This window comes from Cyanistes caeruleus, chromosome 1 (assembly GCF_971803275.1).
Source record: "Cyanistes caeruleus chromosome 1, bCyaCae1.hap1.1, whole genome shotgun sequence".
Lineage (NCBI taxonomy): Eukaryota > Metazoa > Chordata > Aves > Passeriformes > Paridae > Cyanistes > Cyanistes caeruleus.
Window position 1 is genome coordinate 38,553,442 of NC_141701.1, and position 72,089 is coordinate 38,625,530.

General features: G+C 39.2%; 1 protein-coding gene across 1 annotated transcript; it reads left to right on the forward strand.

Annotated features, from left to right (window-relative positions):
* Positions 1-3,172: 3,172 nt before the first annotated feature.
* On the forward strand, positions 3,173-28,334 carry BPNT2 (3'(2'), 5'-bisphosphate nucleotidase 2). The gene is made up of 5 exons (XM_086887281.1): positions 3,173-5,759; positions 18,121-18,280; positions 19,211-19,306; positions 21,159-21,320; positions 22,432-28,334. The coding sequence occupies exons 1-5, from the start codon at positions 5,373-5,375 to the stop codon at positions 22,701-22,703; spliced, it is 1,077 nt and encodes a 358-aa protein (XP_086743407.1). The 5' UTR covers positions 3,173-5,372; the 3' UTR covers positions 22,704-28,334.
* Positions 28,335-72,089: the final 43,755 nt, after the last annotated feature.

The window sequence follows — 72,089 nt, forward strand, 5'->3', positions numbered from 1 at the left end:
AAAAATTACAAGCACTTCAGCTTTTTTCACAAAGATCAAATATAAAAAAATCTCCCTCTTCATATTTCCTTTGGTTGAAGTCTTCTGCATACCATATAGCTTAGCATGTATCTACAGAGCCTCTTTTTACGTATCACATAAGCTTTTACCGATAAGCTCGCTCTTCTAATCCTCTAAGGGTTCCATACAAATTCAGTCTTTTCCCTTTTAAACTTCTTAATTTCTTACTTATTCAGAAGATATTTCTACACTTGACTCCTTAAAGACTTGGAGATATTTTTTTTTTCAGAATAGCTGTTAAGCTTTGTACATAACTGGCCTATTAACAAATCTATGACTCAAAAAACAGCTTAATTCCACTCTTTCCTGTTTTCCTAAACCAGGTTTGACTGTACTTATAAGATAGCATAAGGTCTTGAAGGAGCATACTAAAAAGTCTGCAGTTAGCTAAGTGCTGATCTGATTCATAAACCCTGTGTCCATTAAAACTTGTTCCAAACATTTTGGCTAACCACTTTTCTATCAGATCAAGCAGAAGGTGCCTGTATCGGAATTCCCCAAACCACCCCACAGGTCCTTTTAAGTCTCTTCCCACTCCTTGACTCCTGAGCTCACAGCACCTGGTTGCAGCTGCTTTTCTGCAAATCCAGGTTTGGACTACGCTCCTTTCCAGAGTCTCACCATAGTCAGCTCTCTTCCCATCACACTTTGAATCTGCTTTCACCTTGGATGCCCTCTCCTGGATCAGGCTGTTCCATTTTCCCTTAGGCCTTCTCCTGAATCATAGGTATTGCGTTCTATAATCTTGGCATTGCCACTAAGCCAGAACCAAGCCTGGCACAGAGCCAGACTTGCAGTAAGCAGCATTCCCTGGAAACAGCTTAGTGCATGGAGAAACTTGTGAGAGCCAGTAGGCAGGAGGGCAAAAAAGCGAGGAGCTTTGCTGCATCACTGCTGGAAGAACATCTCAGTATCAATGCTAAGCTGACCTGGAGCAATGTAGGAAACAGGCTCTGCACAGCTCACACCAGGGGATCATACATGACTGTGACAGCTTTAGTTCTGGCAGTGTGACCTGCTGCCAGATCCAGGACCTGGATCCTGTCCTAGTGAGGAATACAGATGTAATTCCCACCTGGATGCAGATTATAGCCCCTTCCTATATTTATATTTTACAGAATCACACACTTGTTAGGGTTGGAAAGGACCTCTGGAGAACATCTATTCCAATCCCCTCTGCCAAGGCAGAGTCACATAGAACAGGTAACACAGGCACAAGTCCTAGTGAGTGAATGTCTCCAAAAAGGGAGATTCCACAACCTCCCTGGGCAGCCTTTCCCAGCACTCTGCCACTCCCAGTGTAAAAAAAGCCAAGGTGTAACTTTGTGTGTTTAAATTTATGGCCACTGCTCTTTGTCCTGTCACTGGTCACACTGGAAAGAGTCTGGCACCATCCTCTTGTCACCCACCTTTGGAATATTTATATACATTAATGAGATTCCTTCTCAGGGCGCAGCTCCTGAAGTGCCTCCTCATCTGAGAGATGCTCCAAACCCGTAATCATCATTGTGGACCTCCTATGTACCCTCTCTACTAGCTCCTTTTCTTTCCTAAACTTTGGAGACCAGAACTGAACACAACACTCCAGCTGTGGCCTCTCTAGGGCCCAGTAGAGGGGGAGGATCACCTCTGTTGACCTGCTGGCCACACCTATCCCAATGCACCACAGGATATTCTTTGTCCTCCTGGCCTCAAGGGCACTGCTGGCTCATGGTCAGCGTGCCATCTACCAAGAGTCCCAGTTCTCTGAAGAGCTGCTCTCCAGTAGGTCAGCCCCAGCCTGTCCTGGGGTTGTTCCTCCTCAGGTGCAGGACCCGACACTTGCCCTTGCTGAATTTCACTGGTTTCTCTCTGTCCAACTTCCCAGCCAGTCAAGATTCTGCTGAATGGCAGCCCAGCCTTCACGTCTGCTTGGAGCCATCCTTTCTCCACAAAGGAAAAGGAAGCAACCATGACAAAGGAGCACACTGTGGGGAAGAAACCTTTCAGAAAAGCTGGACTATAGGTACCTAGGAACTCTTCACTGGGATCCAGTCTAAAATAGAGACATTAACCCACCTTTCTTTGCCTTGTTTGGTCCATCTTCATGCTGCACACATTTTGTACATTCTGCTTTTACTTTACATTCTAATTTAAATAAATCCTTTAATAATACCCTTAGGTTTGGCATGCCTTTGCACAACCCTCCCAAGGCTCTCAGCCCTGCTTGGTCAGACAGGATATAAGAAAGAGCTATCCATAACTGCTACTGCAAACAGGATTGGATGAGGTGGTATCACAGATAAAATAAACCAGAAAAAAAACATATGAGAAAAGAGAGAGAAATAAGGAAGAACTCGATTGCTTAAACCAAATAACTATTCACAGCTCTCCATACACACACACTGCTCCAACCAAATGCTCTCTGCAAAGGAAAGCTATTCCTCACTGTGAAAGACCGTGGATGGGGCTCTGTCATGGACTGCCTTCCCAGCACTGACAGGGAAATGCAGGGGCTGCAGATGGTACTGGTACTTCCACAGCAGGTTCCCTGCAGGTACTCTGGTACTATCTGACAGCCATCTGCTCTCTCTCGGCCTTTCAGAAGCGCAGACACAGCAGATCTTTTTCATGTGCTGCACACCAAACTCAGCTCAGAGCCTCAGGGACTCCCCGTCTTTTCCACAGACACATTGCAACTGCAGACACGAAAACTGAGCACTCAGGAAGGCTGCCCATGAATGAACTGCCAGAGTCACAGAGAAACAACCTGCTGCAGCACAGCACTTCTGTGGCTGCTGACAGACCATGTTAACCTGCTTGCATGGCTGGTGCTGTGGAAGATGCGGGCAGTCCCTGCTTTTCCACGAGTCAGCAAAGATGCTGGCAAAGCAGCCATGACAATATACTGCACTGTAAAGTACTGTTGACAAAACACTGCTAGCCTGGACAAGGATGGGAGCTCACTAGTTTATACATTCTTGCCACAGGCTCTGAAAGTCAGGGAGAACAAACTTCCTGAGTTCTGGCATGCTCCCTGTTTTCAAAAGGAACATTTCCATTAGAATTTGTCCTCAGCTCTCATGTGAAGGGATAAATCTGCTTTTACTAATAATGAAGACAGATATTTTTTTCTTTTTTTCACAAGCTGATTTCATTTTATGCCTACACCATGGTCTCTGGAAACTCATCTTACAGGTTGAAGCAATAAAGAAACCTTGCCTAAACTATCTTTATACCATCTGCCAAAAGCACTCTGCAAAGATATCTGCAGTGTTCTGGAGCCCAGGTGAAGTCAATAGCACCCTAGATAAAAATGAGGAACCTAACTTAGGGATATTGGGAAGACAATATGGAAGATACCAGACTGCAACCTTTAAAAATGGTATTGGTAATTACAGAATAATATTGCTACAGAGAAACAGGCTGAGAGCATATTGTCATATTGTGTGATTGCATTCAGTAATGAATAGTCTCATCTAAAATCTGGCACAGATGGTACATACACAGAAATAAGGAGCCCTCTGTGCACTGTCCTCTTCACAGCTTACATTACCGATAATATTTTCATGTTTACTGCAGGCAAAAAAATATAAGTAGCACATAATAATTCCATTAATTTTCTACACCTCTGTAAGGTCTTTGCAAACTTCAGTGAGACAACAAGCCTAGTATTTCACTTTCTTTCCATTAAGAAACCAGTTCATAAAGTTGCAGGTTTTCTTCCCTCTTCTGGGTTTCCTCCACCACAGTGGAGTTTAAAGTTCCTGTTTACTGAACACACAGAAACTGTTGCTGATAGCATCAGGCAGCACTGCTGTTGGCTATTTTGCTCATTACTGACACAAGTCTACTCTAAAATGAACCCTGTATTGCTGCATAGCTTCTTACCATTAATTATTATATGAAATGTTGAACTGTGAAATCAATATTAAGGAAAATGATCAGTGTATCCTTTCAAGCTCCCATTCTGCCAAAGAAGCAACTGCACAGAAAAAAAACAAAAAACACTTAAAACCAACAATTTGGACCTTAAAAGGAGTGTGAAGCTGGAAAATGTGGACGTTTTAGATTTTGCCTAATAGCACATGAAATTTAACCTCAGCATAGTTAAACCAAACTCCTGAATCCCAGCTCCTGAATTCAAATGAAATGCTTTTTCATTCTGTGATCCTTTAACTTTCACTCCCTGAACATAGACTTGCGCTTCAGAGAGGGTGCTATCCTTCAGGACACTGGATATGTAACCATGTAAATGCAGATGCCATTAATATGGAAATGCAGAGTAGAGTATATGGCAACTTCAGTTTGCAAGGCTGCTCTTAATTTTGGTCTTTATAGCTTTCACATTCTTAATTATGTAAGTTTAACACTTAAAAAAAAATGCCCAAGAAAACACTTATAATGCATGATCCCTAGTAATTACTTCTTCCCACAATCACTACCAAGATCTGTTTCTACAACCTGTGTATCAACAGACAAGAACATTGCTCGAGTAAAAAATATGTAATTAATTCAAACATGCCAAACTAACATATTTTTGTTTGTTTGCTTGTAATTTCCTGAAAACTACTAAAAGGAATCATAAATTAGAACAGAAAGAAATCAGACTCTTCCTAGTTCCCACCCCAGATGTCCATCCTGGCTATTAAGCTTCACACTCCCCCAAAACAACTGAGGTGCAAAGAAAAAGTATATATTAAGACAGGTAGGCCTTTATCACATCACTTGGCTGAGGAAACATTTGGATTTGTTTCATTTTACTGAGTGAGAGGAATTCTTCGAGGAACAGGGGAGCAAAGAGTCCCAAACTTCCCGAACCAGTACGACAAAAAGAAGAGCTGCTTAACAGTGATGCTCAGCACTGCGAACAGTGCATCCTCAGAAATTTAGCGGCAATTTATACCAACAGCGATTTCCATGTGAAAACTCCTTCCCAGTGTGCCGGGCGGGCTCGGGCTCCTGGCCCGCGGGCGGAGCAGCTCCTTCGGCCCCGCCGCCGCGGCCTCCTGCTGCATCTGCTGCCCAGAGGAATAAACCACCCCAAAGCACAGCGCTCAGGAGAACCGGCGGGCGATGCACGGCGTGTGCTGCCGTGGCCGAGCCCGGAGATAGCGGCGGCATTCCCCGAAGCCTGCGGGGCAGCGGGACATGCTCAGTGCGGGCTCCGCCTCCGCCTGACCCGGATACAGACGGCGCTGCCTCCCGGCCGCGAGCGTGGAGCCGGCCCGGCGCCGCCGCAGCAGCAGCGGGAGCAGCGGGAGCGGAGCGCCCCGGCCGTGCCATGGGATTGTGGTGACTGCCCGGCCCCGCCACCCGCCCGCCCCGCGGCCATGGCCCCCATGGGCATCCGCCTCTCGCCGCTCGGCATGGCCGTGTTCTGCCTGCTGGGGCTGGGCGTCCTCTACCACCTCTACTCCGGCTTCCTGGCCGGCCGCTTCGCCTTCTTCATGCTGAGCGAGCCGGCGGCCGGCGGGCCCGAGACGCCCCCCGGCTCTGCGCCCGGCGGCGCCGTGGACCTGCGGGAGCTGCTGGCCGTGTCCGTGCTGGCCGCCGTCAGGGGCGGGGAGGAGGTGAAGCGGGTCCGCGAGGGCAACGTCCTCAACGCCAAGGCCAAGGGGAAGACGCGGGAGGGGGCCGAGGAGCAGCTGACCACCGGCGACCTCCTCTCCAACCGCAGGATGTTCTACCTGCTGAAGGGCGCCTTCCCCGCCGTGCAGGTGGGTGCCAGGCGCCCTCCGTGGGGCGGGGGCTGCCGCGGGCCCGGCGCTGGGACCGCGCTGCGGAGCCCCGGGGCCGGGCAGCTCCGCACCGCCGCCGCTCCCGCTGTACCGCGGCGGGAAGCGCTGCCCTCGACTGCGCTTTTCCTTCCCCTCCCGCTGAATTTGCGGCAGTGCCACCTCACGCTCGTGGCCCCGGGTGTTGGTTGGGTTGCAGGGGAAGCCGGGCGAGGTGAAACAGTATCAGACACTACGGGCGGCGAGGGGGTGGGGGGAACACCGGATCTCGCCGTTGCGGTCCGTGAGCTCTGTGGTTAAGGATAGAGGCACTTGCACAGTGCAAATTGCGGCTGCGGTTGAGCTGCAGAGATGAGGAATGCCGTTGTTTTGGTAGTTACCCTTCCTGCCGGGTGTCCTTCGTGCCGGCAGTTTTGGGGAGAGCCAGGAGCGGGAGCAGCGCCTGAGAATACGAGGCTTTGGAACATAGCGCTGCAGTAAGCCAGTGTTCAGCGCTCGTGGCTGCAGGACAGATAAGCACAGCTGTGTCAATACTGTGGATCACTGCCTACCTGAACAAAATGAGTTTACTTTGCTTTCAGAGGTGTACACCCCTTCCTGCTCTCCGCCACTTCTGAAATCTGGGTCTACCTCTTAAGGTCGCACCCTAGCCTTTCAACTATACTTCGAGGATTCTGGGGGTTTGCTCTCATTGTTTCTGCTTTCACTTCAATCAGTGGGAACTTCTGGCTTTCGATGTTAAATTCCTTAGCTTTGCACCGCCATTTGAAATGGATAGAAAGCCCTAAATTTGGGTGGTGGTTGCATGCTTCTGCTGGATGGGTTGAGAGAAAAAGTAGCTAAGTCTGGTTTTTGGTTATTGAGTTACTATAAGATTTTTGGTAGCTGTTTTGAAAGTTCCACAGAAAAATGGTTTTTTGTTTGTTGGCTTTTGGTGGGGGGAGAGGTGTTTGTTTTGGTGGGGTTTTAAAGTGTTGTAAAGATCTAACTGAATATGAAATCTAGAGGAAACAGCAAATTGAGGAAACAACAAATTCTTCAATGTTTGAAATAAACTTGAGCTCTAGCTAATCTTCCTCTACAGAAAGATTATGCAGGTTCTATTTTGAAGATCTCCTGTATTGAGAAGGCACCTTCACAGGCCCAGTGTTAAAGGAAGAAAAAGTATTGACCCCTGTTCTCTTGCATTATTCAGTGCCCTCAGAAATCTTGGCTTTACAGCTTAGCTGACTTGAAACCTCTTCTTTCTCCCCTTTCACAGATGGAGGGACTTCATTAATCTAGATGTAAGAGTTGTCTGTGCTTCTAGAGAAGGCTGGGATTCTCTCTGGGCTTGAAGAACACAGTGAATTGTGTATTGCCTGCTCTGTGGCCTCATGTAAACTCTGCTCTGGAGCCTGGGATTCTTAGCAGTGACGGTCTGACTTGTGTCTTTCTGGCAGAGGGTGTTAACTTTGAACATCTACTTTTAAAAAACTTTGGTACTCCCTTTTATTTTTCTCACAGGTGATGTGTGCTGCTATTCTTTAAGAATAGATGGTAGTTTTGAAAGCGTAGATATGTTCTCAAAGGCAATATAAAACTGAAAATGTGTGCATAGGTTTGTGGAACTGGAAAATACCAGGCATATGTCTTTTCGTTTCCCCACTCCTTAGATTGACTGAGCTTGAGAACTGAGCATGTCTAGGATGAGTGTACTTGGCAAATTTTTCAGGTGATCTGGAGTTACTCAGTCTGATAGATCAGCTGTGGGATGTTAAGTATTTTAAGAACATGATGGGGATAATAACAGTTTACCTCATGTGGTGTTTAAAAAATACTCACTAAGCTGTATATACACTGATAAGGCATTTTGTCTCTTAAAGTCTGTGATGAAGATGTATTCATAAACATCTGCCCAAACTAAAATAAAAGCTTTCTTCTCCTACTATATACATACTGTGTGTGCTTCTCAGATGTGAAGGCAAGGTATTATCTCAATCTACTAATCCTTCAAGTGTAACTTCAGAGCAACCCATCTAAAACTGCAGCTCTTTCATAGAACAGACCTGCTGAGTTTTGGTGTGAATATACGGATTATAGAGGATTTTCTGAGGCAGTATAAAATTGCATCATGTAAGAAATATCTTACTTTGTATCTGTAGTCTTAGCCCCCTGTACAGAGTGACTCCAGAATAAAAGATGCTGCTGTAGTCAAATAAACCTCCTCTTCTCTCCTTGCTAGAGAAGATGATGCTAATAAAAGCTGTCAAACAAAAACTGCGATAATTCCAAGAGTAAGCTCATGCAAAATGCTGATTTTTTCACATCCTGAAGTTCTTGAGCTTAACAGGAGTACCTCAGTATTTAAAATGTTTCCAAATGCTACAGCCAGGAAAAAGATGAACCAGCACAAAAACTAGGTGCTAAAATGTGCCTTTAAAGCAAAGGAAACTGAGTTGTTCAGCCTGGACAAGAGAAGGCAAGATGTTACAGCAGCCTTTCAGAACCTGAAGGGGAGAACTGGAGAGGAGCTTTGTACAAGGGCAGTCAACACTGGGCAAGGGGGAATGACTTTCAATTGAAAGAGGACAGGTTTAAATTGGACATTAGGACACAATTCTTTACTGTGGGAGTGCTGAAGCACTGGACCAGGTTGTCCAGAGCCATTGTGGATGACCTGGAGATGTTCACAGTCAGGCAGGATAAGCCTTGAGCAGCCTGGTTTAGTGGAAGAAGTCCCAGCCCATGGCAGGGGGGTTGGAATGAGATCTGGAAAGTTCCTTCCAGCCCAAACAATTCTAATTACTCTGTGATTCTCTAAGAATAACGGTGACTTGCCAGTGGTACAAAGTAACCAAGGGGAAAAGTCATTTGACTGAAATAAACTTAAGTCAGTGAGCAGCGTTGGATTTCTTGGTTTGTGCTGCTGGACATAAAAAGAGAAAGCATGCAAATGGTCTTCCTGAAGAAGATCTGAGTCTCTTAAAGTGTGGTTATTAAGAGAAGATTGAAGAGTTAGGCTTCTCACTTGCAGAAGCTGAAATAAATCTGGGAAAAGTCTTATAATACAATGAGTTGGGATTTATAAAAAAGCCCTTTCAAAATCTGAGGGGAAAAAAATCCCACAGAAAGTATTTGCCTTTGTTCTCTTGAGTAAAGGTATTGTCTCTACAGAGGAAGAGGAGCTCCACTGCTGACATCAACTGCTCTGTTTAATATAAATAGATGCATTTGCATCAGTTCAGACTTCTCAAGTCTGTGTTAGGTAAGACCAAAGAGGTACAGCTCAATTGTGTTTTATCGCTGAGTAAATTTGGTTTAGATTTAGTGGTGGAGTTTTTATATCCCTCAGAAATAGGCTTGAGAAGGATAAGAGACAAAGGGGCAAGCCACTTACTGCTTCCTCGGGTATTACCCGGTGTTGTCTGATTGCACTCAACATCTGGCAGTAAATATTTTCATGTGTATTCCATGAAGCATCTTTGTACAGTTAATTTTAAAATATACTTAATGCTAAAACATATGCACTGCTTTCTCCTGGTGAAGTTCTCAACTGCAATTACAGGTTTGAGGTGTTACCACTACAATACGTTGGCCTTATTTATTTGTCAGGCTAACAAGTTAAAGCTCTGATCCAGCTGTAATCATTCCCTCTGCTGCTTTCATTTTTTATTTATTTTGTTTACCTTTTCTGGGTTTCTTCTTTCCTGGTTGGTTCTCAGTGCAGCCTTATTTATTCTTCTGCTGGCACAGTGGTGGTGTGATAAGGACTGGGATGGGATTTAGGTGGGGAGATTAAACAGATGCTTGATCCAGCCCTGCTGCTGGGGTGGGAATAGACTGGGGAGGCATTCTTTTGAAATCCAGTGATAGACTAGCCAGAAATGCTGGTATGTTCTGTGAAGAAACGATCTCATGATACCAGGGTTTCAGCAGCATTACCTGCTGAAAGATTCCTCTCAGTATCATGCCTTAGTGTCTTACTCTTTTAATGTGGCCTGTCCAGGGATCAATGTCAGGATCTTGATAACTGATTGTATCCTGAGTAAAAATTAAAAATAAAAGTTATTTAAAAGAAAGGTTATTTAGGAGTAACCTGGTTCACTTCCCACTTCAGCCAATGTCCAGCACATCTGAAGGAGCAGCCCTACTTGATCACAAAGGCAGGAATGATTGACAGACTGTTCCTTAAATTTGCAGTTTGACCAGATTACCTCTTGTCCTCTGACTGAAAAAGCCAATTTTAAAGTGACCCACACAATTCTGCTATTTCACTGCTGTTCTATACTGGAGTTGCTTTCACAGGATGCAGATTTCAGTCTTTGATCTGATTGTATTCAGCCCTACGTTCTCATTTTGAGCTGTTTTGGCTTACTTTTGTTCTAGAGTTGCACCAGCTATATCTTCTTTTCTAGTGTAAATACTGAATAGAGTTTCATCTTGTTTGCTCCCTTTTTTTAATATTGCGACTGTGGTGGAAATCGCAGTCTTCCTCTTTGAGCATCTTTTTATGAGTCTTGCCACTGTTCTGAATCCAAATGTTCTTATGTCTCTTTCCCAGTTAAGACTGAGGATAAATATCACATTTCAAGCTTATGCATGCATGATAATGCCAGCATCAGTGCTCGAAATGAAACTTTAAGAACATGTCAGTTTTACTTTTTCTTCTAAATTAATGTGACTTTTGAAGATTAATGGCTCCAAGCATTTCTTCTTTATCAGACTATCTGAAGTAGTATCTAGGTTTCAACTCACTGTTTAGGCTTCTGACCACAGTGCCAACTACCATACCTAAAAAACTGGAATTTCATATGAGATGGCAAGCTCTGCAATTGATATGGATTCTGTGTGAAAGATAGATATGTTAAAGGAGTGGTTTTAAAAAAGAAAATACTACTTAAACTTCAGAGGTATTGCACTTTAGTGAGTAGGTTCATTAATTTGTCTTTTCATCTTGTGCAAATAGCCTCCTCGTATCTTAGGGCTTTTAATGAAATTTATGTTCTTCTGACCTGGATGATCTTTGCAACTGCCAGTGGGTTTCTAAGTAAAACAAGAAGTGTTAATGTTAATCTGAAATCTCAGTAATAGATGTTGTCTGGAGATGCATCTCCTCACATGGGTTCCAAATGATGCCAGATGACTTATGCCCACTCTCTCTGCATAAAAATGAAGTTAAAGAGTGTAACTGTATGCTAATGAATTCTGTGATTATCTTTTCAGAGGCAATTACAAGTAGTTCATTTGGCTTGTTTGTACACTGTGGGTGTTTAATCTATCAGCTGAGCATCTGGAGAGTTGAATTTCTTAGTGCAGCCACTCACTAATAGTGGACGTTTTTTGGGTATTGTCTATTTTATTGGTAGATTTCTAATTTGTCCTTATTTGGATGTTTTCTTAAAATGAAGTGTTGCAACTCTTGTGACAAGCAAGTTATCTTTTTCTCTTTGCTAGACTTGGGTTTGTATAGAACTATAATGGAGAATTTAGCCATCTACTGAAACCACTTGTGTGGTTTTGGTGAGCTAATGAGCAAGTGGCTTTCTTTTCCTGGTCTAAAATTCTAGTTGTTTTTGCAGATTACTGATGGAAACAGTGACTCCTGTGATCTATGCTGATTCCCTCAACTCCACTTTTGTTGTTTTCACCAATCTCCATTCATTGCAAGTCCGTAGAAGCAGAGTTGTCATTGGATATGTCTTTATCATTTATTAGATCCTGTTTGTTTCAGTCTGCTTCCTGCTGGCTTAATGGCCAAAGTCACCTAATGAGTTTTGATAAGCACTGATTGAGCTACTTGACATTTAGGCTTATCCAGATTCTTCTTTGCATGTTCTGTCATCTTGTTCCTGCATTAAGTGACTTCTTGTTGCTAAAATGAAAGATGTAGTTGATGTTAGAGGAAAACCTCCGTCTGCCTTGACTTAGGTGCCTTGAAAAAGGCACGTGTCCTTTTTCAGTGTCATGGTGTAATTATAGAAGTACTTGTTGTTTTCTGATTAAATGAATGTCATCATGAGACTGGAGGGTTTTATACTTCTTATTTTTCTATACATTTGTATGATTTTATACCTTACACATTTTTATACAAATGTGCTTTATGGTTTTAAACTTAATTTTTAAGTAAACTAACTCATTAGCTTAAAAGTTAGGACTTCAAACTTACTGTTTCTAAACTTAATTACCTTTTAAAAATTTTTTTTTGAAAACTTTGTGATTCAGCAAGGTCTTCTTTCTTTTCATAACAAAATCTGCCTCGCTATTATTCCATGTAAATTGAGCCTCGGCAAGAGGAACATTTTTGAAAGGCATGAAGATCACCTGTAAAAGCTTATTTTTTCTTTCTAATATGTTGTGGTAATCTAAGGAGGAAAAGAACCTTTTCAAAAGCATGCATCTGGCTTTGAAAATGTCCATCTATTGAATAAAATCAGGGTGTCTTTTTTTTTAACTATGCTGGTAAGGCTACTATTCAAATTTTTTAAAGCTTAAAGGCATTTTAAATTTACAAAAAGAAGCCATACTTTGATTTCCCAGTTTATATTCTTTGTGGCGTTAAGTAACCTAAGTTTTCAAAAAGCAGCTTTCATTCATAGTGAAAACTGCTATTCACCATTCCCAAATTTGAAAGTTGGAAGGGAGGGATCATGAATGCTCCTGGATGCAGGTGAGCAAAGTCTTGGTGTGATCTTGGTGTGAATGCACATCCCTCCCTTTGTACCAGATTCTGCAGCGTTGTTTTGTAACCAGGGTGGGTTAGATATTTTCCTCAGATACTGGAAATAATGGTGCTTTGAGTGCTTTTTGCTCTCCTGTTCAGCATGTTTATATGTCTTGACTTGTGGAGTGGGTATTTACATTCAGAGGTTTTGGCATCTGATTCCTTCACACGGTTTGTGTATGTACAGATGCTGTGAGAAGCTGAGACAGCTTTCACCTCTGATACATTTTAGGAGAAAAACAGAGAAGCAGAGCCAATGCAGGTAAAGCAGTCTGTCTTGTAATGCAGTGAGTGTAGGGCTGCTCTTTGGTGCAGTGCAGCAGTGGTTGAAGGGGTCTCCAAGTGGGGGAAATCCCAAAGACTGCTGTTTCAACCACTCTCCTTTGAGTTGGGACATCTCTGAAGCACAGCCAGGTAAGAGCGATTCAATTAAAGTCCCATGCAGCTACCCCGTAGGTCATACCTTCAAAGGTGTGAAGTTGTGGGTATTGTGGAGTCATAAAATGACTTGTGTTGGAAGGGACCTTAGAGGTCATCTTGTTCCAACTACCCTGCCATGGGCAGCAATGCCTTCCACCAGACTAAGTTGCTCAAAGCCCCATCCAGTCTTGTCTTGAGCACTTTGAGGGATGAGACATCCACAACTTCGCTAGGCAACATGATCCAGTGCCTCACCACCCTCACAGTAAAGTTCTTCCTAAAATCTCTCTCTAAAAGCCAGATCTCTTTTACTTTAAAACTATTCCCCCTTGTCCTACTCCTATCTGCCCATGTAAGAAGTTATTCTCCCTCTTTCTTTATAAACATCATTTAAGCACTTAAGAGACCTTAAGGTCTCCCAGGAGCCTTCTCTCTCTTCCAGGCCAGTTCTCAGCCTGTCTTTGTAGGATAGGTGTTCACTCCTCTCATCATCTCTGTGGCCCTTCTCTGGCCCCACTCTAACAAGTCCACATCATTATTGTGCTGAGGACTCCATACCTGGTTGCAGCACTCCAGGTGGGGTCTCACCATGGCAGGGAAGAGGGGGAGAATCGCTTCCTTCCACCTGCTGGCCATGCTGCCTTTTTGATGCATCCCAGGAGGTAGTTGGCTGGCTGGGCTGTGAGCACACATCCGTGATAAACCCCAAGGTTTTCTCTGTCATCCTGCTCTCAGTGAGTTCCCCCAGTCTGTACTCTTTCCTGGGATTACCCCAAACCAGCTGAAGCATCTTGCACTTGTTAAACTTAATGAGGTTCTCATGAACCAGCTCCTCAAGCTTGTCTGGGTTCCTCAGGACAGTCTCCCTTCCTTCTGCTGTGTCAAGTGCACTGCTTGGTTTCAGGTCATCTGCAAACTTGCTGAGGGTCCATTTGATCTTACTGTTGTCATTGATGAAGATGTAAAACAGCACCAGTCCCAAAGCGGAGCCTTGAGGGAGACCATCACTGGCGTACAAGTTGTTGACCCCAACTTCCTGTCTGTGTCCATCCATCCAATTCCTTATCTACTGAGTAATCTTTAAATCTATGTCTCTCTAATTTGGAGATAATGATGCCATGTGGGCCTAGCAGAAGTCTAGATAGGTGACACTGGTTGGTCTTGGCACCCTTGTCAACTGTTGCAGTCACTCCATTTAGAAGGCCACCAGATTGGACAGACATGAACGTGAGCTCTTAGTGGTTGCTCTAGACATTAGTACAGAAGGCATATCTAATTATAAAGTATCTTCCACAATCCACAGAGGACATTTCTCAGTCACTCAGAAAGAAGATGTTGAAACTATTGTTTTATTGTTTGCAAATGTTTGCATTTGCTTTTTTCTCTCCACTTTTTTCCTCCATCTCATGTCAGGTGGATACAGGTGGAAAAGTTGAGTCTTGGGCATGCATTATGCTTATCATCACTGGTGAAGTGGCTGTACAGGTCATGCAGCATCAGTGCACCAACAAAACAGAAAAACAGACACCTATTAATGTATTACTAATGTTTTCATTTCATTTACTAATGCTTTTCATTTCCTTAGTCCCATTCAAATCAATGGACTTACCCATTGAGTCATAGAATCATAGAATAATTTGGGTTGGAAGAGACTTTTAAAGGCCATCTAGCTCAACCTCTTTGCAATGAGCTGAGACATCTTCAACTCAATCAGATTGCTCAGAGCCTCATCCAACCTGACCTGGAATACTTGAGGGAAAGGACATCTATTACCTCTCTGGGCAACCTGTTCCAAAATCTGTTTTTAAAAGGTAATACCTGGAATACTCTTATGTTCATATTCTGACTGGTAATCTGTGTGGGGGGGTTGTTTTTGGTTTTTTTTTTTTTGTTGTATTTCTTTTTTTTATGATTTTTTCTTTTAGTTTGAATAGCTTAATTGGTATTTTTATAATACAGGTGTGATAGTATTTGTGTTGTTCTTGTTTTATTTTCTAATGAAACAGCACTAAGATTTGGATTTCAGAGGACATAATTTTCCAGTGGGGTTACTGATGCTCTCAGGAATAAAATGCTGTGCTACTTCATATTATTTGCATATTAAAATGTAAAATGATTATTGAGCTCATAAAATGAGAAGTATAAAGGGAAGGAGAGGAAGTACTAAATTAAAAAAAAAATAACATGCCACCAAACACTTTCTAAGAAAAGCATTGCATTTTCATGTACTGATGTCTGGTTTGAAGTATTTGAACAGAAGCTTCTATTTTGGAGGAGGGAGGGGGTGTTTGCTTATATTTTTTCACTTTTTCACCTTTGATGGGTGAATCCAAAGGCAAAACTCCAGTTGTGTTCCACTCTTTCAGACCAGGAGAAAGCCTGAAGTTGTGTGCCATACCAGGGACAGCTAGCTAGTATTCAGGCAGGTTTTTTGGGTGATGAGCTGCCACAAAGACAGCGGGAAGTGCTGGTAGGGACTAAACCAGTGCAGGACAAAGAGCCTCTGTGAGGTTCCCTGAAGTGGTCAGGACTGTTGGCTGTTCAGAGCACTGCATTTATCCAGACAAGTTTGTGGTATGCTGGAGTTGCTTCCTGTGTTCCTGGGCAGATCTGTGTTCCAGTCACCAGTGTGCTGGACAGGAGTGTGTCCTGTGCAGACCTATACAAAGGCTGGAAGCACCTGGGTGCTTTGGAAGGCACACTGTGGACTGATCCTGGTGTTGGTATTGGACCTCTGCTGCTGGCTCCTGTGAGCAGCATCCCTCATTTGTTATGGAGCTCCTGCATCTTACAGGCTGGTTTTGGGAAGCACTGTACTGGTGAGATGCAGCCAGACTGCCTTATTTATGAAATAATGGTTTTGAGCTTTTTGTTTTGGGTTTTTTTTTTTACTTTTCAGCAATATTCCATGCACTGATTTACATTTATTTTATTAGATCTCTGTGTTTGATGAAGTTCCTTGTGAGAATGGCTTTTGCTTCAAGCATAACTGGGGAAGATTGCCAAAATGTAGTTAACCTTCATGTCAGTGCTCAGCTTCCAGAACTTCCCCAGATGGACTTCTACACCTTACAGCTGTTAGGCAATTAACCCCAGAGCATCTTGCTGAAATAAGGTCTAGTTCCTGAAATATTTGGCCTTGTGATTGTCTTTATACCATAGCTACTCCTAATTTATGAGTGAGGGTTTGGGATTGCAGTGAACTACATATCCATATTGCTTGAGAAGAGTGATGTTTAAAGTGTAAGGTCGTGGCCTCTGGAAGCTGCCAGCAAATGAGAATGACAAATAGGAACATGGAATTAACACAGAGGCATGTTTTCCAGGTATAGTCTCCTTCATTAACAAAAAAAAACAAAACAAAAAACAGGAGGAATGAAAGAAGTTTTAAGGGTTGATGAGCCCCTCTCAGGCAAGTATTCAGCCAAAGCTGAAGAGTAAATGGTCATATGAATGGAAGAATGAAACTTGAGGTTTTGGGTTTTTTTATATCTTTCTCCAGATGTCTATGCAACCTTATCACTATTTCCCCAGGGTTTTTTTGCTGTTGTTTTTGGTGGGTTTTTTGGGGTTTTTTTTGGGTTTTTTTGTTGGTTTGGTTTGGTTTGGTTTTTTTTTCCTAATGCAATAATCATGTCTGTCGAGAGAGACTCCTCACGTTATGGCATTATAAATACTGCAGTGTCACAGTCACTGGTACAGAATCTGAGCTAGTAGGCAGTGTTTCTCTGAAAACAGTACCTTTCAGATAGTTTCAGTCTTTACATTCTAGTGTACTGTAACAACAGGTTTAACAAGATAGTCTTCCTTTTGAGCATTGGTTCCAACCCCTTAACTTCTTGGAGGCCCCTTTCTTCTATTGAGGAAATGTTTTTTTTATGATGGTATGTCATGTGCTGTAGTGGAACTTAGGAACTGCCCAGGGGCTATGTTGAGACTGCCAAGTCTGTGGAACTACTCATCTTGACTTTGCAGAACTGTTTGTTTTCCCTAGGGGAAAATGCAATCATCAGGTTTATTGTATAGTGACAGATGTTTAATTTGTAAATGTCACGGCTACTTCAAGAGCCCCATGTTTGACATATAATGCTTCAAATACTGTTTTTATGTGAGAAGACAGCTATGATGTATGGCTGAAATTGCTGCAGTTCTGCTTCCTTTTTCTTTTTGAGTTGTCTTGGATAAAATGGCCCTTAACTCTTGGCTAATACCTCATTACAGTTGAGATGTGTGTGATGCCTTTTCTTGTTATGATGTGAGTTATGTAAAAATCCTGCTCATATAAGGTCTGTCACACTCAAATGATAGCTCCTTCATTTCCATGTCACTTACCTACAGCTTCTGGGACAACTGCATCTCTGATCATCCAAAAATATTGTGCTACTGCAGTAACGAGGACGTTGTGTTGGGTTTTGCAGAATGTTATTCCATTCAGCAGATCGGAGCTGTGTGCTTCCCTACCAGGCTCTGCTTGATGTACTGAAATGCCCTCTGCTGTGGAGTAACGTTCATTAAGCTGGGCAGCAGGTGACAGCAGGCTTAAATGTGACTTTTGACTGCTGTTAAAAAATGTTCTTCATAGGCCATCTTAGGACCTTACCCCAACCTGCCCTAAAAATGGGTATGGGATGTTACTTGTTTGTGAAATAAATTCGTCTGACAGTTGTGTAGTGGTTAAATTTAATTGAGCTGCTTAAATTTCTAGTTGTAACTCAATGCCTACAGCAGGAATATATATACTAAGATTTCTTCCAATTTCATCCAAGTCATGCACAGTCTGCATAATATCTGGTGATAGTATATCTCGACATTTCCATGTGCTTCTACTGGTCTGTATAAATTGAATTTTAGACCCCCTGCTGTCTGTGTACTGTATGATTCTCCAGAGTCAAATGTTCTGCCTGTAGTACTTGAATCAACTGCATTTAAATATTGATTTAAAAAAAATGTGATTCATACTGTGGGAACGTTCAGTAGGGAGAGCTTGCAGCCTAAACAACAGTGTCCAGCTGGTGTGGTTCACAGTAAAATTCAGGATTGTGGTTTTGTATTGCTTGTCACATGATCATAATAGCCTGTGAGTTGCTGAAAAAACTACTTAATTCCTGCGTTTGAGGTGAGGGAAGAAAGAGAAAATGTGAGCAAACCTGTAATTTTCCCAAGTGCCGCAGTTACTGTATCTGATATGTTAATGCAACTGCTTTTGTTGTCTCACCACAGATAAATTCTGAGGAGCGTGTTGATACAGCTGATCAGGAGACAGTCTCCTGGGATCGCAGTATTCCTGAAGAAATAAAGCAAAAAATACAGCCTAAAGAGGTGCCAGCAGAAAGTGTCACTGTCTGGATCGATCCCTTAGACGCTACACAAGAATACACAGGTAGCTGATTCTTGTTGACTAATCATTTGTGTAATTCTGATGTTTGTCTTTTAAACTGGAGACAAAATAGTAAGTATTTAACAGGACATATCTTGTTAAAGTGTCTTATGTCAAAGCTAATGTGATTTAATTGAACAAATTACATAATGAAATCTCTGTAGTTCTCATATTACAACATTTACTTTTATATATTCCAACTCTGAAATTATTTTGGTATCCTTGCAATTAAATAATTGCTGTAATAAATGCTAACTGTCAATTATGGATTGTACTGGAATGACATGTTTCTTTATTTCAGTCATTACTGTGGCAACTCTAAGTATCTCAGATGTTTGGTTTTGTTTATTGAAAGGGAATACTAAGTACATATACTATTTAACTTGATACAAGGAAATTTTTGTTGTCATTTTTCAAAAACCATGTAGAATTGAGCCTGGCCCCTTTGCAAATATTTTAGGATGTCACATTAGCAGTTCAAGGCAATCCAGCTAAAATTCTAGGAAGTTACAAAAATGGGAAATTTTTTGTGAGTATTTCACTGTTACAGTTATGCTTTCCAGGGGATGATTTTTGCTTTTTAATTACCATTTTTGAACCACTAGAGGATAGGACATGAAGCAGAGAAGGGAGAATGCAGGGGCACAGATTTCCATGAAAACGTGTGTTGCATAAGCCACAGCTGATAGCGTTAGGTTTGGTAGGAGTACAGGTTATATCTACTGAACAGGAAAAATTGCTGGAAAGCTGAAAAGTTTTCAAAGTCTTTTGAAAACTGAAAGGTTATTTGAAGATACATCAAAGTTACATAACTGCAAGAAGCAGAATGTAAACTAGTCTTCAGAGAATAATCTGAATATTCTCCTGTCTGTTTTCCTTTTGTGTTCTTGGCATCTGATTGTAAACTTGCTCCCTTTCTTGTTTTGCCCGCAGAGGATCTTCGACAGTATGTCACGACAATGGTTTGTGTGGCTGTAAATGGTAAACCAGTAATAGGTGTGATACACAAGCCCTTCTCATCTTACACAGGTACCTTCATGCCTTCACATATTTCCATCATTGTCAGTCATAGTATTAATTAAAATTTGGTGTTTGGGAAAACATCTTGTAGGTATAAATGGGAAAATAGTACCAGCAGCAAAACGGTGCTGCAGCAGACCACACAATTAGAGCTCTAGATGTGTTCTGTGCTATAAAACCACAAAGGAAAATGCCACCCTTGTTTAAAATAAAAATGATGCATTTAGAACAAACTAGCTGAAATACTTTTAAGAGCTAAGATCCCTTCAATTAGAGTGCTTATATCAAATAAGAAAAACAAGTTAAACCTACAAATACTGAGTAGTTTTATGTGTTCTTTTATCTTTAGCAAAAAAGAGTACTTTGCTCATTTAGCAGAGTAACTTGGGTCTGTGATAATATACCTAGGAGCTCCTGTTTATTTGGTGTGAATAAAAAAAAAAATTGAATAAAGATCTTAATGGCAACTGCATGTAACAGACAAGACTGTCTAGTATAGTCTTATTGATTATCTAACATGCTTTTAATGCCATAGCTGTGAAATAATTAATTTTTTAGTATTAATGATGCATCAGCAAGCATTGCTGCAAGTTTGACAATTTGCATGCACTTCTGAAGGCCTCAGACTAGTTTAAGTATTTGTGTCTTACTGTGTATTTAAAACAGGAATTTCTGTTTACATTTTCCCTTAGGCAATACTGACCTCTAGAGTTCTGAAGTTTTGCGGTAGTTCTGGCACAAAAACTAAGTCTGAATAAATGCATTTTGTATTTGTTGTCCTTTTTTTGACTCACTGAACACTCAACATTTTGTGCTAAATATATTGCTGTCTATAAATATGAATTTAATTAGCAGTCACTTAAGTATATGCTATATTCCAATATGCTTCAAGAATCTTGGAGATTTTGGAACATATTTTTTTAGGTGTCAATACCTATCTGAAGAAATAGGTTTTTAGCATTGTAATGTTGAAAATTTATTTCCTTTGATAATAGTGAAGTGTGCAATGTTCAGACGTGAATCATGAGATGCAATGAATTCTGTCATTCTGTGTGACAAGTATTCATTTTCCAAGCTGGAAATACTGATATGTTTTGAGACAAATTGTTCCTAATACTACCACACAAATACAAAGCAATAAAGGGCAGTCAGTATTGTTATTACACAGAGCTCAGTCTGTTGCCAAACAATTTGGCTCTCTACTGAGATGAAATTGCTGGGTAGTTTACTAAGTAAATGTCAAATTAATGGTTGGGGGATGCCACCTACCAAGCTTGGCTTTGAAGTTCATGATAAAACAAGTGGGAAGTTGTGGATTCTAAATTCAGTTCTCTGAAACACAACATCAAATATTTTTCTTTGTAGCACTGTCCTTCTGAGCTATTTCCTTCTTTAGCATTTCTCTCCTTCTGAACAAAATTACTCCATAGCATTTTTGATATCTCCTTTAAAGGGTAGTGGGGCTTTTTGGTCTTACATAAAAACATTGTCTGAGGAAATATTGGATGTATTTCTGACTAGGAGCCATCCTTTTAACTTTGGTAGCTTTCCAATTGCAAATTCTAAATATTAACTACTTGGGATTTTTCCCTCTTATTCTGTTTTTTGGAAGTATTACTCAAGAACAGTCAGGCTTGGGATAATGCCATATGCACCAATGTGTGTGTGGCCTCTTTCTCTTCCCTTGTGTGCATATGTGGCTATGCACCCCATCCTCTGTCAGCTCTTTCTCTTTTACATTATTGAGAGATACAAAGTCTGAGGTATCAATTACATATTATTAAATAAGTACCCTTTTATCCTCACACTTAACAGAGATCGTCTTTTGTAAATCTTAGCAGAATTTTTGTTTCTCTTGTAGCTTGGGCAATGGTGGATGGTGGGTCAAATGTAAAAGCTCGTTCCTCCTACAACGAGAAGACTCCCAGGATTATTGTGTCCCGCTCCCATGCAGGAAAAGTTGAGCAGGTTGCACGGCAGACATTTGGAAATAAAACTGTGATAATCCCCGCTGGTGGAGCAGGTTTGGTTCTTTAAGCATCCTATCCATTTTACTGCTTCAGAATGTTTTAATGGTGTAGCTGTTACTAGACAAAAGGATGTACCGTGGTGTCTTCTCTTTTTCCTCTTGCCTTTTGATCTTCACATCACTGAAAGCAAACCCTTGACGATAGGGACACATATTTTCCTGTATTTAGGAACCTACATGCAGACTTGGTTCAGATTTCAGGTTGTTCACAAGTCAGTGTGTTACTGAATCTAAGGCTGGACCAGCAATGTTGTTGTGGTCCTTTCATTGAAATGCACTGATGTATGCTCATGGAAGTGCATTTTTCCTCAGTGGGAAAAAAAGGGTTGTGTGACCACAGGCACAATCATAGAAGAGAATCTGTTGCTTCTTAGGTAGGTATTAGAATGGCTAATTTTAAAAAAATTAAGAAAAAGGCCATTAAAGTTTGATATTGTTTATTGCATTTATGTCAAAAGAGAAAATTAGTATCACTAAAGTCCATTTTTATCTGCCTCATACTCAATTTAAAGAAGTTTTAGAATACTTTTTATTTATGCGATGTCTTCGTGCATGTTACTAGTAAAGCGTGAATGGGAGGCACTAGTGTGAACAAGAGTAGTTTTAAAGTCTCAGAAAAACCATGCAAAATTTTATTTTTACAGAAATGTATCTTTCTGTGTCTTTAATGCAAAAAGCCAGAGCTGTCTTACAGATTGTTTAGTCAAGAAGGTCTTGCATTGCTTCTTGGTAATGCAATTACCAAGAAAGTGAAAGTGTAACTGATTCTAGCTGGTCTTGTCCAGGACTTGACTCTGTTTAAGAAAATGAAGAAATTGACAGATTAATGAAACAAGTATATTGGTCAAAAATTGAAAAAAATCCATAAAAGAATGGATACTGTTTTGAGCAATTGCTTTGTACTGCATAATGAATAATAAAGGGAAATGCCCTGGGCTGATTTGCTTATTAAAGAGTGGCGTATACATTTTCTTTCTATTGTTAAGCCAGGTTGAAAAAGATAGCATGATACAGGGATTGAGAAATAGTATTGTTCTTTTAATGTGTTTCTACAGGAAAGCTTGGTTTATTTTTTTTCTTTTTATCTCTGCCCTATTTCTTCTAGGTTATAAAGTGTTGGCCCTCCTTGATGTGCCTGAAAAGAATCAAGAAGAAGCTGACGTGTATATCCATGTCACCTACATTAAGAAGTGGGACATATGTGCTGGAAATGCAGTGTTGAGAGCATTGGGTGGCCATATGACTACCCTGACTGGAGAAGAAATTAGTTACACTGGCTCAGATGGCAATGAAGGAGGACTTATAGCCAGTATCAACATGAACCATAAAGCACTAATTGAAAAACTTCCAGATCTGGAAAAAACATCACACAAATAAGCATGACAGATGAAGTACAAGTTGTGCTTTTGTAGCCTTCAGATGCTCTGTCTGAAGAAGCAGGTGTGAAAACCTGCTGGAAAAGATGCACAGCAAAGCAAAGCAGTTTGGTGTGGGCTTGGGGACTGTATCTTGCATTGGGTTTTGTCAGTGGTGGTATTTAAAAAGAATAAAATAATAATAATAATAGTTGGAAGTAGGAAGGGGATTGATGGTCTCACACATCAGTTTCCATGTTTTATTTTTTTCAGACTGTTTTCATGCAGTTCTTATACTCAAGGTGCATTTACCATATATATTGGTAAACATAGGTGAACTAAAGAAAAATCAATTTTTTTTGTAAAATGTCCTAAGTATTTCTCACAGAAACTTCTTGAAACCTTTTACATCTTACTGTAGTTTTAGCAATTCCATAATAAATTATGTAGGGAAAAAAAGCTTGATTTGTGTAGGCATCTGATAACTGTAAACAGTTTATCAGGAATCATGACCTCGTATTTTGTATCCCCTGAATGGAAAGCACAAGAAGTTGATTCAAATCTATATGCAGCAACAGTTTATCTTTGATGGTGTGGCACTCTCTGCTTTTTAAGAGAAAAAAAGAAATGTTCTGTACTATTTTGACTTCTTTCCTGAAGATGTAAACCAGTTTTAGTTCAGGTGGGTTGTGAATATCAGTGTTTTATTAATCAGTGTAATTATTTCCTTATACATTTTTAAAAGAAGGCAGCATTTCCTTGTATAGTTTTTTAGCAGTTACTTCTTGTCCTTGATTTCTGCAAGCAATGTTGAAGATGCATGCTAGATTTTTCTCTAATATAGGGCTTGTTCATCATGTGGTGTTTGTGCCTATAGAAGCAGCCTCTTCCTTCAGTACCTGTTATTTTGTTTGTTTGGGTTTTCTTTCCATTGGACAGAGTCATAGGGAATGAATTTTACAGAAATAGTAGGTTGACTAGTTATTTCCATTTCCAGCACAAGATATAAACCAGCACTTTTTCTACAACTCCAGGAATAAATAGTTTTGTCTTTTTAGCTTGCAGCACACTCTTCCTGCAGACAGCTCTTCAGCCATTCCAATCAGCTTGTGATTTGTGGTAATTTACAGACAGAGGAGAGACCATTTGAACTTGAATCTGCTTAAACAAGATTGAAGAACATGTGGCACTTGAAGTACAGCAGAGTCTTCAAAACTTTACTGAAAAATGTTCTTTTCAGTCCAGTACATACAGAACAGAATGCAGGGCCTTTGATATCAAATGCCAATTTGATATCAAATTTTCTAAAATATGTGGACTTCTATCTTCAAACATGTAACCATCTGCATTGTTGTTCTCTGCATACCCCTGAAAGGTTTCAGAAGGTTACAATGTACAAATTGTTTGAATTATCAGAAAATAAGCTGCCCATTTATCCTGAAAAATCCTTAAATTCTTAGTTACTGTAGATGGTTTCTGTTCAAAGTTTGTTCACTATAGGCTTAGGCTGCTTGATCCAAACCCTTAATTTTTTAATTTTAATTTCTTTCATATTGTTAATGAGAACTACTGTTCTGATTAGAAAGAGGTTTTTCTCCTTAGGTCAGTAGTGGAGAATGTTTAGATACTGCTTTCAACTTCTAGCTGAAGTTCACATTTCCAAAAGACCTCCCAGTTGTTGCATAACTACAGATACAGACTTCTGTTTCTTAAACTCGCTGGGAAAGGAGACTGAAGCTTAGTCCTATGAGCCTTTTGGTACAGGTAGTTTTTGGAGATCTTCTTGTCCAACACAGACACTATTGCTGCTCTTTGAAAATAACTTTTACACAGTAGATAATACACAAAGCAATTTTACTTTCAGTTTTTAAATTTAAGAAACTGCTATATGCTATGACAAATAAGTGATCATGCCCTTTTTAAAAAGGATCTGATCTGTCTCAAAAAGTTATTGAGCTTCCAAACTTCAGTGAAGAATAAAAAAAAAATTATCAAGATTTTAACATTTTACAAGAAGATTGCAGCTTTTTAAGGCTGACTTAAATGTCTTAGAGCCTAATTTAATTTTTAAAATGTTGTTTGTATGTTTATTTGTTAAAGAACATGGATTAAAATTTAAATATGAGAAATAGCCATAGTTAGCCTAGTATAAAAACCTGATTGTATCACAGAGATCAAATGCACAATATTTGATTAGGCAATTAAGATAAAATCTGTGGCAAGCTGGGGTTTTAGAATCAGCCTGAAATCTTTATGTCAACATTATTGCTAAAAATGAAACTGCTTTTATTTTGGGGACTGCTTCTATCACTTCCTTGCATAAGCTGTGATCAGGCTTCCTGTATGGGAAATGAAAAATGTTATGTAATGTACAAGGGCTTACTTGTATCTTAGTTGAAGGCATAGACCAGTGAGCAAAAGTGTTTGCCTAAGTTATGTTTTTTCCTAGGAAAACAAAGTAACTTAGGAGAGACCCTCCTTTCCTTCTCCCACATGCTGGCTAAAATGCCTAGCCTTCCATTAGGAAGACTTGTGCTTGTTTAGACACATTAATATCCTGAATTGCTTTGTTGCAATGGATTACAGTGTTCAGTACCTGTCACAGGGGACCATTATTGGCCTAATCTCACTCCTGGTGAAACTGAGGAAAAGATGAGAGTGTGGTGCCCAGTTAATTACTCGTAGTAGAGCCTGAGCTCGTGGAACTTTCCCACACTTGAGGGCTAAGGTAGTGCTTGTGGTCTCCCAGTGTAATTTAAAGAGTAGCTACACTGGTGTGAGAATAGGTGAGCAGCTGGTGAATATCAGTTTCAGATGTCATTTTGCAATAAATGTAACTGTTACGCAGACCAGCAAGTATTCACACGTGCTTGCTTAGTGCACGCATCCCAGTGCGCTTTGTACAGTGTTAACACTCAGTGTGTCATTTCTTCAGCTGTGTTTACACTCCATTCTGAAATGGTCTGCTCAAATTCTGGCTTAAATATTTGTTTGGTCTCATCAGTGTAGATGTGACTTAACCTTATGCCCAGAGGGTGGGAAATCCTACCATACCCACATCTCACTGCTGGGCTACAGCAGTGTTCTTTACGTTTTAGCCTTTTCCACACAAAGCTGTTACATGCCATTTTTAGGGATGCTACTTAAAATGACTGCATGTTGTAGGTGGGTCCTACAAAAGTATATATTTTTTAAAAATCTTAATTAAAAAAAAAAAACAACATAGTAGCATTCTAGCTCCAAATAAGGGATGTAAGAGGATGTATTATTTTAGCATTGGTTTTCCAATGGTGGCTATTTTGAGTGGCTATTATGATTAAGGTGGTTGTAAGTGAAATTATTCTAAAGCTGTATGTATTTTCTCTTTTTCATTCTTCTAAAAAGAGTGTATAATAGCATAGATAATATCTGGTACTGTACCAAGAGTCCTAGCTTTCATTCTTTGAATGAATGTTTTCTAAATAAATGGACACAGAAATAAATGGGTTGAATATTGTATTTAACTGTTTTTGAGATTAACATGTTTGCCAGACTTTTACAGATGGATTTAAGAGCTGTTTGTTCTGATCTACAGAGCATGTTACGATAATGAAAATACTTAGCAGATATGGCATATTTGGATAGGGAGTTAACCATATAGGTGAAACTCTAAATCAGCTAGTGATATTGTTCCGTACATTTACTTCATGGTTGTTATGGGGGACAGATTTTCTAATTGGTTTCAGGTGTGAGAAAAGTTTTGGGTTTTTTTTACTGGCCAATGGCTTGAGCCCAGAAGTGGGGAGGGGAGTCAGTACTGGGGTTCATCTCTGGTTTTTTGATTATAAATAAGTGTATTCCAGTGTCTTTGTAGCATCCTGTTACCTGTTTGGGTGGTACAACAGTAGTGCAGTATTGTATACTCCTGATTTAATGTCTAAAACAAGGAGTCCACTTTTCTCAAGAATTATGCAGTGAGAAGTGGCCAAGTGTCATTCTGGGCCTCTGCTGTGTTATGCCAGCAGAGAATGGCTGCTTCGTTGTCTCCTGGATGTCATTCCAGTGGCAGTTTCTCTCACAGAAAACCATTTTTTCTAGGCTACTGTCTCCCACCAGTATGCCCAACCTCTTCATAGATCTGTTTTCTGAAGTAAACTAGGGCAGTGGAAAGAAGCAGATGACTGTGCTGAAGAAGTTGCAACAGAGGACAATTACTTTTGTTTCCTTATTTTTAAATTGCATTGATTGTTTCGTGTGTCTTGTCTTTCAGAGGTTAGATAATGATACAGATAAGATTCAATGAACCACAAATAGATGCCTGTGGGATTTTAAGCCCAAGCAGGATGAGGGCAGGAAGGACTGCTTCTACCCAAGGGTGGTTTTCAGTCAGGCCACTCATGCTGAGCTCTTCTTCAGTGCTTTAGTGGTTTAGGCCCTTTCACACAAACAACTACAGATTTGACTTGGCCAAAATATCACCGATAGTCTTGTCTTCTAATCTGCTGTCCTCAGTGATAGAACTGCACTGTATCTGCTTCCTGTAATGTAATTCACTGAGATAAGAGTGTGGTAACTCTCAGGACTCAATTGCTTGACTTGTGAACCACAGCTTCTTTATGGCAGCTTTTGCAATGATGTCCTAGTACTTTCTGTGAGTGTCTTCCCACCCCAAAAGCAGGTCATGCACCCATGATTCGTACTGAGAAGTTGTTGAAGCCTTCTATGTTATGGTTTTGGGGTGCCACAGCAGCTCTTTCAGCTCTTCTGTGGTAACTGCTCATCCAATTTCCATTTGAGGCTCTCTCTGGAGCCAGTAGATAGTGGCTGCTTCTCCCTCTTTGCTCTTCCTCTCTTCCCTTCTGATCCTTTCCTAACTGATGTGCTCAAATAAATGAGAGACCAAAGGTGAAGACAGTCCAGTGTGAGAGGACCCCAGCAGTCAACTATCCAATTTATCCTGAAAGTGGTAATGTTTGGGACTAAGGTGTAAGGTAGTGACTGATTCAACCAGAAGTGCAATACTTGCCAACAAAATAATGGGAATGTGGAGAGGTTCATGCAATTAGGGGTACTGAACCATACCTAAAAGATGCAGGTGGACTAAGGAGAAGTTAAACACCCAGAAAGATGAAGAAAATGGTTTTTCAGTATAATGTTGCAAGCATTTTGGCATTTGTGGCCCCCTGGGTGCAGAGCTTCATTGCTTATGAAAGAGGCTGCATTAGCCCTCTGTGAAAGGCCTGATTTTGTTGAATTCAATAGCAGTATTCCCACTGAACTCAAGGTGTGAGCAGTACCAAGCCAGATAAAACAGGAACAGTAAATTAAGCTAAATTCTGGAAAGCTTAACCTCTGTCAATAGAGCAAGCAATCTGGGGTTTGTTAAAGTTGCTTCTTAACGGCTTCAGCCTACATTTGGAAACATCATCCCAGTGTCTGAGTCTAAGTCTTTCAGGGTTTTTTAATGGTCTACAGCTGATAGAGCCCACTTTTAGGTAACATTATTTTCTAGCCCAGTTGTTCCTTATTTGCAATTCACATTTCATTTTTTCTCTCCAAAGGATCAGCAACACTCCAGCATTTTTACTGTTGTCCCACCAAATTGTATTAGCATTTTCCAATTGTGTGCCAAATTGAAATAACAATTCTATAAATAAATTCTCTGAAAATACCATTCTGTGAGGGTGTTTTTCCATATTCTAGGGGGTATTTATTGTTTCTTTGTGCTCCAGATAAGTTTTTTTTTTCCAGTAATGCACGTCATGTGCTGTATCGATCATGTGTGTGAGACTTCCTGCCTGAGGAGTTACTGATAAATCCAGCCAACTTTATGATAAATACAGTTCAAGATCTCCACTGGTTTTGTTTTCATACTTGTGTTGCTGTGAGAGCTGGTCAGTTTGTAAAAGTGAGTGCGTAGAAATCCTCCAGATAGTATTGCTCTTTGGATCTGGAGAAGTTTTTTTCGAACATCATTTCCACATCTCTTCCCAATTATGTTACGCCATTCTGCTCGAGTCTCGTTTCCATGAGAATAGTAGTAGCAGCGTAGTAACTGCACAATTGTTAGCCCTTATTCTATTAATGTCCCACTCTTCATAAGTGAAACCTTGGAGCAAGTTGAAAGATCCTTTAATGTCCCACATCAATATGGCATTTTGGGCAGTTCTTGGATGCAACTTCAAATATGTTTCTTCTCACCCTTACTAGTATGTGCAATACCAATATGTACAAGACTGGATATACAATGAAATTGTCTGTTGTCCTGGACTAAGGCAGCATAAGCACACAGAAGCTTTGAAAACCCTAGATCATGTGTGATCTAACAAGAAAAGGAATTTGGAATCTGTTGCGATGCTCCAAAACACATCGTCAGAGAAGATGAAACCCACAGGAGGAGGGCTTCTTCTCATCTTGCTAAACAAGTAAGTGCATGTCTGGTGCATGTGGTGCATGGCTTGTTGTAAACAGCTGTATCCTTTGGGAAGCCTGAAGGGCCTAGAGAGAGGCTGATGTACGTTCTGTGCTGTCAGCCATTTACATGAGGCTCTCAACCCTGCCTTTCTCACACCTGATCTATTGTGTCCTGCCCCAGGGACAGCGTTTTGCAGGTTTCATTATTTAGAGCAGTGTGAAAGGTGTGTAACACTGTTCAAAACTATACAGCCCATGGTGGCATCCTGCTTCTCAACAACATACACCAAATTTATGCCTCCCATTTGTCTTTGGGTCAGCTTCTTGCATATATTGTGTTCCACAGCTTCTTGTTTTTTATTTATTCTCTTCAGACAGTCATGCTGTCCATATTCAATTCAGAAATGTAAACTAAGCTTGTTAGAAGTGCAATAAGTTTAGTTTATGCTGTGCATGCTTGAGAGCCACTTGTATGTTTCTTTGTACTGTAGTAAGACTGTCCTGAGTAGACTTCTCATCATGCATCCTGCACACTAAGTACATCCTGCACACAGAATATTTTGAGCTGGAAGCAACCCACAAAGAGTCCAGCTCTTAAGTGAATGGCCCATACAGGGATCAAACCCACAAGCTTTTTCAAGCCCACAAGTCGTTTTCAAGACTCTGCTCTAACCAACTGAGCTGAAGACTTTCCAGTCACTGAAAACACTTCTACAAACGTCGGCTCATTTGCACTGCTAAAATAATTAAACTATTTTCCAGGGTAGCGCTGCACAACACAGTTTTGTCTTGGGCTGGGCCCTAACTCAATTGCTTAAAGGTATTCTAGGAGTCTGTCAGTCAAAGACAATTTCTGATCCCCAGGCAAAGGGCTGAAGTTCCACTGCAGAGGATGGAAGTTTGGCCTGGCACCAGCAGTGGGTACCAAAGCAGAGGTTGTGCAAGTCAGGCAGCTGGGAAGGGGCTTTGCCATCAGGGCAGACAAAATGGAGAGGCTGTCCATCATCTCTGCTGTAGGCCTAATCCTGGTGGCCATTTACTTGTCATACATCTCATGTAAAATTACTCCAAATTACAGGAGTCCTTCCAAATTAAGTGCTGTGATCTAAATGAAAAGCACTACAAATGTGCTAATAGGTAGTAATTCTGTTAGGGTATGCACAGAGGTGGAACTAGACAGATTTGGCTTTTACATTTGAAAACTGCTCATTTTTTTCTAAAGGGATGTGTTCATTCTACACCTAAGGATGTGTCAAGTTTGCAGCCCTCTCATCTGAACTCCACCCAGGCTGGATGGGTATGCTCTGTTTGCATAGGACCAATAACGTGGTGCACATTCTATTTCTGCAAGGGGATTGTGTTCAACTAAAATAAATAAAGGGGATAAAATAAATATCAGATCTGTACTAGGGGAAAGATAAATGCTTTAACTTGCTTACAATAATATTCTAGAATCTTAATACCTGAACCTGTTGGAAATATTTTTATTTCCCGCAATAAAGATTTTAGTTTATTTTAGCAGCAGTAAAATTTTTCTTGTATGCAGTGTTTTCTACTGGAACTGAACTGAACTAACCCAGATCTCTCTTTGCTGTTCTGATAAGATACCAATCTTCTCTCACAAAAATAGTTTCATGCATGTGTAACAGTGGCTTTTGGAACCTAAACTGCACTCCATCCTAATAGATTTACACCAAGAACAGTACATATGGCAGAAAAGCTTTTAGTGTTGACACTGGCATCTCTAAAGGCCTTAGAACAGAGGGGAACAGAGGCCAGTAGAGGGCTCTGTCTTTTCATGAATCCCCTGAAGAGCCAAAAAGGTCTTTGTGACTAGGAACTTAGATGCCTGTTTCATTTTTTACAAAGAAAAGTCACCGTTTTTTTTCCCCTCACTTGTGACATGTCTTCAGTTAAGAGGGCACAATTGATACAATTAGATCTTCCTTCAGGATAGCAAAGAACAGGCTTCTTTTTGGCTTTTCATAAACATGAGAGCAATTGTACACATCCTTATCTGGAAATGCTGGATCATTTGGAGCATCTTCATCACACATTTCCAGGTTCTTTCAGGCCACTGTGCTTGCAAGAACAGTGACCACACTAATATTTTATCAGCTTCTTGCTACTGAAGTTGTTTGGAGTTTATTTTTCTTATCTCTTGTCACTGGCATTTGTTGTCCTTTGTGTTCACTTCTCACATGCAAAGGAAAAAAAAGTCATTTTCTCTTTCAGCATTTTAGCTGTGCTTTCATCCACAATTGCATTCCGGTGTATTAAAAATGCGATATTACTTATTTCATTGCATTGCCTTTAGTTTGCACCACATGGACTTCTAGTGACTGTCACCTCCAGGCCTGTGGAACAAAAGAAAGGACCATGTGCCCCATGCTCCAGCTGCCCAGCTAAAGCAGGGATGCACTGTTCTCCACAGACTCTCACTTAGTCAAACCTGAGGCAAGATGAGAGAGAGGAGTAGTTCTGAAGAACATCCATTTGCTACGTCCCAGACTTCATTCTCCTGCAGGGATGGTTGCTCCCCTAGTAAAAGCAAATGTAAATGTGTCCTTGTCTGCCAGAGGGATGCTACAGATACCAGAAAGTCTAATAACAACAGCAAAAAGAAGAGCTGGGGAAAGCTAGGCACCTTAATTTTAAACAGAGAGCTAATTTTGGAGTTGTCATTTATGTGTGCAAGTAATTCCTCCCGTTAACTATATATAGCTGCATATTTAACTGCAATACTTAAAATGTGAAAATGAACTTCCTTAACTACTTCGGGTGATGAAAGAGAATAAAGAAAAGAGAGCTAGTGTTAACAAAAAAAAGAAAATAAAAGAAACCATTGTTTGTTTGTTTGAGCAGCTGTCCACATTATAAATTGAAATGCTTTGAATCACTGAGTCTTTCTTGGTCTGCATTCATCACAGGCACTCTCTGCAGAGCAGTCTCTCTGCATCAGGGCTTGGCTGAGCTTTGCTGTGTGTCTGTGGGGGTGGGCTCAGGGTGGTGGCTCATTGTCCTACACATTGACTGGGATCATCAGAGGCAAGGCCATCTGCAAGCTTGCTGAAGGTGCCCTCAACCCTACTGTGCCACTGATGAAGGTATTAAACAGCACTGGTGCCAGTGTGGGCCCCCGAGGGACATCGCTCATCACTGAACTCCGGCTGACTTCTGCCCTCTGGATGGGCCCATCCAGCCAATTCCTCACCCACTGAACGCTCCAACCACCAACTAACTCCATGGTTCTTCAACTTAGAGAGAAGGATGATGTGGGGATCATGTCAAAGGGCACTCAAATAAAATATTTTGTCTGAAAATTTCATATCAAAATGAGATGAAAAATGATGATGATGATGATGTATTGACAGCCAAGAAGAAAATATCCATCACAAGCATTTGATAAAATTTAAGCCAAAGCAGGAAAATGGGTTAATTTAAGCAGGAAAATAGATTAATTACTTAGGTTTTGATTTGATTTGTAATTTTTTGTTCTTTTGTTTGTAGGTGGTTTTTTACTTGAAGTAACATCTATTAAGACTGAAATTTATTAAAAATACAAGATTAACTATTGTGCTTCAGTGTTTCGGTATTATATTGTAAATGCCTAACAGACAAAGCACAGGGAGCTTGTTTGAAATGGTAATGAATGCTTCAAATATGTTTTCCATGTTAGGGAACCAACTCATCTGTATTTGTCTGCCATGCCCTAGTTTGTGGATGACACTGTTAAAATATGGGACAAATAATGTAATAAAAACATTTTCAGGATCAGCAGTGCAGTCTTTTCAACATCTCTAGAAATATTTTTGTCTTAATGGAAGAACCTTTTATTTCACTATTCTGAATATTAAAATTCTTGATGGTAACAGGCTGTTCCTGTGTCCTCCCTTTTTAAGCCATCAAGGGATTTTGGGGTTACTTTACATTTTCAAAAGTATAGATCTGAGCAGTATCACAAATATCATATTCTGAGCCTTTTGTTAACACTTCCACCTTCACAAGTGTGGAATAAAAATGGCAAGGGATTTCCTCAGATCAATATGATCATACGCTTCTTTTTTTAAGTGGTTCTTTGCAGTAATCCTTCTCTTATGTCACCACTATGGTGCCCTTAGTTACAGAGTGGACAGAACATCTGAGGCTCTTCAGGTGATTAATTACATCCATTTCCTGCTGCTTCAGTACAGCAATTTCTCCCTAAAAATGTTGAGCATTAGCCAAAGGGCATAACTGTATTACTTTAGGTAGAAATTCAGATCATCCTCTCTATAAGGACATGAGGTGGACTCGGGCTCTGTTTCCTCCTTGTAACCCTAAGCAGAAACCCTTGATATTTATGCAGGTGACAGTAGTTTTGTCTCAGGAGTGTTTCATGTCTTGAGGACTCTCTGAAGCATTTTTTGATGGGGTTTGACTTAAATCTAAACTGCATTATTCAGCTGATTGCTACAGTGGAAGGGTTTGTGAGTCCTTAATCAGAACTGCAAATACTTGAGTGCTTTGAAAATCCTTCCAGGATGAATTCCCACAGAACTCCCTCATAAGAAAACTCAGGATGGGAATTTAAAGTAAAACTAAATCACAAAGTTCTATTTTTGTCTCAGATGTATGACTGTATTTGGCAAGAGTAACTTTTGAATTTCCCTTCTTTGTATGGATGTTAGAATAGGTATATTTCTGAGCAGTCTTTACCAATACAGCTGTTAGACATCTGAAACTTCAGATACAATTCTGCTTTTCTATTTTCTTTTAGAGCACTGGTTGGCTCTAGTACTTTGTGCATAAAAAGGAAAAAGAACAAGTCGGCAGAATGGTTTCTATGACAGTGGAAGAAGATTTGAAGACAAAATCTGTTTTCAGTTTCTCTTTTGTTAAAAGGCATTAAATGATTTATATCTGATCTAAAAATCAAAACTTTTCCAAATTGCCACTTCCTTTCCTTCTCAGTTCCTGGCACATGGCTGCATCCTAGTAAGCAGAAACTTGTGCTGGAGTTTAACTGGGAAAGGATTCGACTAACATTAGGTGAATTTGAGCAGTTCACGGAACTTTCAGCTACTCTGTGCTATAGACAGTAGAAGCAGAGGCAGGAGTACATTTATCTAGAGGTACAGAGTGTCCTCCACTTTGCACTGAAAGGGCTAAATTGTAGGGAATTAGCAACTTTTCCTCTTTGGGCTATATGTCTGGAGTCTGGGACAGACTTGGCTTGTGAGATCACAGAGCAATTCGTTCTCTCTCTCCATTTTGATTTAGAAAATTTCTTTTAGAATGAAGAATAATGGCAATTTTACAAATAAGCATGAATTTATATCTATGTCCATCTTACTACGTTCATTTTCTTGGCTTAGAAATGAAGTTAAGGTTTACCTACATTTTCCTGTTGCAATTTACTCTTTTTGAGAGTGCTAAGGTATCACACAGTCACTCAATATGTGCTAAGGAAAAGTGTCAAAAAATTGATGTTCCAATGCTTTTCTTTTTTTTCTCGTGAGGTGAAAGAATGAACCTTTTAATAGAAAAGTAAGCTTGTGGTGGACACCTGATCCAGGATCACTGTCTCACTGCAAAAAAAAGGTGAAACACATGCAAGGTGTAACATGGCCAGTAGGTAAATTATGACTATTAAAAAATTATGGCTGTCCTTGTTATTATTACTGTTACTTGGGCTTGTAGCAAGGAGACGGGAAAGCTAAGAGGCAATTTAATAGCAGCTTGAAGTGTAGCTACAGAGATACCAGGATTACACCCTTCTTGGCAGTTGCAGATGGTGTAACAAAAGGTTTTTGCAAAAACTTCTCTGTGAGAGTAGGATGTGGTTGTGAAGTTTCCAGGCTTGGAGGTTTTCAACATCAGGCTTGATTAAAAATAATTGTATTATTTTCCTATTTCTAGTGAAGTGAAGAAGCAATTCTGGCACCTATGTTTTGTCAGTCTTGGAAAATTATTCACCTTCATATTGCTTGACAGTAGAACTCAATATACTAAAATTAGGAGAGGACCATACATCATTTTTATAGCTTCATAACTTGTCTCATAAAAAGACTTATGGAAGATGCTTGTGTGCACCTGCAGCCTGCACACAGTGGTGCTTTGGAAAAATCCCAGGCTGGCTATTTGATCCTTGAACGTGTTTTTCTGTTGTTCCAAATTTTGTGGTGTGGCAGCATTAGTGTCAGAAAGATCAGAGAACGAAGCTTGGATTGCCCCTCCTCTCTCAGCTTCAACTGTAGCACTGGTATGATACTGGGTAATGGCAAGACTCCTGATTTTCCTGGAGAAATCTAAACATGAATGTGGTGAGTTGCAATTATAGAGATTCAAATCCATGCCCCTGTTTTGTGATATTGTGCAAGTTTGCTACCCAATACAACCAGTAATAGTCTCCTGTTCACCTCTCCCAACTCTGCAACTCTGAGGGTGCCCAGTTTTGTCAGAATATTTTCTACATTTTGCTGTTGCTGATGAGTTCAGATCTTTATTCCTCTGCCCTATGATGACAATTTTGAATGCTAACTTTAAATCCATCCATATACTGAGTGTGCAGAGTACCATCCTCACCGGCTTCTTATACACAGGTCCGTCCAAACAGGAACTTCACCATAGGAGAGTAGCCAGGAATCTCCCACCTGTCTTTAGTTAAGAGATATTAAACCAGAGTATTTCTGATGTCCCAGATTTGCTGATTTGTGCCTAGGCTATACAAACATGTCCACTGTACTTTTTCAGTCTCATTTCCCACACCACACAGTGGTAAAAATCAAGCCTCCTCTCCTCTCTTTTCACATCATTAGTGATTTCTTTAGCCAAGGATGGCAGCTGCCTCTCCTGTTGCAATGGCAATGCAAATGTGGTTCACTGCTCCATGGCCTGACTGGTCTATTCTGGGTTCTCAGATTATTATTCCACCTGTTCAGATATGTGTCCCCATTGGGATTTCAGCAAGAAATGAAAGCTGTGAGAAATAACAGATGAAACAATACACCTTATTTTGGAAATATTGAGTCTAGGCTGATAAGACAAAAAAAAAGACAAAAAAAAAGACAAAAAAAAAAAAAAGACAAAAAAAAAAAGAGGTGAAAATGATCAGTAGACAAGATTAAGAAATTAAGAAATGGTCTCTAGAGCAACAAAAGCCATTCTATAAATCACTGTAATAAAAACAATAAAGTGTCAGGGATTCACTGGTCAATAGTTTGAAAGCTTAAGTTTTAATTATGTAGTTGCATTATTAAAAACACCAATATATTGTATTTCTTGAGATAGTGTAACAATTAGCTTTAAAGATATGGTCATATGCATTGTCTGGAGACATGGAAGCTTTCAGAATAGTAAGAGAAATTTGATTTTATAAATTATAGAGGACCTGCCCCACCCCTCCCCACCAAAAAAGTTTGAGTCAGAGCTAGAAGACAATGAAGAACTTAAAATACCATTTTTCACATTTAAAAGAAATAAGTAGAGATTACACAAATTCATCATTTATTTACCTAAACTAATGACACTGTCTTCCAGAAACAACATAAAATAAACACCAATGGTGTTTGTTTGGACTCCTACTCCATTACAGTATTTTTAGTCACCAGGTTTTACTCTGCCTTCTGTCTGTGGGCTGTTGGAGATTTCCTTGGAAAGAAGAGTTGGTTGTTTGGGAAGACATTTACTCGCATTCCTGGGACCTGGTTTCCTCGTGCAAAAGGGCCACTGCACACCTGGATGGACTTTCTATTAAACACTTCAGCGTGGACACTGAAAAGCATCCTAGGAGCTGCCTCTTTTTATTTCTGCCCCCAGCTTGGGCAGAGGGCCGGGCTGAGAAGCGGTTCCACAACAGCAGCTGCACCAGGGCAGGGTGACAAAAATGGTCTTGAAACAGGTGGAAGGTGGAAATAAAAATAAATGGCTGTAATGAAAAGATGAACGCCATCGAAACTGTTTCTGATAATCATTTCTAATTTCTTTTTTTTTATTCTTTCTAATTCAAGTTCTTTAATAAGAAGTACAAACCTCTTACATCTTTTTATGTTGCTGTACTGGTGAGCTACCAAACTCTGCCACAGAGGGGAAGTAGAGTATCGTTGTAAATCCGTGATGGTGTAAGCAGCAACTCCAGCTTTCTGATGGAGTTGAAACTGTTAGTAAAAGATGAAACTTTGAACCTTTTCCTGCACCAACATTTTTGCAGTGTTTCCCTCTCCTTAGTTTTTGTTATGAATGATGACAAACTACCTGGAAACAGGATGCTCACAGGTTGGTTCCCCTTTTGGACTGTCATGTATTGTTTGGCTGAAGAAAAATTTCCTTAGCTATGCGCTGGAATGTCAGGATTGTAGCTTAAAATGGAAACAATTATCTTAGAAGGTACTGATTAACTGTTTAACAGGTTTATTTTCTGAAATAGCTGATAAGGAACACAGAAGATTAATGCCAGTGGAATAGAAGCATGATTAGTGTCACACAAACAGGCTGGAAACTATGGCTGCAGTACTGCATGATATTTTTTATAGTCAGACCTTTGGGCAAGTTCTTGCTAAAATAGTCATCTACAGATGTGAACATGACCTAGACCAAGATACCCCTTGCAGAGCTTCTTTTAAATAAATCTTTGAGATAATAGATGAACCTGAAAGTTCCTTTAGTATGGGTGATGAGCAAAAGGGTTGTAACAGTACCAGGTCCTAGGTATGTGAGAGCTTGTTGCTTTTCCTAATATTTTTGTGTGTATGCTTCAGAGGGATTGAAAACCATCAGAAATGTCAGCAGCCTGAAAGGTTACAAAGTGAGTACATGGAGCTAATTTGCCTTTTCAAAAGAAGAGAAGACTAAAAATACATACATGGCAAGAAGGATGAATAGAAAAGATAAAAATTGTGTAAGTTATTTCAAGTGATATCTGCTAGGAGGAAGCTGAATTTGGAAATTAAGTCCTACTAATGCCACCAGATTTACTGACGTCATCAGATTAATGTTATTATTCTTTTTAGAACTGCATATGCATTGACAAGGAAAACTAATAATAGTCCTGCTGCCTCTTTAGGAATTGTCATGAGCTCTCAGATAAACACAACAAAATCAGTGCTGCAGCCCAAAGAAAATCTCATGCGTAAAACTGACCCCACTGAAGTGAGTGGAAAGGATTGGTTTTGCACAGATGTTAACATGGCAGGACACTGTCCTCTGATTCAGGCATGCTGCTGAGGGGGTTGTTAACAGGCATCAAAAGTGTGTTCTGAAACCTCTGTTTTATACTATGCTGTCTGGTGAAGGCTAATGAGAAAAGCCCAAATGTTGATCTGGGTAAGATACTAATTACTTCGTTTCTTCTTCCTGTCTGATACCAAATTGTGGGGTGCTTTGAGAGTCCAAGGAGAAAGAAATTGATCCTCACAGAAAGACAGGAGTTAGAGCACAGCCTCTGCAATAGTGAGACAGCAGATGTGCTGTACTTCAAGCCTGGAGTCTCCCAGGGCTGTAGTGCCCAGCTGCTTGATTTGGGCTGCATTCTTTTCCCAGGCAGGACACAGCACAGGGTCTGGTGGCAGATCTGAGCACCCAGTCAGGACTGAGGTTCTTCATTTCAGATGCAAGAATTAGGGTCTGTTCCTGTAATGCCCAGAGAATCTGAAGAGTGAATTGCCACTGTAGCATTCAGTGAAAAACATCTTAGTTGCTGACCTGTAGGCCTCAAGGATATCAAGTTAACCTTTTTAGTCCTCTTTAGCTCTCTCTGTTTCCACTATTTTCATTGATTGCTTCCTGCCCAAACTCTAATGCAGAACTTAGCAAGAATTTGAAAAGGGATTACAAAATCTCAAAAATCTTCAGAAACAGAAACTTGGGTTTCAATTTTCTCAGAAAACAGTGAAGATTATTTTAATGGAATAAATTCTTTAATGGAATAATTTAGTCATAACATGGAAAAATTTTTTTTTTTGAGTTTATTTTCAGTGGTGGTGGTATTTGTATAAAAGGGAGAGCTTTTATTCAATGGTACTAAATTCTTTAACTCCACTACTTTAGTCAATTTTCTTTATTTTTCTTAATGCAGGCAAGCTGTTAGAATAACATTGATGTAAAAATAGAATGTAAAATCAACTCTTTTTACAGTATTGGAAATCCTGTGCAATTCCTAAAGTAAAATTACTGCAAAGGCAAGAGTTTTAAATAACTGTGGTTCCAAAAGATACCTTATATCCTTGTTCATTAAGTATTTTATGTAAGTATTAAAATACAGATGACAATATTTGCTTGGAATCTCCTCAGCTTCATTACAATTCTACTTCAAAGCAGAGAAAACTTTCATTCCTGTGTGTCAGTTGCTGAGTTTTTGTTTCTCTTGCTCAACACCCATTTTTAGCAGAGTGGGTGACAGAACATCCAGATGATGTCAAATGGATTTGTTCATAGTCAGGGGTGACAAGGGTGCCTTGAAACAGAAATGCTATACGGTGAGGCATGCCAGACTATGGGATCTCAGCTGGAAAACAGCATCCTTGACATCTAATCTACCTGCCATAAATTGCCTCTCTTCGAGTCAGACACACCAGAAAAGTGACTTCACCATTGTTAGAAGGCAAGAGAATGGCTCTGGGGGCTGGAAAAAATGATTATGTTTTATCTGTATATGTTTACTGCATAGAAATATTACTAATTAGTTTGTTTGTTTTGCCATTGCCTGTCACCTTTGCCCGGGGGCTGCATTAATGCAGAGATTTCAAAAAGACACATTTGTATGTATGCTTGGTCAAGATTCTGTTTCACAGATAACATTTCAGCTGATAATGCTCAATTCTCTGCCACTTTGAGTGACCAGTGCAGAAGAGCACTGGGAGAACAAAATTGAGATATTCAATTACATGTTTTCATTTATTGGAAAAACAGTAAAAAAAAGTCTCTGCAATTTTAATTGCTGTTACAAATTTTCAGGGAGAACTAGCACTTTATTTTTGAGACATTCACTGTCATGTTTTTGTTGGTTTTGAGGATTTTGATATCAGTTCCAAGTTCACAGGTGACAAGACTTTTACTGAAGTAGCCCCAGAATTGTGCAACTCCCTGTTCCCTAAAATTTAGCTCCACAATTTCTTTTTCCATTCTGTCCTTGCTTTAATGAATATTTATATTTTTTAAGTATTACTAATTTCTATTTGCTTATCTTTCTGTATTTTGGGGCATTTTCAAAAGAAGAACATTACATGAGTTTTGGGTTCTTTCTGTGCAACATTCAACATTATTGGGGAAAAGTGATCTTTTATACTCTTGGAGGAAACTAACCTGTGAACTGAAAATTAATTGGTGGTATTTGAGGAAGACATCAGACATTCAAGGTAACGCATCAGTGAAGTCTCTCTAATAAGGCTAACCAGTGAGCAGTGCAAATGATCCACTTGATTAATTTAGGAAAGAACAGGCCAAGAAAAAATGCTGCTGTAATGTCTGTTGTAGCTGTCAGCAGCATGAGGAGCTGCAGGAAGAGCTGTGCCTGGGGTGCTCATCCCAGGCTGTGCAGCAGGACTGCACCAAAGCATGAGGAAGGAGCAAGTCTTTTCTGTTGACTTCTAAGGGTGTGGGACCTTTGTCCAATTGTGTAAGATTTCTGAGAAAACAAGGTGGAAATGCTTCTCCCTACACCTCCTGCACAGACCTGAGTCTCCAGGGATTTTCACCTGCTGACCTGTAGGAGAATAGGTGCTGCTTCAGGGCCAGAGCAAATTCTGCTCCTTCCATCTCCAGCCTCAGTGCCTAGCAGTACATTCCAGCTTTTCCAGGGTGACCACTGCTGTAAAAATTATAACAGGCAGGCCTGAACACCGGTGAGGACAGACAGAAGAGGAGGATATCTAATGCCATATGTTGGAACATGCACCTTAGGAGGAAATAACACCCCTTTTCCTTTTTCTCAGGCTGATGAAGACTAGCAGAATACCTATGGCAGGCTTCAGTCCCCAGATATAAAGCATCAGTTCAGTGACTTTCAAATAAATGCCAAAAGTGCAAGAAAACCAACCAAAACTACTCTCCAAAAAACACCCATCTAGCCTTTTCCAGATCATATGCAATTATAGTGCCTGGTCCAGAATTAATCCAGACATTCAGTTAAACCAATGTCAAGTTACTTATAAATTGAACTAAAGACAATGTGCATTACTCAGAACTTTATTATTATTAATAATATTGGTATTTTATTATTGTTATTTTTCTCCCTGAGGCAACAACAAGATTTGGGAAGTATTTCGAACAGACATTTGAAATCCTGCTCTTTTAACAATCACCAGTATTGTCATTTGCCTGGAAGCATCTATGTAAAAAAAGTTGCCATGGGAACAGTAGGTGATTCTGTCATGCCTTTAACCTCTCTAATCCCAGGGGTGGGAGTTTGAACCAGAGTCTTCAGCTCTAGCAATTATACTGGTGGTTTCTAGTCCAGAGGAGAATATATTCAGTGGGGGTAAATGATGATTCACGTACATTAGTAGTGTAAGGACTACTTTGGAGTATTTCCTGAAAAACACCATCCTGCTCTACCAAAAATGGTCAGATACCCACATTAGTACCCAGATTAGGAAGTAACTTAAATATATATATATATATATATATATATATATATATATATATATATATATATATATATAAATATATATAAAGAAAATATATGAGAAAATATATAAGTAAATATCTAAGAAAAAAGGGAAGGGAAGGGAAGGGAAAGGGAAAGGGAAAGGGAAAGGGAAAGGGAAAGGGAAAGGGAAAGGGAAAGGGAAAGGGAAAGGGAAAGGGAAAGGGAAAGGGAAAGGGAAAGGGAAAGGGAAAGGGAAAGGGAAAGGAAGAAGAATGAATCCCCTGGAATAAAACTGGCTTGTGTTTCCAACTTGAGCCACTGCCATTAGTCTTCAGCTTGATTAACTGCTGATTAACTGATTAACTGATTAATGTTAACTGTTACTCTCAGCTAACTTTGAGAAAGAACACTTGTATCCTCCCATTACTTCTGTTTTATTTAGATCTTGTCTTTTAAAGAAAGCTTCTGTTTAAGTCCACAGTATTCTAAAGCCTTATAGAAATGATATCCAATGGAATCAAGGCTCATGCTCTAATTTTGCTATTTAGCAATCAAGGGAGAAACTAGAAAGCAGAAAACACTCACTTTGAAGATAAAATGCTTCAGTATCAGCTCCATGTCTGATAAAAGAGACATAGCATTTATGGTTTCAATAACAATGAGATCAAATGTGTTACTAAACCTCAGTAACTTTTATTTTATATAGAAATCTTGAAAGAAAACAACGTAAAAATGAGTAAACATAGAATTTCATCATTAATTTGGAAATAACTTTACTATAGCACACACGCAGTTTATTTTACATTACTCTGACAAAGAAGAAGCTTCAGCAGGATGAAGAAAGTCTTGTGTCTTTTTAAACCAGCATGTTAAAACAAAAGAAGTTCTTGGATAAAAACTCTGTAAGAAAACCCCATGTCACTTAATAATACAACAAAAAAATCTTCTTTCAATTGCAAAGCCAAAATGACCATTTGGAAATTACATTCTTTTTCAATCTCAGTAACACTTGCAAAACATGTTCTGTGCTCTCTGGCTAATATTGGAAAGTCCAAGTTGCTTATTATTTTCTTTCCTATGAAAGGATGCTAAATACGTGTCCTCTGAGCTGAAAGGAGCTAATCATACTATGTTTAGTCAGTCCTGAATGAAAGAACATCTCAGAAGTGTGGAAAGATGTATATCTCAAAACAGTGGGTGGAAAAAAAGAGAACTTTGAAGCGGATTACAGTCTTTTTTTTTTGTTCTTCCTACGTCATTAGGTATAATAGGTCAATAATTTTGGTCATTTAAATACTACAACACATCTTTTGCACAGACTTTTCTATGGAACTCATATTATTTTGTACCCAATTATTCCCAGACATCTTGCAGTAAAGTGCCCTGGCAGGAAATAATGCATTAAGAGATGTTAGAGAAAGAATTACTGAGGCCTAGACACAAAGAGCTTCACAGAGCACAGAGACCTCAGGTAGAGTGGTTTAATTACAGAAGATGACACAAATAAAGTAGACCAAAGCAGGTCAATTTTAACTGAAGAAACACAGAACAATTTACGACTCAGCTCAGTCAGGTCTAGTTGAGACTTAAGAAAAAATCAGATCTGAGTGAAATCTTGACTCATAGATGGTCCAAAGAATTGCTTGCACACGAGAATTGAGTTTAGGTTAATGGTATTTCTCCTGCCTTATCTTCAGCTGTATGGCAACCCTGTTTCATCAGTCTCCTTCCCTGGGTGACATTATTCAGCTTGTTAGAGGATCAATGTGCTCAGGGGACAAGGGAATAAGGCTTTTGGGAAAAACTTTCCAGGTTCTATCAGAGATTAAGAACTAGCATCAACAAGACCTGTACCTATGTATACATATGCGCATATATATGCATATATGTGTGAGAGTGTGTGTGTGTGTGTGTATGTACACACACACATATGCACAAATATAATCTTAAACATCTAAACATGAAGACATAAAAATTAGGAATTTAAATGCACAAAATGAGCAAAAAGGTGACTGTACACAAGGCAAGCTCACCCAGATAGTGTCTCTACTACCAGGGCACTTTTTATCTCTCACCATGTTACTTCATGGCACAGAATAGTCTCTACTGACCCCCTGGTCACCTGGTATATTTCTGGCATGTCAGGATTCCCTCCTGTGGCTTCACACCCACATTCTGGACATGGCTGGAGTTATTTTCCATCCCACCACCTTATGTATATCAGAACTGTTGCAGCACTTAAGTAAAGCATTCTCTGAATCTTGCCAAAGTAAACGCATCATGATATTCCACTGGGGTCCTAGAGGCTGGGAATATTCCTATGGACACAACATTTCTTGGAAGAAGTAGCATAATTCCCATCATTTGGGAACTGGAAAATAAAATATTGCTCTCTCCTACAATTTCAAGAAGATTTTTAAGCTCTCAAATTAGAAAGAAGCAAAACTAAAGTCTATATATTACTTTCCTTTTCTTGATGTTATTTTGCATGGAGTAAGTACATATCATTTGGACACAGAATTCACAAGTTTTCTTGGAGGGCTGATTTGTTATATTTCCCACAAAAGTTTCCAACAGAGCAAATCACAATCAGTGGCAAATAAATATCAGTGCAATGCACTTTGTCTCCTTTTATGATCAAAGTATAAAGTGAAGACAAAACTTTGTCCAAGAGCAATAATCATGGTGATACCCTTCAAATAGCAAGTTTGCTAGGACTAGGCTCTCCTTTGAGGAAAGGCTGAGAGCTGGGGTTGTTCAGGCTGGAGAAGGGAAGACTGTATTGCAGCTTGCTGTAATAACTAACAATCCTGTCTTGTTTTATTTTCCCCTCTGACTGTGTATTCTTACACCAACAATCTTAAAATATGATTAGTCGAGAACCAACAATCTTATTAGTCTCTATTAATGACATTACTTGTTCTTACTCTTTGTCACTGGTTTTACTGAATCTTTGTGAGAAAGCTTAATCTCAGTAGTTGTGAGCCCTCTGACTAAAACAGGCTGGGAAAGTGGTACTCACACTGTCCTGCATTTATACCATCTTTATAATGAGAAAGAGCATAATAAGAGGAAAAATCTGAGAGGCTAGGAAAGGATAAGGGAATTTTTTTGTGTGTCCAGCCTATTACTGCATTGAAATCTATTCACTGTATTCAATGACCTTCTGCATGGGCTGATTTTTAGGCCCATCTTGATCACCAATATAAGCACATTTGGAAAGAAAATTTGCACTACTAATGATGATTGAGCATAAGGGAAGATTCAAATAGGCTTCCCTAAATTATGTTGACAATCTCTTTGATCAATGCCAGGATCGAGGAAATAAATTTTTAATCCTTGTTCTTTTCCTCATTCATTCCTTTCATTGTTGAATTTGCCAACAATAAATGGACTCCTCTTGGGAATGGACTTCATGTGTTCAAACCTGGAAAATTATGCACTTTAAGTCACAGTCAAGGGCCTGTGTTCACAGTGAGTGGCACAGCAGAAGCTGGCAATTTTTTCTTAAAATTGTGGGAGTATTTTGAAAACAAGCTTTATCCTTTCATTTTGAGAAACAGCTGTCATGATATTCCATATGATGGAATTTTCATGAACATAATTTTAAAGTTAAGTTAGGTTTATTAAATTATTTTAGTTGAGAACAGGTTTTGTTTTCTGTGTATGGAGGTTGACAGTTTCAGTCACCTATGTTTGCATCTGATCCACAAATCCAAGTGATTTGAATCTCTGTACTATGTCAAAAACTGCAATGATTTCTATGTGAATGTGGGAATACATTTTCAAATAAATGGGCAGAAGGTTGATGTGACAAACAGAAGTGAATAAAACTCTACAGCTCAACCTTGACATTCAAAGCCATTTGATTTACTCTTCATTTTCTGTTGTTGAAATATGAAATGCAACTACAATACAAGTAAAATATGCTAAGAAGTGAAGTTGGCTGTAATTTTGAACATATAGGTCAAGGGATCATATTAAATGAGGAATGTCTTGCTCTGTTCTTAATCTGTTTTTCCATTTGAGTGAAGAAGTTGGTGTATTTTAGAGAAGCAGGGTGCAATAGAAAATCCATATATAACTTCCAAATTGTTGCAATATTGTTTTACAGTTAGTAGTTTCCAAACAAAGGTTACTCATATATATGTTCAAGATGGGTTCCTGCATCCCAGTTGCACTCTTGGCAGATATTTATCTGCATAGGCACTCGCTTCTCATGAAAAATGTATGATCTGTATTGTGAGAATAAATGAAGAGAAGCGAAGCAAAGAAGTTCCATTTTCAGCTAGTTGCTGCCTGTCAGACAGCACACTATTTCAGCTCTCAATTGTTCTTTGCTCTCTGTCAGTGATAATATTCATTATCTCAAACATCCTTAAGCTTCAGGGTGCACCTGTTCCAGATGAACATGATAGAGGTCTTGCCTACAAAAGTTTTTCTAAAGTCAACATGACTTTGTGCAGCTAAGGAGGCAGTACTGAGTGACACTATTGTATCTTCTGGGATGCAGTGGGGATTAAACTAGGCCAGGTGACACGGCAGCCTTTTCAACCTGCTTATCCAGCTCCTCCCAGGGAGGAGCTGCCACCCTAACACAGTCATGGCTCAACAGCAGGTCTGTCAGCTCCAGAGCTGTCCAGCTCATAGTCAGTGATGCAAAGCAAACCAAAACCATTGCCAGTTTACTTTAGACAACCTCCTACAGGAACAGCCATCCCAGAGGGGAAGTAGAAATCATAGATTTGAACTACTTCTGTCTTGCAGCTTCCACATGTGAGCCCAGGTCCATAGAGGTTATTAGGAGATAAGTACACAACATTAACTTCAGGCTTGTGCATGAGAAGACATAATGTCTCACTGTAGGATAATTTTATCTCAAATTTGGTTTTTTTTTTCTTTTCTCTTCAATAGGACAGGGGACTCCATTCCACACAGAATTCTGTTTTAAAACTTGTCTTTATTTAGTTTGTAGCAGTAACGAGAACCTTGAAAAACCAGAGGTAAAACATTGTAACATACTGGAATATGTAAATTGTTCCCTGTTAAAACAGATATTGAGTAATGGATATAATGACATATATCTACATAAATCATAGCTGAAACCTCACCCATTTTCTCTATTTTCCATTCCACCACACTGCTGTTTTTGTGGCCCTGACACTCATCTGGGATCACCTTGTGTGACCCAGTAAACACCAGCAGTGAAGCAGGTGGTGTTTGTACGCTTTGCAGTATGAACATACCCATGGTACCACCAAATATCTTAATGTCCACACCCTGAAGCTGTTCCTCCATAGGTAAGGACAATGTGTCAGGATGTGGAGAGAAGGAGGGATTCCAGGGAGCCTCCTCATCAGTAAGTTACAAGTCAGTCAGAAACCTTTCTTTACCTTCAGCCCACACAGTTATTTCTTTTAATACCTTTTATTGTTTGAAAGATAAATAGTTTCATATGCCAGGTATTATATTCACAGACCTGAACAGCCCTTTGTTCAGAAAGAGAATCCAGGCACCCTGCCCCAACCTTTACTTGCTGCTCAAAGAAGGGAGAGCATTTTCATCTCTTCCCCCTTTCAGAGAAAAAAAAAAAAAATACCATGAGATTTTTTGGAGAATTATGTCCTGTGTCTTCAAAATGTCCCACGACTTTGGGGAATAGTTATTTTGCATGCAGTTTTCACACTATATTCCTCAGAAATTGTTCTGGTGCTAAGGTTGAGCAGAAACTCTATTTTCATTAAGACTGTCTTCAAAATTTGTAAAATGTTTTAACATGAAGAGTTAAACATAATGACATTTCCTCTAGTAAGTTCAACAAATAGTTATTCAGAAAAAAAAAAAGAAAAGTTCTTCAAAAAGAAAATATCATGCTCTTGTTTTAGTATCTCTCTGTAGTTCCCAAAATAAATAATCTTTACTGGGAAGGGAGAAATTATGCAAAGCCTTTTGAATGCTCTCAAGTTCCTAATACTTGGTAACGTAAGAAAGTATTATCTTTAGATATATCTAAAGTAAAGTAAAGTATCTGGGGTTTTTTTCTGGAGTTTTTTTTTTTCATCCTACTTCTTTTCAATTTCCACACTTCTTCTCTCAAGTAGTTAGATTTTTTTGTGTGGCTGTAGAAACCTGATCAACATTCCACTGCAAGACATGCATAAAAATCTGTCATTATTACCATCCCTTATAAAGTTATGCACTCTACTTTGTACACGGCTCACGAAATGCTAAAAATTCAAGAGAAATCTCCCAGTGAAGGTCTAATGCTGCTTTACCTGATAAAAGAATTGCAAAGAAAATCCTCATTCATAAGGCTTCATGTTTCATCCTCTAAGTGCTTTGTAAAAGATGTTGATCATGTAGCATTAATGAAATTCGTTTCTGTGAATTATTAAGCCAATGATATTGGGCAAGTGTATAATTTTTAGTTATGTTTCTCTTGTTGAACTGTATTTTGAAATATATCACTAAAAACATGTATTATAAACAAAAATGTGGCATGAAGTTCTGTTATGACACAAAAATCTAAACTTTTATGGGAAGATCTAATTTCTCAGGACATCTTAAGAAGCCCTTTTATCTAGGGATGTAAATATAAGGCACATTTTAGACTTCTGATCAGAAAATTTTACTTGCAATGAAATGGTCCGGATTGTTCAGAAACAAATTTAATTTTCAAAAATGAAAGCTGTTTCTGAACACTACCACACTGAGGTCCAATGCAAGTAGTTCTGCATGCTTTAAATTTAAATCATTAGGTAAGTAATTTAGTTTTCTTGTCTGCTTCTGTGGAAACAAAGTATTAATGGAATAACATTGATTTGCCTGCTTCATGATTAAATAAAATGGTACAAATAAGGAGAGATACGGTTCGATCTGATTTAGTCTTTTATGAGATTAACTGACAACAATGAAGGGAAGAATGGCATCTCACAGTTAATTGCATCCATTTTACTTTCAAATTTCCTTCTTTCTTTCCCTTGCAAAGCTTGCACTGACCACTTCACAAAATCTGGAATCCAGCCCATGGTGAGAACCATGGTGAGGTTTCTGTCACCCTGCAGCCCATGGAGGATGCAGAGAACCACCTGCAGCCTGTGGGAGACCCCACCCCAGAACAACTGAGTGTGCCTGAAGGACACTGTGGCCCTGTAGAGAGTCTGTGCTGGAGCAGGTCTGGCAGGACCTGTGGCTCCATGGAACCATGCTGGAGCAGGTTTGCTGGCAGGACTTGTAATCCTGCAGGGAAAATGTCCTGAAGCAGCCTGTTCCTGAAGGACTGCACCTTGTGTGTTCCTGAAGGACTGCACTGCAGGGGAACCAAGCTGGAGAGGTCACAGAAGAACTGCACCCCATGGGTAGGACTCATGCTGGAGAAGTCCTGGAGCAGGAGAAGATTTGAGGAGTCCTCCCCCTGAGTAGGAAGGAGAGGCAGAGACCATGTGCAATGAACTGGCTGCAGGTCCCATTCCCCAACGCCCTGTGCCACTGGGGAGAGAGGAGGGAGAGAAAAAGGGGGTGAAGTTGAGCCTGGGAAGAAGGGAGAAGGTAGTTTATGATTTATTTTTCAATTCTCATTCTTCCTACTCTGAATTGGTAGGTAATAAATTAAATTTCCCCAAGTCTGTTTTGCCCATGATGGTAATTACTGAGTGATCTCTACCTATCCTTATTCCAACCCATGCACCTTCTGCTATTTTTTTCTCCTTTGTTCATTTGTGGAAGGGAGTGATAAATTTGCTTTGATGGGCACCTGGCATCCAGCCAGGGTCAACCCACCACAGTACGTTGAGGATGTGGTTTCAACTAAACAATAAAAAGAAGACAAAAAACTCCTTGGCATAGTTGCAAACTATGAAAATCTTCACAATGTGTTCTTCAGTAGGCACTCAGGAGCAGTCCAGTAACTCATTGTGCTGGCAGCTCTTGGAAGGTGAAGAGTGTTTATTTTCTCTGTGAATAGAAGAAAGTCATGAAGAGTTCTGTTCAGATATTTTCTTCTGAAAAATAATTTTTTTCTTCTGAATAAATTTTTCTCCATTTTCTTATAATCCCACAGAGATGATTTACAGTGCAGTAGCATTTGTATCTGCTCTCCAGATGGGAAAGTCAGAAGTATTAGCTGCAAGTAGCAAACAAGTGGGAGAAGGCTTAGTAGGCTTTGTCTTTTTAATGTCCAGATATGTGGATAGCTGAATAACTCTGGGCTAGAAATGCATCTAGAAATATTGTGGAGTAATTTTACTAAGCTATTTTGGAGGCAAAAGAAATCAAAAATGCTTAATGGAAATTTTTCAAATAGTCAAAAATTGGTTTTAACTACTTCTTATAAAAAATGGGTTTTATTATTATTTTATCTAGTTGCATTATAATTATTATTTTAATGCAATGTTGGGTAATGTTATGCTTTACTGTGTATGATCTCTTCTACACAAACCTCTCTAGAAACATCATTACCCTGTTTGAAGGGCTATTTCTAATTTTTTATATTAACATAAGTTATACTTGTAAATTATTTTTGTGATATTTTAAGTTGAACATCACATACTCCATGTTTAATTTATAGTAATGTCACACATAGTATTACTTGACATGAAAAATAGTAATAAAGTCCATTTGAGGCAGTCTGTATTGACTATGCAGAAATTATGAATTATAAACAGGGTAGTGAAAGGGCATGTCATTTAGAAATATATTCTAGACAATTTTTTGATATTTTGCTGAATATCATAAGTGTGATAGTCCAAATGGGGTTATTATCTCATACTATGTTGTAGTTGTGCCACCCAATACTCATTTGGCTGATTCATTAATGACAGCTGAAATCAAGAAAGTAATTCTGATATAACTCTGTGCTGAACAGTCAGAAAGAATGCATTTTTAAAACACTTTAGAACTTTTTAAAATACTGTCTGTACCTTCTAAGTCTCAGTAAAATACTTATGAGTATAACCCTCAGAAAGACTAAACCTGTCTATCAGTTATTAAAAAGCAATTCATTGATTTTGTTGAGATTATGAACAAATCACTTCTGTACAATGTAGTAAGGGAAAATAGAAAACTTAAAATCTTTCCAGTGTTTGCATTTCCAAGCATATGTGATTGTGACATTATCAGATTTTAACTTAGTTATTAGAATTACAGAAAACAGAGCCAGTGGTTAACTAATCTAAAATAAAAATCACAGAGATTTCTCTGGAAAAAATTTGAGAATATCTCCATTTTAAAAGACCAAAACAAATATTGATTTGTAATTTTTTTAGCTCACATAGATCTATTTTTAAACACTATTTTTAAATAGTGACCTATGCAATTAAACCCTTAAAATGAAATCTCAAAATGTTAGAAAAGAGATGTTCTAACTTCTCTGACATTACTTTGCTCCCTCTTTGTAGCATATTTTTTTAACATTGTTTGGGATTTTCTTAATTCTTTAATACTTTAATAAATTTTTTTTAATTCATGAATACTTCTGACCATACAAAAGTGTACTTTCTGGTGAATAAACTTGCTGAATAAAATAAGCCAGCTGAAGAGAAGATCTATTTTTTTGCTCTTCTGAGTTTCAGGAGTCGTGACTTTGAGACAGAAACCTATTCTGTATCTAATAAAAATGTAATGTATACCTCTCTCCCAAGTTGTTTATATTTACAGTGAATACATAATCAACATTTTTCTGAGATGAAATCTGCTAAACAGTATTGTTTCGATGATGACTTTATTTGAACACTGATCACTTGGTGTTTCCATGGCAGCAAAGTGATGGTGAATCTCTAAACTATGTTCTTTAAAATCCCCATGCCTGCAAAAATAAATTATTCTTACTCAGAAATATCTCAGTGTTATCTCTAACTAGTTCTGTCAGCGTTTTCACCTTTTTTTCCCCTCTGTTTTAAATCAGAAGTGGTTTTACAAACTTTCTTGGTTCCTGAGTTTTGACAGGCTGATAGACACTTACACAGTAATCAGTGCAAGTTTTACAAGGTTCTCTCAGAATACTGCTGCTTGCCATCAATTTTGTTCTGGAGCTATGAGGAGGTTACATTATCAGGAGGTTGTTGGAGTCATTAGTCATCTACCATGATTTCAGTGGACTTCCAGGAAGTCACATAATGAAAAGCCTCTGATTTTTAAAATTTTTAAAATCACTTTAGGACTTTGAAATTAACTAAGTGCTTGAATTTTTTAAGGCATTCTTAACAGCCATAATTTTTAAATACAAAGTGCTGTCATATAGAATGAGAAAAAGATCTAAAGCACAGAAATCACAGTAAAATCATAAGTAAGGAACTAGGCTGTCCTATTCAATGTGTGGTATGGACACCCGGTGGTGATGCCTGTAACTGCTTTGCTGGTCAAGAAGGAAAACAGTCAGAAGGATGTCTTGTCACAAATGTGCTGCTGAAGCAAAAACAAATATACAGCATTGAAAGTTGTAATTATGCTTCACAATCAAATGTTAAATAAATTTGTCTCCAGGCCAGGACAACTTAAAAAGTTGTGATTGCAGCATGGAGGAGAGTGAAGCCTGAGGTTGTTAATACATATGACTTTGATGTCAAAATTGGTTCTCTGTAGTGTGAATATTTAAGATGAAACAAGAAAAATGTATCCTCTTGAGCAAAGGTTTGAGATCACAAAACACAAGCAGAATGAGAACAGATTTTGAGGCTGAATCTTGGGAGTTTAAAATGATTAACCAAATAAAAAGTTCTGCCAATTCAATTTTATTCCACTTCCCTCTTTTATTTGCAGAAATTGCTGAAGAGAAGTACTTACATTACTGGTTCAGAAGAATAAACACCTATGCAAAAAATTACCAAAATCTTTGAGTAAATTCGTCTCACTCAGCCATTTAACTGCAGGAACTCTAAGTTCTTTTGAAAACTGTAATGGCCCCATCCATCTCTTTCTGTCTCTGGCTCCAAAATCATAGCAGTGATCAGAATTTATCTCCAATAATAAGGGATGAGGACAGACTTTCCTTTTGCTTTCATTCTTAATTTTTCAGTTCTCCTTTAGTTTTCCTACACTGAAATAAAAAGGCTCCCACAGAGGTCAGCGGTCACGTTGGGACCTCAGCTGCCCAGACTGATACTGCTCTCACAGGACAAAGCTTGCTGAGACCCATGGTGAGCCCTCCTGTGTGTGTGAGAGCTCCCACAGCTCCTTCTGTGTCCCCCAACAAACACAACTGCCACTTGTGGTGGGAGAGCCCCACAGCTGCATCCCAGGGACTCCCAGAGACAGACAATTTCCTGGGATAACCAGCATGTCAGGAGAGGGACACAGCATGGTCTGGGCTGTTCTGACCCTTGCTTGAAGCAGAGTCCATGCCCGTGTTTATCTTTAACCCATTTACATCCAGACTGGGCAGGCTTGTTTCACAGCTGTGCACTCCTTCTTCTCCCACAAGTTCATTTGTACTATAGACTGCACTGATCATTTCACACTTCAAAAGTCTGTTGCAGGTTAAGAAACAAACTGCTGTGTTTTGAATTTGAAGGAAAATGTTTTTCCTTCCTTCTGTTGTGTGTTATTCACAGGTCAATTTATTTCTATTAACCTTATGAAGACAGATTGAAGAAGTACATTACGAATAATAAATAAAAGTAATCTGCTATTGTAAGCATAAAGAAACAAACAGACCAACAAATAAAAACTGTGCCCAGCTCATCAAAGTTGCAGTGGCAGTAGCAGCAAAAAACCCTAAATCTCTACCATATTCCAAGGTAGGACAATGATACAGGTCTATGCCAGGCTTTAAAACTTAAGTTTGTCTCCATTAGCTCTATCATTCCACGAGTACAATTTCTCTTTGCATAAAACATTTTTGGCTGAGGTTGCTTATATTGTAACATGAATGTTTTGTAGGATGGAGGGAATTCTGAGCATGTCTGGATACCCTCATTCAATACCATCCCTTCTCTTGGACCATTCCTAACAGGCTCAAAAGAGACTAACTTGCTTGACTCCTAGTTTGGCACTGAATAGAGAAATATGGACAGTGTCATCTCAGTCCCTTATCCCAGGTGCCAAAGCCTCTGAAGGCCTAATCCAGGCCAGACCATTTCCTTGGAGGATCCCACCAAGCAGCAAAGCGTTCCAGCTCAGCTTCCCACCCTCTCTGGCCAATGGATTTCATCTGGAGTGAGGAAGATGTGGAAGTGAGATTGGGCAGAAACAACTGGTTCATCATAGATGAGGGAAGGAGATGACCTGAAGCAGTGGCTCAGAGCAAAAACAACCTTCTCTCTGATCTTGGCACTCCTGGGATATCTCTGGTAGCCAGAACCTGAGATCTGATGACAACCACAGTTGGGGTGACCTGTTAAGAGACATGACCAGGTTAGTGACATGAGCAGGCTGCTAATGCTGTGACTAACTCACCCCCACTGCTGCTTGTTAGTCATATTTTATTTTTTGCTAACTTGATGGTGACATTTCAAACAACAAATGAAAATAAGCCATCAGTGGGAGTGCACTGAATGCTGTTGGACCAGCTCTTCTGACTTGCAGGAAAATTGGTAGGGCCTTTCCTATGAAGACATCCAGTGATGCAGTATCTCTGATAGTTTCTAGGAAAACATATAGGCCGTAAATTTCCCAGACTGTTTCCTTTGGTGATGTCCTTTTTTGTGTCATCTCCCTCAAGGAGCAGTCCAAAGTTAGCAAAGAGTTCATCAAGGACAGATGGATGCAACTTTGGAGCTTGCTTCAACATCTGAAGAGATCCTCAGAATCCTCATAATGAACTCAAAATAATTACGCTGTTTGCTGACACGGTGCTGCTTTCCTCTCACAGGTTTTTCTCCTTAGAGAATGTTTTAAAGGAATGTAAGGGCACTGATAAAAGTGCACAGAGGAGCAAGGACATTCAACATTAGTGCCAAATATCCAGGCTGACACTCCATTATTAACATTTGCCTTTTGTCCCTTGCTTGATGCTGTCAGGACCGATGAGAGAGTGATGGAGGGATTTCAACCCTGACTGGGCTTATTTGTGCTTCGACCTTCAAGTGTGTTTTCATCAGGCAGAAATTAAATATTTTCTAATGAGTTAATGGGGAAAGAACTTTAAAATAAAAATAGAAACTGAAATTTTACTTTCAAATGCTATCAAGTTATGAGTCATGAATATGGAAGGGTTGATCAAGACTTTCATTTTTATTAATATAGTAATCTGAAAAATTAAAGAAAAAGCAAAATAATCTTTGCATTTCTGAAAAGTGCATTCCAAAATCTATCAGCTTAAAAGAACATGATACCAGCACTGTCTTTCCTGCATGGAAATTTGATTAGCCTGAACTTATTAAGTCCCAGTAGTGGCAACCTGTGTTTGTCTGCTAAATAGTTTCCATTTTTCAAAGGAAGTTATCCCTTGAGATTAAAGTGTTGCTATAAAAATTCACTTAAATTTATTTTTGGAGAAAGAAAGATGAAAACATGGGGAGTTTTCTAAGATTTTTCAGCTACATAATTTGATACTTGAGCAGCACAAACTAATTGGCCAGTATCTAGGATTAAAACACACATATATATATTCAATATTTTCCTTACTGTATTTCCCTTGCTTTTCTATTCCACACCTCTATCAATTTCTCAGTATTTCAGAGGTCCCATTAATTTGAATAAATTAAATCAAGAGACCTCAGAAAGCCCTCTGAGAGCTGAGATTGCAGACACCAACTCTGAAATTTGAAAATTGAACTGAATTATATGTGATATGCTCACTAATGAAAGACATTTTCAGTGCTTTAAACAATAACAGAGGTTTGAAAAATGTGGAAAATAAAGTATTTCAAAAACAAACATACAGATGAGTTGGTTGTAATTTGGGAAAAGATATTTTTAGAAAAAAAAGCCCAAATGAAGAATCATTTTCCATTTGCTAAATTTGAGAAAGGCAGTGGAGAAGCTTCCCTGAATAGTAATTTATATCCAGTTTCATATGGGTTAAGTAAATATTCACCTTTCCTCTTTACAAATTTAAATAAAAGCTGTCAGTAAATAAAAAGTCACAAGTGTCTTGCAGAGATTTTCTCCTGCAGTTTGAAAAATAATTCATTGTCTGTGCTACAATCTCTCTTGAGCTCATGGTACCAACCACACAGAGCTGTACACAGCTGTAACTTACAAGGTCATCTGCTCAATGCTGCAATTTCTACATCTGAAGTAATTGCTGTATTTGACTTTTCAATTACTTTATAGTTTTTTAATTTGGTGTACTTTCACTGGGTTAAGTCTATTTAGGCATGCACAGTAAGGCATGAAAATTCAATTGCAGCACTATTTCTGTAGGCACACAAAAATAAAATGGAGTGTAAGCCATAATTTAATTACAAAAAACAATTTTCCAAGGAAGTGCTTCGACTCCAGGGATGAAAAACTGGCAAGTGATGTGTGGTACACCAGGGTGTGTATGAACCTGACTTACTGACACTAGAAAGCCACTGTCCTATTGTCAGAAGTGTGGAAGAACACTGAGACTGTGCTCCCCAGCTTCTGATGGGAGCAGAAACCATCGTCCCTGCCACGGCTGTGCCTGCCTGAAGGAACCTCTGTTCATCAGCAGACAGGATTTCGATGTAAAGAGGTGATGGGAAGAATTTATATATAAATACTTACTTTTTTTTTGCATCTGCTGCCAAATCTTTAGCTGAGGTAAGGAGCCAGTTTAGAGAACCACTGCAGAGTCCATTTTCACTAGGGAGTTGGATATTTAGTGAAAGCAAAGAGTTTGAGCCCATGAAGAAGTTAGATGAAATAAGCGGGAAGAAAAAAATATTTGAATGTAATAGAAAAAAATATTTGCCAGTTATATTCCCATTAAACTGTTGTATTCCTACTGGAGCAAACAATCCAAGTGTATAACCCTTGTCCTTTTACAGACTATTAATACTCCAGTGAAAATGAACTTTTCAGGGATATTTATAGCCACAGCAGAAATTAGTTCAATTCTGACTGCAGCTGAAAGATAACCACCAGCCTGATGGTGCTCCTATACATCTTTCTCTGAACTTCTGGAGATTCTGGATAAAACCACTGTGCCAAGTACAAAGACAGAGTGGAGATCTGTGAAATTGCTTTTAGGGCCACAGCTGCACAATTTCACTACATACAGGAGATTTTAAGCATAGAATAAATGGATTCATGTATTTACCAGGATAAATAAAGAAATACATAATGCATTTACTAATATATTGACTAGATGGAGAAGATCTTTACATGGTGAGAAATTTTGAATTATCCAGAAAAGCATTTACTTGCAAGTCCCATGTTTACCTGAGCCAAGATTTTGACTCCCAAATAATTCCCATGTTCTTGAGTGCTACTTTATAACAGATGTGGTTGTATGATCAGAAATCATATGGGAACAGGATTCAAATCAAAAGCATCCAGTTATGATGCTTGCCACTTTGGTCTTTACCTGCTGTGATCAGAAGTTTATTCACTGGTAAATATGCCACAAATTCACTTATTATGAAGAAGTAAAGTTTCCTTGTGTGCCTTTTAATACACGAATCACAAAATGTTCATGTTAAGATTAAAATTCTTATAGGAGAACAATTCATCCCTCAGGCCTTTTTTGCATTACTGTACTTTCTCATTTCAGGGGAGAGAACACCACTCATGCATTTGGTGTCTCTGCTAAGGCATTAGAGTACTTCTTCATTAGAGTACTGCTAAGCTACTACTAAGTTCCAGGAAAAGCCTCTTACAAAAATGCTTTGCTTTTCTGGGAAATTGTTAAACATGTGTTACATTTAATGGTGAAAATACTACATCTGGGTATTCATACTTTAATCAGAATGGCCATTTCTGTTCCACTTAGGTGTTTGCATTGTGACATTAGAGATAGTGGCTGACTGATCACCATGGCTAAATGAAACCAATTCCAAGCAATTCCTTCTTTATTGCTACACAAAACATAAAATTATTTACACACTATGATGTGTCAATGGGTTTATAGGAGGATCTCACATTATTCTTTTGGAAACTTAAGTGAAAATTTCATGCCAGGGCATGCAGCTGAGCACATGACATGAATGGCTCCTAGAAAATCAAAAGGTGAAAAAAAAATGGGAAAAAGCAGTTCTGTCTATGAGAATGTCTTCATGAACATTAATGTACTACTGAAGGATAGGACCTGGTGGTAATAATTGATTTCCAATATTTTGACATCAAGAGGGAATTAAAACAGTGGATAATAAGCAAACACAGGTCTGTGAAATTTTGCAGGAGCAGGCTGATGGTTTTTTTTCTGACAACATGGGCCAATTTACGTTTATTCCAGTTAGAAAATGAAGGGAGGGTGATCTGCATGACAGCAGATGCTTCTGTGAAAGTGGTCCTACAACAGAGGAGTTCACTGGGCCCAGTGAACACATGCTGAAATATACTTATCTGATTATCCTTGACTGTATACACTGTGTAAAGGTGTTGCACACTGTTTAAAATTCTTGACAATTGACAGAAATAAATTTTCTGAATTTCAGAAAAAAAAGAAGTCTCAGGGTGACACCATGGAGCTATGATGGAAAAAATCTGGGATTAATTACCTTTAGGATATTATAGACCCTTCTTCCTTGGACATATGTAAGAGCAACCTTCTATACTCGGGGAACTGTGCTACAGGCTTTCAGCTAAAATCCCTTAGCTTTCTAGAAAGCTGCTGTCAGGAAAGGATAGGGAAAGGCACACTGGGACATGGGAGAGACCAGAATGTGAGAGATGGAAAGGTAGAATATGTCAGGAGAAAGAAAGATGACAGAAGGATGCACTGTAAAATACAGGGTCAGCAGAACACAAGCCTTCAATAAACTCCACAGTCATTGTTACAGCTGGAATGGATTTACACTGATGTAATCAAGGCCTCACCTTTCCAATATTTTGCTTTCAATTAAATTATTTTTTAAGAATTGATTGATTTCTTCTGAAATATGAGCAACATCACAGTACTTTTAGTTAGTCACCTTTTGTGTACATTTTCTAAAAAAAAGCCAACAAAAACAAAGAGAGAATTATTTCATGCTTATGGAAAAGACCAGCAGAAAGCCTCAGTTCTTCCTATGCTCAGTGTAAGTCTTGGAAATAAAGCAGTTTAATTTGTACAGTATCACAGAACCACAGAATGGCTTGGTTTGGAAGAGACCTTAAAGATTATCTACATATAACCCCCCTTCCAAGGACAGGGGAACCTTCCATTTGATCAGGTTACTCAAAGCTCTATCCAGCCTAGCCTTGAACACTTCCAGGAGTAGGGCATCCACAACTTCTCTTGGCAACCTGATCAACTGGCTGACCATCCTCACAGTGAAGAATTTCTCCCTAATATCTAATTTAAACTTCTATCAGTTTGAGGCCATTCCACCTTGTCACTACAAGGTGCTGTAAATAGTCTTTTTCATATGTGCAGTGCATTTTTCCCTTGCCTTGCAACTTTCATTTAAAAAGGGCATCAATCACTCCTGTTCTGCTATAGAAACACTCCCCACAGGTGAAAGTAGGACTGAAAAGAAACAGAGAGTCAAATAAACTGTCTGGATTTCTGTTTCTTTGGCACAGAAAGCAGGTTGTGAGGGACATCTGTGTTCAGAAAACATCAATTCAAAACACAAAGGGTTGGTAGGATGCTTGGCTGTGAAGACATCTGCCATCTGCAAAGCCAATTTAGTAATCTAGAATGAAAAGTCAGCTCTCTAAACACATTCCAGGGAAAAAAGTATTGTATTTCAATTAAAGGACAGTTTTTCTGCAACAGCATCTGAATGTGTGTCAAGCATGAGTGAAATTAGGCTGGTATCAGGAAGTTCAAGTTAGCCCAGTAGTGAAGGCACAGGAACATGTTTTTAATTGGGATAATAGTGTCCTAGGGTGACTTTATGATGCTTGTATCCCCAGCCATCTGTTCTATTTATGCTGGATGTTAAGTTCTGCACCTTTAAGACAGGTTCTGAGAGCAAAGGGTGAAAAGAAGTGCACAGTTTGTTTTCAGAAGCTGCCCTCACTCCTCTGCATCCCTTCCCAGACTGTGCTGTCTGCAGCACTGACAGCAGGAGAGAGATCTCCTTTGCTTTTAGTTAGTTAGTTAGGTTTCTTTAGCTAGCTGAGGCAGAGACGTTCCATGGACTGTGGCTTTTCTTTTTCTTGGAACTGGTCAGCCCTGCTCTGGACTGAAAACCCAGACAAACACCAGGAGCTCTCATCTGTGGCCCACTGGGGCCTGGGATGAGACATTTTCCAGTGCTGGAGGGACTGATGAGAGACTGAGAGAGCCCAGCTACACCCCACAGCAAGGATTTTCTGAATTTGCCATCTCTTCAGAATGGCAAGAGGTTTTATTATATAATATTATTCATTTTTTTTATGCTTTTGAATACTTTACTTTACTTTACTTGTTAAATAAACATTTTATCCACTTTTCTCCAAAGAAATTTTTTTTTGAGCCAGTTGGGGTAGATGCTGTTTGAATCTGCTTTCTAGAGGGACCCTTTTGGAAGTTTCCTCCCAAATTTGCCCTAAGCCAGGACAAATAGTAGGAAATATTTTTTGTGTCAAGATAGAGCTTGGTGAATGCACTAACACCTTTTGAATAGTTCAACTGACTGAATAAAGCCTTTGCTATCAGGTCTTTGTTGCTCTGTCAAAACAAATAATTACTGTACATAATTAATTCCATGCTTCAGTGCTCTGCTGCTCAGCTACAAGCCTAGGAGGTTTTTTTGCACTCCTGAGGAATAACAAAGCTCTTGAGTTTTATTCACTTGCCCTCCTTTGAAGCAGCAGGGATAGATCACAGTGTGGGCCACTCACTGGTACTGGGAAAGCAAGACTTTTGAGTTCTGTCCCTCATTTGTGATTAACCCACTGGCCAGACATGTGGATTTGATGGTGTTTTCCTTCTGAATTTCACACTTTTCTGGAGAAAAATCATATATTGCTTCGTAGGGTGAGATGAGCATTTCATCTAACAAATTCCAGGGACAATTATTTGGAGAGTGACATCCTTTGTCTTCTCCTGTTCACCTTTCACACACTGAAAATTTGTTCATTCTGGTCTTCAAATTGTGGCAGGGAATATCAACAGCAGCTTCAGACCATTTCACTTCCAGGCTGTTTGTTGTGCAGCTGTGACGGCTGTGAGCTCAGAGCAAGCTACAAAGCCAGTCACAGGTTAAATGTCTTGCTCCGAGGTGTGTGCCACGCTCTTTTACACAGAGGTTCAAATCACCAGGGTCTGGGAGGAGGCAGCATTGTAGGGGAATATCACAAGAAGCTTATCCTGTTTCTGCAGACACCCACTGCTGAGCCAGGACACTGGGATACTGCTGTGCACATTGCAGCCACTGCAACATCTCCTCGACCAGCCTAGGCTTTTCCAGGTCTAGGATCTTAGTGCCTACCTTAGTAATGAGTCTGCTCTTACAGAAATAAACTGTAAATGCAGCTCAGGCTTTGCCTTCACCTCATCTGTCAGTCCTAACCCTAGCAACCTCAGTCCCCCATCCGTACTTTGACATTTTTCTCTTTCCATGAGGAAAGAATAGCAGAAAAGAAGTATTGGGGGGGACCTCCTTTTGGTTTGGTACACCTAATTTCCCTTCTAACCAAACTCCAGCCACCAAAGCCTCCCATGTTATTGCAACTCGACCAATGCATTTGGGGAAACAGGGTATTCTGATTTCATGTTTTCTCCTTTCAAAAGGTGCATCTTGAGAGATTATGAAGCTCTGACCAAGTTTATGGCCAGAATGCAAGAGGGTGGGAGAAATATGTACTTCTGACCCTACGTATGACCTATGCAATGGGCATACACTTAAAAGCTGGGGTAAGTTCTACATCCTGCGTAACGGAGAGTGTGATCTTCCACTTCCATGGAGTTCAAAGGTTCAAAATTAGCCTCAAGAGAAAACCTTATTCAACACATATGAGTGTTCTGTTTCTTTTCTCTTTGCTCCTCTCCCTAGCTCGCATGCTTAGGAGCTTATTACCTCTCTACCTCCATGTTTTCCACCTGAGAAAGTCATGGGCACGGAAAAGAAATTAGGGCAATAGGAAGAAATTAACTCCCACTTGAATTAGTATTAACTAATGCAATATTTGGGATTTTCTCACAATGGTATCTCCAAACACCATGAAATAATTAAGGATATCGCTGATCATGGCCTATGGGGAAATATGTTTTAATAACCCTGATTTGGAGAGACTGATAGAAAGCAGCTCTGCAAGCAGTTTCATTAATTGTGCTGATATTCAGTGGAGGAAACAGCAAAACCTGATCCTAAATGAGACTTCAGAAAAGTAAATACCTGCACATATAACACATATCATTCTTACCATACTATTATTTCTTTAAAATTGTCAGAGCTTAACATTCGTGCTTTCTTTGAAACATAATTCTTCTGCCATTATGTTCTGATGATTCATCATTCAAGATACTCCAATGAATCAGGTTAGTGTTCTCCCAAAATAAAGGTATAAATAGATATAATTTTGGAGCACAGTTTTCTAAACTGCTCCTAGACAAAGTTTGCTCCCTGTATTATGAGCATCTGTTCGTGAGATTTTAATAGCTTGAAATTTCAAACACACAAGAATGACTCAAGCAAATGGAGGATGGATAAAAGCATGTGCTCCCATACATAGTGATGGGTCAAACTCTTTTTTTTTGTATTTTATTTGTTGCTGTTTGTTTGTTTAGTTTTTGGTTTTGTTTGGGATAAAGGTTTCACACTGAGTCATCATAGATCATTGGACAAGTAAGGATCTTCAGATTTTCTGTGTGTAAGTATTTATAAAGTGTCACAGTCATCACAGATGTAGATGATTTGAATACGTAAGATTACTATGTTAAAATAGGAGTCGAGATAGGAGGCTGGTTTTAAGTGACACTTTACATCTTAGCTCTCTCTAATTTTGAATCCTGAATTCTTAAAAAGTGATGCCACCCAGTAAAATACATCAAGCATTGAAAAGTTTAAGGAATGTCCATTACCCACACTGCTATAGGTCTATTTTTCTATCATTCCTTGACTTTTCAAACATGAATGTGGTTCCAGCAGCACACAGCCACAGAAATAGATTATTTGATTTTTCTTAATATGGCAAAAATGCCACTGTTGTAGCTCTCTAAGCTTAGCTTTTGGGGATTTATAACAATCTTTCTGTTAGGTGAAAGAGATTATTTAATCTATCTAACCTTTGGACACACTTTAGGATGACTAGTAAGTCCTAATGAAAAGACTGTGGCTTTTGCATTACTTTTTTCTCTTTTATAACTATGTTTGTCCCCTTTCTTTTTCCTACTCCTCCCAAAACATGCTACCTGGGAAACAGAGAAACAGCTGAATTTCCACTAAGGCTGCTTCAAATGGTGCTAATAACATAAAGGCATTTATTGGCATAAAGTAGACAATGTGAAATAAGAAGTATAAATTCCTTTTAAATGCCCAGAGAATAGAAAGTGGTACATTATAAAGGTTAATATTATTTCTCATGGCATGAGATTCAGCTTTTCATTCTTTGACCAGTGGTCAGAAGAGTTGTTTAACCATTTAAACCATTTAAATCATGTTTAATCATTCTTAACCACCTACTCCTTTTATTTTTGAACACTGCCTGTTTTTTTCATTCTTTCATCCTTGGCTTGAGAGTAGATAATTCCCTTTAAGCCTTCATTACAGCATCTGCTACCACAGTGGTTCAAAAATTTTCCTTTGAAAAGCTGCAAGGAAGTGCTGTGCAGCATGGTTGTGTAATCCAGGTCTCATGCCAGGCAAGTTGTTTGTTCTAGACAGATACTTAAAATCCTACTAAAAATCCTGTCCTTGAAAGGAACAGCTAATACATAATGCCACTTAAAAAAGAAAAAGCACTTCTTATCTAAGAGGACATCATAATGTTCTTGCTGCTCTCATGCCCAGAGAGAGAAACACTCTGCAGTGTGGTTTAATCTAAAACTCTCCAACCCTGAGCATGTTTTTTGTAGGTGTTTAGCCCTTTCAGGTGCAGAGAGAGTATGGTTTCTGCATCACTGTAATTCTGCTACAACACTGGCCTCCTGGTATGCTGGGGCACACTACAGTGAGGTCTTCCACCTCAGTGAGATGCAATGCAAGGCAAAGATGTATGAGATTATCTTGACATCTGTTCCCATGTGCTGATCTGGGAATCAGCCAGAGGTTTGCAGAATTAGATTTATCTGTCTTATAAAAAGCTTCTGGAAAAGTTAAATTTCAGAGTTCTGTAATGCTCAAAATGTATTAAAGTTTTAGGATTTTTTTTTTTTTCTTTATGATACTTCCCCCACATGCTGATAAAAAGTTCTCCCTGTAGACCACATTTGTATCTCTGCACTATTTTTTATTCTCTAGAGCTTCTTTCCTGCCAGTACAAAATATTATTTAGCATTTCTGTCTCCTCCTAGTCAAGTTTAGACTGTTTTTAACACTGCCTTCAGGGCTTATAAAAATATATGCAATACTATTGAGAAAGATGATATAATTATACGGGAGGAAGAGAAATTGGATGCTGTGATGAGATAGGATTATTACAACAGCAGAGAGCACTGTGTGAAAACCAAATAGATAGATGGGCAGTATTTAATATTACTGAAGAATCTTTAAAATCAAGGTTTGTTTCTTCCAGAAGAAAAGTGAAGGAAAAAAAACAAGCCCCAAAACTTGAAGTAAAAATTCAGCAATAGTTAACCCCGTAGCTGCAAGGCCCCTTCTAAAACTCCATGAAATGGCTCTGTTTTCTGGGTAATTGCTGCTCACAGCTGCCATAATGTCCCAGTCCTAGACAAACAGCCAGAGTACAAATAAGCATCAGTTGCAGATACAAAACAGAGGCTGGTGTGTGTTGGATATACCCAACTACTCACGGAGACCTCGTGCACTCTGACTCCAGGAACATGCTGTGCTGGGCTGGCTAAGGCTGGTAGTTCTGACTCTAACTAAACGCTGGACAGGCAAGTAACTTTCAGAAAAAGATGAATTCATCCTGCTTGCAATGAAAGAGAATGATCAGTGAGGTTAATGAAGACTTTCCTCCTTGGATTTTCTCATGGAGAGAAACTTCAGTACTGAAACATACTAAAACTGTGCATGAAAACTAGCACAGATCAATGTATTAGTGTTGCAGAGCATAGGGAAACAGCATCAACAGCCCAAGCAAAACTGAACTCTCAGAAGAACATTTATTCTGCTTTCTTTCCTCTCTTCTTTCTCACTTGACTTCTTCAACATGAGAATATTGAATAAAAAGTTATGAAATTTCTTCACTTGTCACTGATTTAAGTAGGCACAGGACACTAAAGCATAACTACTCACTAAGCCATGAGCTGTTAATATCAGCTTAGGTTGCCCTGAGAAGCTGTGGATGCCCCATCCCTGGAAAGTGTCTAAGGCCAGACTGAATGGAGCTCTAAGAAACCTAGTCTAATTAAAGATGTCCCTGCCTGTGGCAGAGAGGCTGGAACTAGACCACTTTTAATGTCCCATCCCAAATCATTAGATAATTTTATGATTCTAATTAGTAGCTGCTAATATGAAAAGTGAACATTGCCAACTGGGAAAGCTGTCAAACAGGTGCTGGCATAAAAGGAGGTAGAGTAAAACATGTGCCTTACCAAAACATAGCCCTTCACATAACAGTGGTGTATCTGTTTTCTTCTGGTATGCTTTCTACTGCCAGTAGTTGAAGACTTTTAAGACTGGGATAGATCAGACTGTAATTTTTTTAACTTGTTTTCCTTTTAATAGAAAACTCCACATGGATTTTGTTTCAGAGGACTGTAATTCTGATTATCCTGGCTATTTAATCTAAGGACTGAAGTATGTTCTAGCAAAAAAAAAAAAAATGTTAAGAAACTAATTCAAAGAATTATATCAGTAAGCATTGAATTATTAGATTATCTGGTCTACATGATTCTTTTTAAAACCATCTTATTTTTCCAAATAGACTAAACACAATTTATTCCATGACTATAAACTCAATGGACCTGCAGGTCTGCAAGATTTGCTTCTCATTTTGAGACCTAAAAAAACCAACCCCATTGTATTGAATTTCCTCAATATTTGTTCAAATGCTTAAGCAAATTTGCTTGAGTGTCTTTTCAATCTCTTGATGTTTTCTTTTAACAACATCATTTTAATCTTTACTGATACTGTCTTTAGTTAGTATTAAGTAGCATTACAGGATCACTGAGATAATTTAAATCCAGTCACAGAAGTTTGATCAATTACTCCATCATTTACTCCCAAAGATCCTCATGCCACAGGCCAGACAAGCCCCAGAGCATGGGATATGGTGACACCAGAGCTCTTGCCAGCTTTTTTCTGGATGGGCTGAGTAAAATTTTCTGCTACACATTCCACATTTTCTTGTATGATGTCTACTAGCAGTTCACTTACAAATATTCATCCCATTCCCTCCTAGCAGGGCATGGAACAGCTGCACAGGCTCTGTAGGGAGCTGGAGCTTTGGTGTGGTCTTCACAGCAGTATCCACAGGGGGCACAGATCACAGGCAATAGAGGTAGCCCTATACTCACCACCTGGTTCATATTCATCTGGAGCATGACTGAAGTGTGGTATGGATAAAAAAGTGATAAAATAGACAGTGCTTTCCAAATATATATTCTGCATGCTTGCAGAACTGTAAATTGTAATGTAGAAACTAAACTGTGGAAACATTTTCCTTCCTTTACAAGATCATAAATTTCTTTAATCTTAAGACATTCTGCAAGACTAATGAAAAAACCTCAAATTTCTTTTAACTGAATTAAATGTGTGATTGAAGAGTGCATACTAATGTTCTTGAAGACTATTTCACAAAGAATTCAAGTTTTCAGGAACAGAATATTAAATGTAGGACTAGAAAAAGTCAGTGTTTTGCATATAAGTTTGTGTGTTGTTGTTCTGTAATCTCTAGTTTGAGCTAAGAGTTATATTCTATCCAAGAAAAAAAAACTTGAATTTTCTGAATACTGTTTTTGCATGGGGATATGGTTGAAAGCTTATTTCCAACTTCAAGCCATATGGTGAGTGGTGATTCACATTTGAAAATAATTCCTGCTTTAACTGCCGCTGGTTGCTCTTGGGAATAAAAACTGAAACAAGAAAAGTAAGCAAAAAGAGTATTCCCAAACTGACTGTTTGCTGGAGCTAGATAAAACTCATATCTGAAATATTTAAAATTGTTTTCTACATACACACATACACATTTCCAGAAGACTTCTTGGTCACCCAAGCATTTTCTGATCACTTCAGCAGACCCATGTGTTCAGGAGCAGCCGAAACCCACCAAGCTTTAGGTGGCTGCTCAGTCTGGGCAGCAGCCAGGAGCAGTGTGATGGGTCTCTGCAGAATTCAGTGTGTGCCTGCAGATGAAGCCTGTCAAGGAGCTGCTCTGGCTTTGACTCCCACTCCTCACCCCAGGGTGTGCTCCTGGGCTGCCCTGCTGCCAGGGTATGGCCAGCACTGAGTGCTTGTGTCTCTGTCATCTGCTGCTTGCCTGGGGAAGTGGCTCCAGCAGTGTGCACAGCACATGAGCCTGGCTTAGAGAGAATTCCTGCCACAAGAGAGAGCACAGCAATAACCAAGGGAACTGTTCCTGCTCCAGGCAGCAGCTGATCAAAATTATTGATCATCTGCCAGACATAGCCAAGTGCCACTGAGGCCAGCCCAGCTCTGCATGAAGCAAGGAGTCAGTTCAGACTGATTGAATCTGAAATTCAGGTGTGGGAAATGAAACAAGGGTAAATCAACAAGTGAGCCAGAGTACTAGGAAGAAAAGGGAAAGAAGCACACAGTACTTAAATTCAGCAGAGAAACAAAAAAACATGGCAGCAGATTCAGCTGCTGTTGAACTTAGCTGTGAATTCCTTTGGGTTTTATGAAAACATAAGACTGGAGAACAATCTCTGTTATGTATCCAGGTGTGCCTTGGTAATCTCAGCAAATCAGGGGAAACATCAACACCAAATCTTGCACAAGATTTCAAATTGGAGAGTTCCCAAAGGGAGGAAGAATAACATGGAGGAATGATTTTAAAATCATCCTTTCCCAGTTAATTTTTCTCTTCATCCCCTGCCTGCCAGATGATGTGATAGATAAGAAAAATAACAATTGCTTTCTTGTTTCCAATGATATTTTCTGAGCTATTTCACAGATTGGTATGTGTATCACAGAAACATAAAAATTGAAGATTTTGCACTAGGACAGGACTGAGCGTAATTTGTTACCTCTCATCTCCCTTTCACTCTCCCCTGGCACTGCCAGGCTCCTGATGAAAGCTTGTCTAAACTGCTTTCATGCCAAAAGCTTTTAATTGTCTCACCAGTGGACAGTGTCTAGATCTCGCTCTGGCAGGTGAAGATAAGGCAAAATGAAACACCATCAGTTCCTAAGGAAATGGTTCCTTGCTTTGTACTTCTTATGCTTTGTGTGTACAACAACTTTTGGAGACTGAATAGGGTTTGCCATTTTTTAATATATTATAGACTATCATTTTCACATCTGCTTTCACCATGTAGATAAAGTTCTAGTGTATTAGAAATTGCTCAAGCAAATGAACACTTATGAAATCCCTTAACTTTATGAAGATTATATTGTTGAGCTATTACAAAAAAACCTAGTCCTTTTCTGCCAAAAAGCCAGCTGTAAAATCTCAATTCTCAAATATACAATTCTGAATTTTTAATTTTACAGAACATTATCTTATCCAAGAAACTAAATACATTATTGATACTATTGCACAAGATCTAAAGAATTAGCCATCTAAATGACAATTAGACAACATTTATTTTTAATGTGTTTTAGAAAAATGTTCATGTGAAAGTTCATGTAATTTAAATTACCATCCTGTTTCTTTCTGCCTTTCCTTAAAAAAACCCCACCAATTTTATCAGAGAAATTAAATCAGTGCATCTATATTGTATACACTTCTTCTCATGATGTTATAGAAAAAATGCAGATATGTTTGTCTTAAATAAATGTGAGTGGTCTCACGGTGAGCACATTTTTACAGAAAACCAGATGAAACACAGGATAACCCTGGTTTAGAAAATTGAGATTCTGTGGCAGGCAGTGTTTGCCTTAATTGTGACAACATTTTGCTGTAAACTATTGAAATTTCTTCTCAGTTAAATGCGTTCTCTAGACTGCAGAGGCTGCCAGACCAGAACATGGTGTACCTGGGTATTAAGCAGGATGAGACAAAGGCATCTCACCTGGATGTAAAAGCACTTGATGTACTTGAGAGAGGAAGAGTAAGCACAATGAGGGCACACTCCTCTTTCCCCAGCTTCTTTATACTGAGAAGCTTTCTCATATTCAGAAGAAAAATTGCATTTAGAATCACATAAATCAGACTGACCTGGGGAAACACAATTCCACTTACTAGTTACGCAGGGATGTTTCAATGTGATTCCACAGCAAAAAACCTTCTTTTCAAATAATGCAGTTTATTACCCAAGCATTGCAGGGTCTTGTCTATGCTGTGTTCACCCTAGACTGAGGCCATCTCCCACATGTATAAAACCAAAAGATTGTGATATGAATAGACATCCATTCAGTTTTGGAGAAGTTCCTGAGAAAGAAGATCAGCTAGGCTTGCCACTGCATCTCTCAAGGTTGATGGTAAGACTTTAACACAAGGGTTTACCTCATGCTTCACTGGTACCAGACGGAGTCAAGGCCTGAAGGCCCTGCTGCATGTGACAATTTTTCACCAGCAGGGCCAACTCAGGGTTTTCCACAGAAGGTATGGATGCACTGATATGTGCAATTGATGTCTGCAGATGATGATCTCATTTAATGAACTTTTCCAGACCTCTTGAAAATACTCCATCAATCTCCAACATCTCACAGGGCACAGGTTGAAAATATCCAGTCTGGAGCTGTTGCTCCTGTTACTGAAGTGTCATATACTTCCCAGAAAACAGAAGAAGCTCAGTGTTCACAAGAAAAAGAAAATAAAAAAGCAAACAGAGGAAAGCTGTGGAGAGCCTCTTTCTCTCTCTAGAGCTTATTCTCTTTTGTATCCTTCCTGTTGGGGGCACACATATCTGGTGGTGGGGCCAAATAGCAGCTGAAAAATACCTATTTTAACCAGAGATATACCTATTATATAGGTATACCTAACCAGATATATACCAGAGATATATAACCAGATATATAACCAGAGATATATAACCAGAGATATACCTAACCAGAAAATACCTATTTTCATCCAGAGATAAAATAATGTAATGCTGTTAGCTGGTTGGGTGGAGAGGAATTCAAATCTCTTGCAAATGCATAAAGAGGAGAATGACAACCAAAACAAAATAAGGAATCACACCCGGAGGAAAAAGGAAGCAGCAATCAAAGGTTGATGTTCCAGGAGCCGATCAGTATCCACTCCTACTTTGTACAGATGCTGAAATAAAGTGTCTTTTCTGATTGATTTGACCAACTTTGAATGCCTTCCATAATAATGTTAATGAATGTCCAGCGATGTCACAGTATTTATTTGCAAAAACCTGATAGTTTCTTAAGCAATTGTAATCTTGATAGATTTGATTCCTGCCAGGGCAATCGTCTCACACACTCCCATTTTGTGACCTCTGCCTAGCAGAGGTTTCAGCATCCTTCTGTAACTCTCAGCTAATCAAAATTAAATATTTTAAAAATATTTATTAAATATTAAATAGAAATATTTTTCTATTTCTTCCCCTACATTTCTAGTTTCTTTTGGCTTGTCCTGCCAGCCTGCAACTCAGTGACACCACTGAGCTCCTCAGCACATCCTTTAATTCTCTCCATCCGGTGAATGCCTGACTACCAACTGCCATTTATCAAAAATTTTGTGAAATATAATCAAGTTAGGCTTTTGTCACCTCAGACATGTCACAACAAACAAGTTGTGAAACCATTTTCAACACATTTACATGAGAGCTGTCTGTTGTTAGAATGGGTGGACACTACCTGGAAAGGAATTTCAATTCCATAGTTATATAAAAACCAGTAAAAAAAATAGACAATATTAATAGAATGTTCCTGGCAAGTACAAATAGCAGTAGGGATATAAGATATTAGCACATGCATCTGCTAGTCCCATGAATTATTAGGAAAACTGAAATAAATTATTATACATATCAACTAATTGCTAATACTTTTCCTGAGTTTTAAGTTCTTATTTATTGGCTTCATGGTTTCATGTGAAGCCTTCCCCAAAGACAAGCACATTCATTTAATAGTAAGCAGTTAAACATTTTAAACAGCTTGAGAGATAGTCCATAACAATAAAAGGGATATACTTAATCCGGATACACAAATTTCATAAATTTCTCCAGGGCAGTGTATTCCCACTGCAGTGTTTTGCCAGCTTAAATGCCAGCACAGCTGTCTTTATCTTTCCCCCTGGGTACTAGTGTTCCTCCTAATGTTTCATGAGGGAAATCAAAAAGGGAAGTTTGGTACAAATCATTTCAGTTTTTAAAAGAGAAGAGAATTCACACTCAGGACTGGCACTCTATCAAAGGAGCTTTTCACTTATTTGTGGGTTATTTGTGGAAGAAACTTTATTTCTCAGGCTTCTGAGACAATTCTTTAGGTCTGTTGGCACCAGTAAAGCTAAGAGGGACACATAAAGGTTGAAAAAACAATTAAGTCTTTTGTGCCATTACAACAGTTCTGGAAACATTTTGTGTTGTACTACAAATATTTACCTGATGTCACCAGACAGCTTTTTCATACAAATTCTGCCCTTAAGCATTCTGGGGATTCCTTCTATGAGTGTTCTACCAGGTGCTTTTTATTGTCATCATTCATCTCACAGGCTGCCTTTTTGAATAGTTTACCCTACCACAGCTTCTTACTTTTACTGCAGTATTTTTTTTATTCCAAATAAATACTGAAGTCTTCAGCTGATGAATGACTTCAGAAACTGAGCAGAGATCCTCTGGGGTAACTGAAACAGTGCAAGATTCTACTAGTTAAAGATCTAGCTGTTAGTTTACATGCAGCCTTCCTTCTCTGTCTTGCAGGCAAGAAGTGCCTGATACTGTTGATGTTTCATCCAATTTCAGTGACTCCATAACTGACTGGCCTCCAGGCTGATCCACCCCATGGATCAGGAACAAGCACATCCAGTCCCAGTGAACACAGGATTTTGTGGCTTTTACCAATGCTTGCAACTCTTTCATGAATGCATTATTCTAGAGATCATTTTGCCCCAGATATTTTAGGGTTAAAGAGAGGTTCTTTAGTACTGATGATTTCATGCAGTGCCTGCAGATAGCCTGTGAGCTTCAGGAAGAGATGGAGGATTGCAGATTGCACCTGAAGAGAGCTCTGTCTGCTACTGACTCCTGCACAATGGCAGAACTTCCACTACTGCTCTTCCAGGCTCTTGGAACTGGCATCAAGGTCCCCCAAAACTGTTGCAGTCCAACTGGAA

What these genes read in the sequence shown, in the direction of transcription:
- BPNT2 (XM_086887281.1), top strand. Translation starts at nt 5,373, where the DNA reads ATGGCCCCCATGGGCATCCGCCTCTCGCCGCTCGGCATGGCCGTGTTC. An exon ending in GCGCCTTCCCCGCCGTGCAG is followed by an intron (nt 5,760 to 18,120) that starts GTGGGTGCCAGG and finishes GTCTCACCACAG; the next exon opens with ATAAATTCTGAGGAGCGTGT. An exon ending in GCCCTTCTCATCTTACACAG is followed by an intron (nt 19,307 to 21,158) that starts GTACCTTCATGC and finishes TTTCTCTTGTAG; the next exon opens with CTTGGGCAATGGTGGATGGT.